Source organism: Eriocheir sinensis, unplaced genomic scaffold (genome assembly GCF_024679095.1).
Source record: "Eriocheir sinensis breed Jianghai 21 unplaced genomic scaffold, ASM2467909v1 Scaffold53, whole genome shotgun sequence".
Lineage (NCBI taxonomy): Eukaryota > Metazoa > Arthropoda > Malacostraca > Decapoda > Varunidae > Eriocheir > Eriocheir sinensis.
The window spans coordinates 1,037,282-1,093,580 of NW_026111865.1; the positions used below are offsets into that span (position 1 = coordinate 1,037,282).

The 56,299-nt window shown below is 44.2% G+C and overlaps 1 protein-coding gene and 1 long non-coding RNA gene across 3 annotated transcripts; one reads left to right on the forward strand and one right to left on the reverse strand.

Annotated features, from left to right (window-relative positions):
* Positions 1–11,061: 11,061 nt before the first annotated feature.
* Positions 11,062–12,405, reverse strand: LOC126992955 (uncharacterized). Of its 2 annotated transcripts, XR_007747193.1 has the most exons (4): positions 12,140–12,405; positions 11,843–12,040; positions 11,546–11,644; positions 11,062–11,347 (listed from the first exon to the last, which is right to left on the reverse strand). It is a non-coding gene; the product is annotated as an uncharacterized LOC126992955 (long non-coding RNA). The 2 variants fall into 2 exon arrangements; XR_007747192.1 differs by lacking the exon at positions 11,546–11,644.
* Positions 12,406–24,775: 12,370 nt separating this feature from the next.
* Positions 24,776–26,030, forward strand: LOC126992963 (putative nuclease HARBI1). Its single transcript, XM_050851788.1, has 2 exons — positions 24,776–25,133; positions 25,669–26,030. Exons 1-2 carry the CDS (start codon positions 24,824–24,826, stop codon positions 26,028–26,030), a joined length of 672 nt encoding a protein of 223 aa, XP_050707745.1. The 5' UTR covers positions 24,776–24,823.
* The last annotated feature ends 30,269 nt before the right edge of the window (positions 26,031–56,299 follow it).

A 56,299-nucleotide genomic window follows, 5' to 3' on the forward strand; every position in this document is an offset into this window, starting at 1 on the left:
TGGGGCAGAAGGAACGTTGTGTCCTTCAATGCCTCAAAAACTCAAATTCTCCACCTATCAACTCGACACAATCTTCCAAACACCTATCCCCTATTCTTCGACAACACTCAGCTGTCACCTTCTTCAACACCAAACATCCTCGGTCTACCCTTAACTCAAAATCTCAACTGGAAATTTCATATCTCCTCTCTCGTTAAATCAGCTTCCTCGAGGTTGGGCGTTCTGTATCGTCTCCGCCAGTTCTTCTCCCCCGCGCAGTTGCTATCCATATACAGGGGCCTTGTCCGCCCTCGTATGGAGTATGCATCTCACGTGTGGGGGGCCTCCACCCACACAGCTCTTCTGGACAGAGTGGAGGCTAAGGCTCTTCGTCTCATCAGCTCTCCTCCTCCTACTGATAGTCTTCTACCTCTCAAATTCCGCCGCGATGTTGCCTCTCTTTCCATCTTCTATCGATATTTCCACTCTGACTGCTCTTCTGAACTTGCTAACTGCATGCCTCCCCCCCTCCCGCGGCCCCGCTGCACACGACTTTCTACTCATGCACATCCCTATACTGTCCAAGCCCCTTATGCAAGAGTTAACCAGCATCTTCACTCTTTCATCCCTCACACTGGTAAACTCTGGAACAATCTTCCTTCATCTGTATTTCCTCCTGCCTACGACTTGAACTCTTTCAAGAGGAGGGTATCAGGACACCTCTCCTCCCGAATTTGATCTTGCTTTTGGCCACCTCTTCTGATTCTTTTATGGGAGCAGCGATTAACGGGCTTTTTTTTATTTTGTATTATTGTTTTTTTTTGTGCCCTTGAGCTGCCTCCTTTGTTGTAAAAAAAACAAAATAAAAACAAGAGGGGCGTGCCTCGATCTGCTAGAAATGCAAATCCTTCCAACAATAAATAAATGAAAACAAAACAATAAAATAAATAAGATAAATAAGTAGATAAATGGATGAACATAAAGCCTTTCAACACAAAGGAAAGTGTGCCTCAATCTGCAATAAATACAAAGCCTTTCTACAATAAATATAAATAAAAAAATGAAAATCGGTACATACAACAAATAAAACCGATAATTAAATAAATAAATAGAGATAAAAAAAAGGATTTCAACACGAGAGAAGTCGTAATAAAATGTCTTTCAACAGTGAATCAAAATAAAAGACAATTAAATAAAGAGATAGATAAACGGATAGCTAAATAGCCTTCACCCACAAGAGCAGTCAGCCTCAGTCTACTAACAATAAAAAAAAATCACTCAACTCAACCAACTAATTAAAAATACAACAATAATATCAATAATCCTGTTCATTACAATCATATTCAAATTTATCACCGGGCTCCGAAATGTTGTATTAAAATGTGTGTTTGTAGTGAATCCGTAATCAGGAGAGAGAGAGAGAGAGAGAGAGAGAGAGAGAGAGAGAGAGAGAGAGAGAGAGAGAGAGAGAGAGAGAGAGAGAGAGAGAGAGAGAGAGAGAGAGAGAGAGAGAGAGAGAGAGAGAGAGAGAGATATGCTTGTCACGTCCAATATATATAGCAGAGGTGACAGTTATGACGTACCGGGCAACTCTAATTTTACCGGACGAATGCGTGGCTGCCAGACGGATAAATAGTTGAGGGCTGCGTGACTGGCTGTATCGTCCCGTGCTGGGGGTGTCGGTGCTGCTGGTGCTGGGGCTTCCTGGGCGAGCCTGGACTAATGTGCAATGTACCACGAAATGAACGGCTGCAGTAGTGTGAGTCCTCCCGAAATTGACCCCTCTTTCGGCCACTTCTTTGGATTCTTTTTTGGAGCAGCGAGTAGCGGGCCTTTTTTTATTATTGTTTCTTTTTTTTGTGTTCCCTTGAGCTGTCTCCTTTGTTGTAAAACACACACACACACACACACACACAAACACACACACACACACACGCACACACACACTCATACATACACACACACTCCCAAACACACTCATTTATAGTTTTTTTTTTTCATAGGAGCCGTGATTAACAGGCTTTTTTTTTTTGTTTTTTTTATATTTATTTTGTTGTTGCACTAGAGCTGCTTTCTTACCTGTAAAACACACACACACACACACTCTCTCACACACACACACACACACACACACACACACACACACACACACACACACACACACACACCAAACTGCATATTAATTCACACAGAGTACATTGGAAAACTTGTCAGAATCGTAGAAAACTAGTCAAAATCGTAGTTTCTGTTGTAATAATTTCATAGGTGTTAATTTAGGACTTTTGACAGCTTACATTTTTTCCTACTAAGTTCAGCAGCGGTCCATTAGTTCGTTAAGGGACAAGAGGATTATAAGAATAGTTTACAAGAATAGTTTGGTCTGCTGGTGATGGTTTACAGCGGCGGTTCTGAATGCACATTGATTTCAGGTGATCGAGTGTCGTCCATTTTACTCCTGATATCTATTTCAGGTGATCGAGAGTCGTCTGTTTTACTCCTGATGTCTATTTCAGGTGATCGAGAGTAGTCTGTTTTACTCCTGATGTCTATTTCAGGTGATCGAGAGTCGTCTGTTTTACTCCTGATGTCTATTTCAGGTGATCGAGTGTCGTCCATTTTACTCCTGATGTCTATTTCAGGTGATCGAGTGTCGTCTGTTTTACTCCTGATGTCTATTTCAGGTGATCGAGAGTCGTCTGTTTTACTCCTGATGTCTATTTCAGGTGATCGAGAGTAGTCTGTTTTACTCCTGATGTCTATTTCAGGTGATCGAGAGTCGTCTGTTTTACTCCTGATGTCTATTTCAGGTTATCGAGTGTCGTCCATTTTACTCCTGATGTCTATTTCAGGTGATCGAGTGTCGTCTGTTTTACTCCTGATGTCTATTTCAGGAGATCGAGAGTCGTCTATTTTACTCCTGATGTCTATTTCAGGAGATCGAGTGTCGTCCATTTTACTCCTGATGTCTATTTCAGGTGATCGAGTGTCGTCTGTTTTACTCCTGATGTCTATTTCAGGAGATCGAGTGTCGTCTGTTTTACTCCTGATGTCTATTTCAGGAGATCGAGAGTCGTCTATTTTACTCCTGATGTTTATTTCAGGTGATCGAGTATCGTCCATTTTACTCCTGATGTCTATTTCAGGTGATCGAGTATCGTCCATTTTACTCCTGATGTCTATTTCAGGTGATCGAGAGTCGTCTATTTTACTCCTGATGTCTATTTCAGGTGATCGAGTGTCGTGTCTGTGTGTGTGTGTGTGTGTGTGTGTGTGTGTGTGTGTGTGTGTGTGCGGGCATTCTTTCACCTCTATTCACACGCCAACCAATCGTTCATCACATCGACAGCCTTAATTTCTGTCCGCCATTCAAAGCCATCGCGATACCTGAGCCGCCCAGCCGTCACGCGAACACCTGTAGCCCGGCTCCCACGCGGTGCTGTTTACCAAGTCAACACTCGCCGGTCCTTCATTAATAGAACTGTGAAAAGTCAGGAACCCTCGCGATCCATCCCTTGCCCGACCAGAGCGAGGTTGTGAACGGATTGGATGAACGTTCCTGCCCCTGAAAATATGCCTCTATACTACACTTTTTGTTGTTGGGTATTTGGACTGTGTATAGATACGTTTGTTTTCATTACTCAACTTCTTTTAATAGAAGACCCACCCTACAGGAACTTAACGACTCAAGGCTGGAGGCTGCAGAACGCTTAGCCTCAGACCTTACTATTATTTCCGATTGGGGCAAGAAGAACCTGGTGTCCTTCAACGCCTCAAAAACACAGTTTATCCACCTATCCACTCGACACAATCTTCCAAACAACTATCCCCTATTCTTTGACAACACCCAGCTATCACCTTCCTCAACACTAAACATCTTCGGTCTATCCTTAACTCAAAATCTCAACTGGAAACTTCATATCTCATCTCTTACTAAATCAGCTTCCTCGAGGCTGGGCGTTCTGTACCGTCTCCGCCAGTTCTTCCCCCCTGCACAGTTGCTGTCCATATACAGGGGCCTTGTCCGCCCTCGTATGGAGTATGCATCTCATGTGTGGGGGGGCTCCACTCACACAGCTCTTCTGGACAAAGTGGAGGCTAAGGCTCTTCGTCTCATCAGCTCTCCTCCTCATACTGATAATCTTCTACCTCTTAAATTCCGCCGCAATGTTGCCTCTTTTTCTATCTTCTATCGATATTTCCACGCTAACTGCTCTTCTGAACTTGCTAACTGCATGCCTCCCCCCCTCCCGCGGCCCCGCTGCACTCGACTTTCTACTCATGCTCATCCCTATACTGTCCAAACCCCTTATGCAAGAGTTAACCAGCATCTTCACTCTTTCATCCCTCACACTGGTAAACTCTGGAACAATCTTCCTTCATCTGTATTTCCTCCTGCCTACAACTTGAACTCTTTCAAGAGGAGGGTATCAGGACACCTCTCCTCCCGTATTTGATCTTACTTTCGGCCACCTCTTTTGTTTCTTTTTTAGGAGCAGCGAGTAGCGGGCTTTTTTTTTTTTACTGTTTTCTTTTTTTTGTGTGCCCTTGAGCTGCCTCCTTTGTTGTAAAAAAAAAAAATAGCGTTGAACCAGACTGACACAGATAGTAAAAAGTTGGAAAGTATTAAGGAAAGATCATGTTAGGTGAGTTAATGATAGGATAGATTGGGTTAGGTCAGGTTAGTTTAGGTTAATTTAGGTTATGATAGTTTTAAGGCTAGATAGATTTTAAGTCATGTTAAGTAGGGTAGAGAGATTCGGTGGCTTCACTAATGTTCCTGCTCCTGGAAATACACGCCTGTACTATGCCATGCGTTGCTAGGTATTGGCGGTGTTTACATATACGCGTGTTTCGGTTAAAAATAAAGATGAACGCAGAAATAAATAGACGGAGAAAAGACTAACGGATTATAGACAGACGGAGGGAAGACACGCGGAGAAAGAGAGCTGGAGAAAGACAGACGCTGAGAAGATAGAAATAGAAAAGACATAACGGAAGAAACACAGACGGAGAAAAGATAAAAGAAGAAGAGATAGACGAAGTAAAGATAGACAGAGAAAACAAAAGTATGAAAAACTCCCGCAAGACGCCGTTGCCATAGATATAGAGACGGATAAAGATGCCGGAAAGAAAAAGTTGGTGGTTATTAGAAGCTGGTCGGCCGTGTGTTCTTCAGAAGGAAACATAACAAGGAAAAAGCAGCATCAAAGACTCCCGCAAGACACCGCCCCCATAAAGAGAGACGGAGAGAGAGGCCGGAAAAAGAATGATCGAATTAGTTAGGAGATGATGGTTAGAAGCTTGTCGACCGTGTATTATCGAAGAGTGTTTACTTTTAGGACAAATGAGACAAAACAAAAACAAAAGTAGTATCAAAGACGCCCGCAAGACGCTATTCCCATCGATGGAGAGAGAGGCAGGAAAAAGAGAATGATCGAATTAGTTAGAAGTCCGTGGTTAGGGAAAGCTTGTCGGCCGTGTGTTTACTTTCCTCGAGTGTTTACTTTTAAGGACAAAGGAGACAGAACAAAGAGAAAGGAAAGTACCATAGACGCTCACATGACACTGCCCCGTAATTATAGATGGACGAAGAAAATAATAAGAAATAGACGGAGAGGAAACAGACGGAGAGGCTGACAGAGGACAGTGAAAGGTAGGAGAAAGGAAATTATCAAAGACTCCCGCAAGACTCTGTTCCCGTGAGACAGACGGAAAAAGAGCGATCGAGTTAAAAAATCCTTGTTGTTGGAAGCTGGTCGGCCGCGTACAAGGAGACAAAACAAGGGAAAGACGTATCAGAGACGCCCGCAATACTCCGCCCCCATAAAGATAGACGGAGAAAGAGTGATCGAGTTAGAAGATCCTGGTGGTTAGGAGCTGGTCGCCCGCGTGCGAGGAGACAAAACAAGGGAAACAAGTATCAAAGACTCCCACAAGACGCCACTACCATAAAGAAAGGCGGAGAAAGAGTCCGGAAAAAGAGCGATCGAGTTAGCTGAAGGGAAGGAAGTAAACTGAGATCAGAGTACCGTGAATTATAGGAGAAAAGAAATTACCAAAGACTCCCACAAGACGCTATTTTCATAAAGAGGCCGGAAAAAGATCGACTGAATTAATTAAAGGAAGGTGATTGTTAGAAGCAGGTCGGCCGTGTATTCGTCAGAAGGAAACAGAAAAGGGAAAAGAAGTCAAAGACGAGACGTTTTGGCCCAAAGACTCCCACAAGACGCCGCCTCCTTAATAATAGTCGGAGAAGGAGGCGGAAAAAGAGCGCTCGAGTTAGCTAAAGGGAAGGCTGCAAAGTAAGACCAGAGTACCGTGACGCGGAACCCTCAAGAAGTCCCGCTCTTTGATGTTACTTTCCCGGCTTCTGTAAAGACTCGCGCAATAAAGCGACAGAAAAATTACACCTCAGAGTGAGCGTCGACTTCTTTTGGCTGCAGATGAGGCAAAAAAGGAGAGGGAACGGGGAGGTTTCTGGTTTCTGGTTTCTGGTTTCGTTCATGGTGTAGAAGAAGGGTGAAACTACCACCAGGGTCATAAAAATACTGCTGGAAATGCCCCAAGCTCCTACGAATGCCTTGTCAAATGTGTGTTCTTGGGTACCGGAAATGTTTAAGAATATGGCCAGACGCCTCCACCACTCACGTCAACGGTTTCCAAAGGCCGAAAAGAAGATTAATCGGGTTTTCATGAGTGGTTTTCCACGGTCATGGTACAAAAGAAGGGTCAGACTACCACCAGGATCATAAAAGTACCCCAGGAAATGCCACACACACCTACGAAAGCCTTGCCAAATGTGAATGCTTAGGGACCGGAATGTTTAAGAATATGACCCTCAGACGCTTCCACCTCACATGTCAACTATTTCCAAAGGCCGAAGAGGAGATTAATCGGACTTTCATGAGTGCTTTTCCATGGTCATGGTACAGAAGAAGGGTCAAACTACCACCAGGGTCATAAAAGTACTCCTGGAATGCCCCAAACTCCTACGAAAGCCTTGTCAAATATGTGTTCTTGGGGACTGAATTGTTTAAGAATATGACCCTCACCCTCACCTTCCTTCCCTTGCTTGTGTGGGGTGGCGCTTTCTCCTCCTCCTCCTCCTCGCAAGACCGTGGAAGCTGCTAGGAGGATGGAGGAGGGCAGCAGTATTTTGGCGGAAGATTTCAAGGGATCGCTGAGGGAGGCTGTGCGGCTCTGAAGTTTATAGAAAAAACTCCTGAGCTCGAGACAGTGATGAGGGGCGGGAAGTGACAAGCAGCGAGTGGCGGGCAGGGCGGCGGCAGGGAGGGAGGCAGAGTCCTGAACTGTAGTGGTGTTGAAAGTCCGGCCCGGTGTAGGTCAGATTATAGTTAGGTTATGTTAGGTCAGATTGGGTTGCGTCAGGTTAGATTGGGTTAGGTTAGTCTACGTTAGGTTTGCTTGGGGTTAGGTCATTTTAGTTTAGGTTACGACAGGTTGGATTGGGTTAGATCAGGTTAGGTTAGGTCAAGTTTGGTTAGATTGTAGTTACGTTAGATTGGGTTAGGCCAGGTTAGGTTAGGTTAGATTAGGTTAGTTAAGGTTAGGATAAATTGGGTGACGTCAGGTTGGGTTAGCTGAGGTTAGGGTAAATTGGGTTAGGGTGGGTTAGGAGGAGGAGGAAGAACGCCTAGTGTTTATTTTGTTGTTGTTGTTGTTTTGTTTAATTGCCTTTGAGCTGTCTCCCTTTCTGTAAAAATAAAGGCTAAGCTAGGTTAGGATAAGCTAAAATAAGTTAGGACAAGTTAGCTTATATTAGCTAAGGTTTGGTTAGGTTAGCTGAGGTCAGGCTGGTAGTTAAGGGTAGGGTAGATTGGGTTAGGTCAGGTTAGGTTAAATTAGATGAGGTCAGGATCGGTTATGACAGGACTTTTTGCCGGGAAATATACTGAGACTAATTAAGGGAGCATCACGTGGTTAAGTCAGGTTAGATTAGTTCAATAGGTCATTACTGATATTTTTTGGTGGGAAATACATCATAGAATAAAATGAGAAAAAGTAGAATAGAATTACGTTGTTAGTCACCCAAGGCTCAGGGTTCGGGTTGGTGCCAATCTTGCATACTTTTCTGAAAAATTCGGCCGGGGAGAGAGAGAGAGAGAGAGAGAGAGAGAGAGAGAGAGAGAGAGAGAGAGAGAGAGAGAGAGAGAGAGAGAGAGAGAGAGAGAGAGAGAGAGAGAGAGAGAGAGAGAGAGAAAGTAAGTCTGGTGGAGGAGGAGGCACTCACCATAGGGGTCCGCCAATCCTCGCTGAGTTAGGTAATATAAAAGACATGATTCACGCCAACAAAACGGATATAGATGGAAGAGCAGGCACTCACTCTTGCGTTCTATTTATCCTTGCTGTAGCGTGGATTAACAACGCCGCTTAATAATGCCCCGCCATATGTTTCCTGGGAGGCTGATGTTAGTGTGTGTGTGTGTGTGTGTGTGTGTGTGTGTGTGTGTGTGTGTGTGTGTGTGCGCGTGCGTGCGCTGCTGGGTTAATATATTGTTCCCAAGCGTCCATCCCGAGCGGTGATGGATGCGAGGCTGGAGCTGTTGATGGAATTCCAGTAAGTCACTCATAAAGCAGTGTGTGTGTGTGTGTGTGTGTGTGTGTGTGTGTGTGGACGGGATGATAGAGAGTGGACTAGCGCTGGCTTATACTAGATTCATGGACAGAATGGGAGAGTTTCCGAGTTAATAATAGTTCAGTGTGAAATAAAAGTTAAGAATATGTAGATGTATAGATGGAGATGGAATAGAGTGGATGAGTGCAATTTATAGACGGAATGGGATTGTTTCTGGGTGGAGAGTTCAATGTGGAAAAAAAAGGTAAGAATATGATGGTTGTGCATTACTGGAGTATTAAGACAGAGTAGGATAGTTTGCGTGATTATAAGTCGAAAACAGTTCAAAATAGGCAGGTGAAAATGAAATAGGCTGATCAAATTATGCGTTACTATTCTATTTACAAGCAGAATAGGATAGTGTGCGTAATTATTGGAAGAATGGGATAGTGTCTGTAATTATTGTAAGTGGATAAAAAGGTAAAATTGCTGAAGATGAAATACTGAGCGAGTTCTACCTGACGAGAGTTTACAGACAGAATGCTATAGTGTCCATGTGTTGAGGTATTTGTGGAAGAAAAGTAAGAATATGAAAGTAAAGTGAGATAGAGGAGCGGATCTTCACATCGGTACAATTCATAGACGTGATGGGATAGGTTGTATATTTATGAGGATGAAATAATGGGCGAAATTTGCATGATTATTAGAACTTACAGACGGAGTGGGAGAGTACCAAGACTGACCTCTTCACCCGAAGCTGACCTCTCCTCTGACCTCTCGTACATTTTTTTTAGCGGACTTTTTTGTTCCTGTTATTGTTTTTTTTTTTACCTTGAGCTGCCTCCCTTGCTGTATAAAAATAGAGATTGCGTATTTATAAGTAGAAAATAGATAAAATACGTAGATAGATGTTAAAATTGAGTATACGAGTTAGCATTACTAGAATTAAAGGACAAAATATGATAGTGTATGTAATTATAAACAAAAAAAAAGTGAAATATATTGATGGAGACGGTATAGAGAGGATGAATTCTGCGGTATATCAGAGTAAACAAGTTAGCATTACTAGAATTTAAAGAAAGAATAGGATAGTGTATGTCATTGTAAACGAAAAAAAGTCGAAATACATAGGTGGAGATGATATAGAGAGGGTTATTTTTGCATTACGTTAGAGTAGAGAGGTTAGCATTACTAGAATTTAAAGACAAAATATAGTAGTTTGTCATTGTAAGTGAAAAAAAAATATAGAGATGGAGAAGGAAGAGAGAGTATGAATTTTGCGTTACTATAATTTAAAGAAAGAATAGGATAGCTTATGTCATTGTAAGTGAAAAGAAAGCTGAAATACATGGATGGAGATGTTACAGAAAAGATGAATTATTCTGCGTTAGTATAATTTTTAAAAAGACCAACAGAATATGAAGTTTCCTCCATTCGTTCATTTTTCAGTTTTCACAGCGGGAGTAAAAGCTAAATACCACGATAAGGTTGCGCATAAGGCAGTATACAAATGTGTATAGAGTTCGTATATGTTATAGAGGGCGAAAAACTCTTCATTACTACACTATACACAGACAAACAATATATTTTTTCCTCCCTCCCGCCCGTTGTTTGTTGTTTTCGCCGCGGGGCCAAGCGATAAACGCCATAATAAGCCTCGTGGAATTACTGCTGTTCGATGCTTGCTAAACTTTTTTCGCTTTACGTCCTTCCTTCCTTCCGCTTGTTCAGTGTTGTGTGTGTGTGTGGAATAGGAAGGGCGGATTGTGCGTGGCTTGATAGATAGATAGATGGACTGATAGATAGACCGGTAGGTAGATAGATACATAGATAGATAGATAGATAGATAGATGGATAGATAGACACATAGATAAATAGAAAGATAAAGAGATAGACAGACAGAAAGATAGATTGGTAGGTAAAAAGATAGATAGATAAATTGATAGATATATACACATATACATAGATAGATATGAAGATAGATAAATAGACAGACAGATAGATTGATAGATAGGAAGGCAAAGAGATAGATAGATAGATAGATAGATAGATAGTTAGATTGATTGATAGGTAAACATTGATAAATAAATAGATTGATTGATTGACTCACAGATAGATAGATCGATAGACACATTGACATATAAGTAGACAGATATTTAGTGAACTAACCATACATTTGGCATTCGGTTCAGACACTGATTATGAAAATAAATACAAGACAAAAAAAAAATTAACAAAAAAAAAAAGGGAAGAGAAAAGGAAGACAAAAGGAAAATATGAAAAGAGAAACAAAAAGATGAGAAAAGTAGATGTGAGAAAAGGTGCCTGAAAACAGTAAAAAAGAGTATAGAGGTGAACATGTGGAAACAGCAGGACACTAGAACAGCAGCGAATGAAGGAAGGGAAGAAGTTGTTACCCCCTTGGATGCAGACCGCTTATCAGAAGACATCACCAAGCTGCAGGAGTGGAGCAATGAGTGGCTGCTACAATTCAATGAAGGAAAATGTAAAGCCATATACCTTGGGAGGGGAAACCCAGCACACCAATACCACATAGGAAACACTCCACTATCCACCACAGAGGCAGAGAAAGACCTGGGAGTGTATGTTACCAGGCTACCAGTGAAGGGATATCCAGCACACCAATACCACATGGGAAACACTCCACTATCCACCACAGAGGCAGAGAAAGACCTGGGAGTGTATGTTACCAGGCTACCAGTGAAGGGATATCCAGCACACCAATACCACATGGGAAACACTCCACTATCCACCACAGAGGCAGAGAAAGACCTGGGAGTGTATGTTACCAGGCTACCAGTGAAGGGATATCCAGCACACCAATACCACATGGGAAACACTCCATTATCCACCACAGAGGCAGAGAAAGACCTGGGAGTGTATGTTACCAGGCTACCAGTGAAGGGATATCCAGCACACCAATACCACATGGTAAACACTCCACTATCCACCACAGAGGAAGAGAAAGACCTGGGAGTGTATGTTATCAGGCTACCAGTGAAGGGATATCCAGCACACCAATACCACATGGGAAACACTCCACTATCCACCACAGAGGCAGAGAAAGACCTGGGAGTGTATGTTATCAGGCTACCAGTAAAGGAATATCCAGCACACCATTACCACATGGGAAACACTCCACTATCCACCACAGAGGCAGATAAAGACCTGGGAGTGTATGTTACCAGGCTACCAGTGAAGGGATATCCAGCACACCAATACCACATGAGAAACACTCCACTATCCACCACCGAGGCAGAGAAAGACCTGGGAGTGTATGTTACCAGGCTACCAGTGAAGGGATATCCAGCACACGAATACCACATGGGAAACACTCCACTATCCATCACAGAGGCAGAGAAAGACCTGGGAGTGTATGTTACCAGGCTACCAGTGAAGGGATATCCAGCATACCAATACCACATGGGAAACACTCCACTATCCACCACAGAGGCAGAGAAAGACCTGGGAGTGTATATTACCAGGCTACCAGTGAAGGGATATCCAGCACACTAATACCACATGGGAAACACTCCACTATCCACCACAGAGGCAGAGAAAGACCTGGGAGTGTATGTTACCAGGCTACCAGTGAAGGGATATCCAGCACACCAATACCACATGGGAAACACTCCACTATCCACCACAGAGGCAGAGAAAGACCTGGGAGTGTATGTTACCAGGCTACCAGTGAAGGGATATCCAGCACACCAATACCACATGGGAAACACTCCACTATCCACCACAGAGGCAGAGAAAGACCTGGGAGTGTATGTTACCAGGCTACCAGTGAAGGCCAAATCCGTGCCAGTCGCAGCGGACGGGTTAGAATATAAATGATCCAGACAAATTCAAAATACATTCGAATAAAATATTACATCAGGAAATGCGAAAAAAAAATAAGAAGAAATAAAACTAATAAGATATACTGAAAAAAATATATATGCACGCCTATAAAATAAAATAAAAATAACCCCTCAATAGAACACAAACAATTAAAACGAAGGTACGAAGAGAATACTAGGGAATTTATAGACACCCTGAGAAGTCGTTACATATACCAGGAACTTTGGCGTGTAGGTCACCGCTTGCGTGCGTAGCTTATGAATCTGAGGAGTGCGTGGGCCAGGCAACACACGGCTTGAGAATTTGGGCGCAGCAGCTGGTTAGTCTCTGTGTGTTGTAGCCTGTACTGACCTTCGGCTCAAGGGTCAATGGATCGGAGATGTGCACTGAGGCCACGCGCAGCTAGTCTTTGCTTATTGTATACCCAACATTAGCCTCAGAGTCAATGGATCGGAGATGAGCACTGAGGCCACGCGCAGCTAGTCTTTGCTTATTGTATACCAACATTAGCTTCGGAGTCAATGGAACGGAGATGAGCACTGAGGCCACGCGCAGCTAGTTTTCGTTTATTGTATACCAACCATAAGCTTCAGAGTCAATGGATCGGAGATGAGCACTGAGGCCACGCGCAGCTAGTTTTCGTTTATTGTATACCCACCATAAGCCTCAGAGTCAATGGATCGGAGATGAGCACTGAGGCCACGCGCAGCTAGTTTTCGTTTATTGTATACCCACCATAAGCTTCAGAGTCAATGGATTGGAGATGAGCACTGAAGCCACGCACAGCTAGTCTTTGCTTATTGTATTCCCACTATAACCTTAAGGCAATGGATCGGAGATGAGCATTAAAGCCACGCGCAGCTAATCCTTGCTTATTGTATATCCACCATATGCTAAAGAGTCAAAGGAACGGAGATGAGCACTAAGGCCAGGCGTAGCTATATCGTTGGTCTTCCTCTCTATCATATACTCACTCTATACACATTTATACACATTGCTTTATGCCCTGTTATAGTTTATCCCCGCTATGAAAAAAAAAGGGCTATGTTACTCATACGTTCGTCTGTAAATTTTAGTGAAGCAAAACTATTATCTACCTGAATACGAACTCCTTTCATCTGTTCGATAGGCTTTCTGTTCCCTGTATTTCCATGTTTTACCTCTTGGTTTTCAGGACTCCGGCACACCTCACGCACTGATATTAATTAACAGGTGAGGGGTCTGTCATGCACGCTCTATTACACAGGTAACTACACTTTATATAATGTAAGGTGTAGTGCATGGTGTTATTCCTTGCCACACTCCTTAATCCTCACCCTCTCTGATGAGTAATACAACATTAACCCAAATCCTCCCCTTCCTTATAACAACATATTGCTAGAGGGATAAATTCAGCTACGTAACTACTCTTTATATGTTAGCTGTAGTGCGCGGTGTTACTCATCGCCATAACCCTTAATCCTTACTCTTCCTGATGAGTATTACAGCGTTTGCCTCTATTTTCGCCTTCCTTGTAGACTATTAGTATTAACATCTACTTAACTACTCTTTATATGTTAGCTATAGTGCATGATGTTATTCCTCGCCACAGCCCTTAATCCTTATACCTTTCCTGATCATGTTACAACATTAACCTAAATTCTCCCCTTCCTCATAATTGCAGAACATCGGAATTAATATACCTCGTTGCTATTCAGATATTATTATGTTTGCTGGTAGTGGCGCCTCCATGGGAATTAATATACCTCGTTGCTATTCAGGTATTATTATGTTTGCTGGTAGTGGCGCCTCCATCGGAATTAATATACCTCGTTGCTATTTAGGTATTATTATGTTTGCTGGTAGTGGCGCCTCCATGGGAATTAATATGCCTCGTTGCTATTCAGGTATTATTATGTTTGCTGGTAGTGGCGCCTCCATCGGAATTAATATGCCTCGTTGCTATTCAGGTATTATTATGTTTGCTGGTAGTGGCGCCTCCATCGGAATTAATATGCCTCGTTGCTATTCAGGAATTATTATGTTTGCTGGTAGTGGCGCTCCCATCGGAATTAATATACCTCGTTGCTATTCAGGAATTATTATGTTTGCTGGTAGTGGCGCCTCCATCGGAATTAATATACCTCGTTGTTATTCAGGTATTATTATGTTTGCTGGTTGGCCATCCGGAATTAATATACCTCGTTGCTATTCAGGTATTATTATGTTTGCTGGTAGTGGCGCCTCGAGGGATAAACTCAAGCTCTCCATTTCCAAGATACAGAAAATTGAAATAATCCATCTATGAGGTTTGCCATTCACACGTATTATTATGCGTGTTCGTGTACTATTGTGTTTATTAAGTTTGCTGGTAGTGGCGCCTCGAGGGATAAACTCAAGCTCTCCGTTTCCATGATACAGAAAATTGAAAGGATCCATCTGTGAGGTTTGCCATCAGCGAGAGGAACCAGGGACCATATTCTCAAACATTTCGGGGATCAAACAGGCATATTTCATAGGGCTTTCGTTACGGGTTTGGGCCATTTCCAGAGGTAGTTTAATGAACCTGGCAGTAGTTTGACCCTTCTTCTGTATTTTGAACATAAGGAAACACTCATGAGAATCCGATTATCTCCTTTTTGGCCTTTGGAAATAGCTGACGTGAGAGGTGGAAGCGTCTGAGAATACCAACCCTGGAGCACCGTGTAAAGTTGGCGTCGTTGCGGGCGGGGAGAGCGGTGCTGCGGCGCGACACACGGCGGGTCTGGGTTTCAGTTCCAGCACCATTTCAAGGCGATCGTTGAGCGGAATACACTGTCATGAAACTCTGCGTATGCGGGTATAAAAGGAAGGAACGCGAGGGTCTCCGGTAGCGCTGCGAACAGTGTGGTGTGGAGAAACGGGCGGACTCAGGGCGTGTATGTGAGAGAGAGAGAGAGAGAGAGAGAGAGAGAGAGAGGAAGGGAAAGGCGTAAGAATTTGTTAAACGTGTAGACTCGTAGAGGAAGGAAGAAATGGTGTTTTAGAGGGACCACATCGCCTATAGTGTGTCTAAAAACCACGAACTACATGGTACCTATGTATGAGTGTTTGAGAGAGAGGAGGAAGGAAAGCCGAAAGATCTGTTTTAGTAGAGGAAGGAAGGAGTGGAGTCATGCATTGGCCACATAACCTATAGCATGGTGTCTAAGAACCAAGGTGTTTATGTGTGTTTGAGAGAGAGGAAGGAAGAGGCGTTAGACATGGTATGCATGTAGAGGAAGAAGTGAAGGGCACTGCATGGGTCACCTTATCTACAATGTGGCGTCTACAAACCAAGGACTCAAAGATATGTGAGAGAAAGAGAGGAAGACAGACAGACAGACAGACAGACAGATAGGGAATTAGTTTATAAAGCGGAAAAAAACGGAAAAAAAGGAGATGGGAGAAATTAGAGTAAAGAAAAAAGGGTTAAACGAGAGAGAGAGAGAGAGAGAGGTTATCGTAATCATGTATATGTGTCGTGTGTGTGGTGTGTGTGTGTGTGTGTGTGTGTGTGTGTGTGTGTGTGTGTGTGTGTGTGTGTGTGTGTGTGTGTGTGTGTGTGTGTGTGTGTCCACGTACGTTTGAGCACCTGCACCGCACTGATTTTAATTGGCAACACTATCTACTATCTTACACACACACACACACACACACACACACACACACACACACACACACACACACACACACACTCGTTCAGGGTTGAGGAAGGGTTTGCTGTCAAGAGTAAATTGTATATTGATTTGAGTCGCCGATGTTTTATGAACGGCGAGGAGCTTCATGAATCGTGCGAGGAAAAATTTTTGTTGGTAATGACGCACCGTTGTGGAATGGACGCATCGACCACGCACTGTCCTTATTATAACAGAGAGGGAGAGAGATAGAATACCAGATAGATAATGGATGGAGAGATAGATAGAGAGAAAGAGAAAGAAAGAAAGAAAGAAAGAAAGAAAGATAGATAGATAGAAAGCAGGAAAGGAAACAACAGAGAAAAAAAGAAAGAAAGAAAGGAAGGAAGAAAGAAAGGAAACATGGAAACATAGAAACGTGGAAATGCAGGCAACAGAAAGTCTATTGGCTCATTACGAGGTTGCCCGCTTTGGTGATTTAATCTGCTCGACAGCCACTTGGGGCCTGGGGAGCAGATGAAAGCACCTCGACATTGAGGAGCAGATGAAAAGCACCTCGATATTGAGGATGTTAGAGGACGAGTGGCCTACACAGGGCAGCCCCAGAATCCCCCCTAATACTCACGGTGGGTGAGGTGTAGTTTCAGGGGCACAGGTGGAGGCTTGATCCTCGTTTTACCGGCGGTACTAATCACGCACCAGTAACCTGTCACCTTACTACACCCACACCTCACTCCACTTGTCGTGCGGACATTAACTGTTGCTTTACTCTATTGTTGACTTACGCTACTTGCAATCTAGGTTGTGGGGGAGAATTATATGAATATAGGTTGAGGTCTTGCTGCAATATGTCTGAAAACATGCACCTCAACATTCAGTACACTACTGACGCAGCGAAGTGACGGTCGATTCTATATATGAAGGAGTTGATGGTATTCGCATTTACTATTTTTGAAGGAAGATTATTCCAGTGACGAATGACTCGGTTTGAAAAGAAACTCCTTCCGATGTCTTTGTTACATCGACTCGACTGAATGGGTACGCCGTTATTTCTAATTCTTAGGTTGGTTTGCAGCTCAAAGAATTTGGAGTAATCGACGTTATTGAAGTTTTTTCAGATACTTGAAGACTTGAATCATATCCCCTCGCAAGCGTCTTTTCTCCAATTTAAAGAGACTGAGTCGCTTGAGTCGTTCCTCGTACGGTTGAGCCCTTAAGGTTGGAATCATCTTTGTGGCGCGTCGTTGAATCCTTTCCAATAAATCAATGTCCTTTCTGTAATTAGGAGACCAGAACTGTACTGCGTACTCGAGGTGCGGTCTTTCCATGGAATTATACAAGGCTGGCATCACGTCTGGCGTTTTACGCTCGAAGTTCCTTGCTATGAACCCGAGCATAGTGTTGGGTTTGTTGTAGGCTTTTTTACAGTGATTCGCGTGTTTCAGGTCACTGCTGATAGTGACTCCAAGATCCTTTTCCTCCTGCATCGCTTGCAGAGGTTTCCCATTCATGATGTATGTGTGGTTACTATTTCCGGACCCAATGTGCATGACTTTGCATTTGTCAACATTAAAGGACATTTGCCATTTTTCTTACCATTCGATAATGTGATTGAGGTCTTTCTGAATGATTTCGCAGTCGGTCTTTGTGAGGGCATTTCCACCCACCTTGGTGTCATCAGCATATTTCGATATTGTTGATTTCAATCCTGATTCGAGGTCATTGATATATATGATGAAGAGAATGGGTCCCAGTACCGACCCCTGAGGCACTCCACTAGTGACTGGAAGCCAATCGGAAGGCTGTCCGTTTAGTAGTACCGCCGAGTGCAGTTTCTTAAGGAGTCGCTCGTGCGGTAGCTTGTCGAAGGCTTTTTGTAAGTCCAGGTATATAACATCACTAGGGATGTGGGCATCCCAGTTATTCTATATACCTTGGAAGAAGTCTAATAAATTGGTTAGGCATGAGCGCTTGTTTCTGAAGCCATGCTGGGTGTCGGAGATTACATTAGTGTCTTCTAGAAACTTGACAAGTTTGTCTCTAATAATCTTTTCGAGTATTTTCCCTGCCACCGGTGTCAAAATTATGGGCCTGTAGTTTAATGCAACCCTCTTGTCTCCTTTTTTGAAAATCGGTGTCACGTTCGCCATCTTCCAGTCTTCCGGGACCTTGTTCAGTTTAACAGACTGGTTGAATATGTTAGTGAGTGGCTTAAGTATTTGCTGTTTTAGCTCTTTTGATAACCGTGGTGACAAACCGTCGGGTCCCGTTGACTTGCTCGTGTCGAATTTGTCCAAATACCTTTTAACTTCTTGGTCGCATATTGTGTCAATTCCCAGGGGTGTGATCTCACTCGGCGGGTCAGGGCTCTCGGAATGGTTTCGATGTCCTCGACTGTGAATACGGATGCGAAGTTGCTGTTGAGGATTCTGGCCATCTGTTTACTGTCCTGAGTTACAGAACCAGTGTCATCTGTCAGTGGACCAATATTGGATTTTACTTTCTTTTCTATCTGATGTATCTGAAGAATTTTTATGAGTTTGTTTTGATGTCACGCGCTATTTGCTTTTTTGAAGGAAAATGTAAAGTCCTGCACCTTGGGAGGGGGAAATCCAGCACCCCAATACCGCATGGGAAACACTCCACTACCCACCACAGAGGCAGAGAAAGACCTGGGGGTGTATGTTACCAGGCTACCAGTGAAGGGATATCCATCACACCAGTACCACATGGGAAACACTCCACTATCCACCACAGAGGCAGAGAAAGACCTGGGAGTGTATGTTACCAGGCTACTAGTGAAGGGATACCCAGCACACCAGTACCGCATGGGAAACACTTCAATATTCACCACAGAAGCAGATAAAGACCTAGGAGTATATGTTACCAGGCTACCAGTAAAAGGATATCCAGCTCACCAATACCACATGGGAAACACTCCACTATCCACCACAGAGGCAGAGAAAGACCTGGGAGTGTATGTTACTAGGCTACCAGTGAAGGGATATCCAGCACACCAGTGCCACATGCGAAACACTCCACTATCCACCACAGAGGCAGAGACCTGGGAGTGTATGTTACCAGGCAACCAGTGAAGGGAAATCCAGCACACCAATACCACATGGGAAACACTCCACCATCCACCACAGAGGCAGAGAAAGACCTGGGAGTGTATTTTACCAGGCTACCAGTGAAGGGATATCCAGCACACCAATACCACATGTGAAACACTCCACCATCCACCACAGAGGCAGGGAAAGACCTGGGAGTGTATGTTACCAGGCTACCAGTGAAGGGATATCCAGCACATCAATACCACATGTGAAACACTCCGCCATCCGCCACAGAGGCAGGGAAAGACCTGGGAGTATATGTTACCAGTGGCCGTATGTTCAACCGATCGTATCTCAACATTTGGTCCTAAATCCGCCATTGTGGTCGCAAGTTCTGCCCCGTGCGATGTTCAAAAAACGTCCTAGGCGCCATCTTGTGACGTCAAGTTGCCCCTCAGCCTCACTGCTCGGGACCGGGGCTAGATTTGACCAGTTCCGTCCTAACCCGTAGCCATTGAAGAAGTGTTTCCGCCTCCTCCACAACTCCACCTATATACACAATATAAGAACATAAGAACATAAGAACGCAGGAGTCTGCAAGAGGCCGGTAGGCCTGTACGAGGCAGCTCCTTTGACCCTAAGCTCCCGTGTATCTAACCCCACCTAATATCGCTGTCCATGAATTTATCTAGTCTATTTTTGAATGGAATGTGACAATTGTATTGGCACTCACCACATGACTGCTAAGCCTATTCCACTCATCCACCACCCTGTTAGTAAACCAATTTTTGCCTATGTCCCTTTTGAATCTGAATTCATCCAGTTTAAACCCGTTACTTCGTGTCCTACCCGGTTCTCTTACCAACAAAACCTTATGAATGTCTCCCTTATTAAAGCCCTTCATCCATTTATAAACCTCGATCATGTCTCCACGCACCCTTCGCCTTTCTAGAGAATGCAAGTTTAACTGTTTGAGTCTTTCCTCGTATGGCAAGTTTCTCAACCCCTGAATCATCTTAGTCATCCTCCTCTGCACCGATTCTAACATTTTGATATCCATTCTATAGTAGGGTGACCAGAACTGAACCGCATAGTCAAGATGAGGTCTAACTAATGCTAAATATAGTTTGAGGAAGACTTCGGGGCTTCTGTTGCTTACGCTCCTTGAAATAAATCCCAGTACCCTATTAGCTCGATTTCTAGCTTGAATGCATTGTGCCCTTGGACGGAGATCAGAGCTCACTAAGACCCCTAAATCCCTCTCGCACCCAGACCTACTTATGAGAGTGTCATTTAAGCAATAGTTATGTGAGGGGTTGTTCCTACCTACACTCAGAATACTGCACTTCCCTACATTGAACTCCATCTGCCATTTATCCGCCCAGTCATATAATCTGTTGAGTTCACCTTGGAGAATACTAGCGTCCTGATCCGACTCAGTTACTCTACCGATCTTGGTATCATCTGCAAATTTACTAACATCACTACTAATTCCTGTGTCTAAGTCATTGATATAAATAATAAACAAAAGTGGACCTAATACCGAACCTTGTGGGACCCCACTCGTAACACATCCCCAGTCAGATCTTTTACCATTGATTTGCACTTTTTGCTTCCTATTGCTAAGCCACGCCTTGACCCAGTTCAAAACTTTACCCTCTACTCCGTGAGCCTGTAATTTAAGCAACAGTCGTTGGTGAGGAACTTTGTCAAACGCTTTACTAAAATCAAGATAGATTACATCATAATTTTCATCTCTGTCAACCGCCTCAAATACTTTATTGTAGAAGGACAAGAGATTGGTGAGGCATGACCTACCTTTTGTGAACCCATGCTGCGAGTCGTGAATTAAGCTATGTTTCTCTAAATGCTCCCGAATGTTCCTGGCTATTATGGACTCCAGCATCTTCCCTATAACCGATGTTAAGCTAATTGGGCGATAGTTTGAAGCAACTGACCTGTCCCACTTTTTAAAAATCGGCGCCACATTAGCTACTTTCCATAGGCTCGGCACATAGCCAGTATTTACCGACATCTTAAAGATGTCGGTTAGTGGGTCACTGATTACATCACCTAACTCCTTTTAGTACCCTCGGAAATATCCCGTCAGGACCTGGCGACTTGTTCTTCTTAAGCTTATCTATCTCATCCTGAACTACTTGCCTGGTAATGATTATATCCCTCAATTTATCGCCATCCCCGCCCTCGTACACCTGAACTCTTTCCGGTATAGTCGTTCGATCCTCCTGTGTGAATACTGAAAGGAAGTAGTCGTTCAACAATGTACTCATATTTTCGTAATTTTCTACTAGCTCCCCTGTGTTTTGTTCTATACATCTGAAAGAAGCCCTTAGGATTACTTTTCGCCTCATTTGCTACTTTGATCTCATAGTTCTTTTTTGCTATCCTGGTGTTTTTCTTAACTAATCTAGATAGTTCGACGTACCGGTTCCTGATATGTGTTTCCCCATTCTTTATTTTCTGATAAATTCCCTTCTTTAACCCAATCTCGTGTTTTAGTCCACGAGTCATCCACTTAGGATCATTGTTTTCTTTTCTAAGTGTTCGCTGTGGTATATGCTGTTCTTGCCCCTCTACTATTACTCTAACTAAATTATTTAAGACATTTCTACCTGGTTCTCCTGGCTCTCCAATCCGCAGTTCTGGCCCTCATGAATCCCTAAATTATCCCAGTTTACCCCTTCAAGATGTCTTCGAAGCCCCTCGTAGTTGGCTCTTCTAAAATCTGGCACTAACACTGGGTTTGGTTCGCGGGTTACCGCCCAGTCTAAGCTAAAACGAACCGTTCTGTGATCACTATTTCCTAACTCTCCGCCCACCTCCAACTCACGTAGCAAGTTCCCATTATTGGTTAGGACTAAGTCTAATATGTTATCTCCTCTGGTAGGCTCAGTAACTACCTGCTTAAGGAAATTATCTTGTATAACTTCAAGAAAGTCCTCGGCTTCCAGGTCACCCACTAGATCTTCCCAGTCTATATTCCTATAATTAAGGTCCCCCATTACGCAGACATTTCTACTCATACTCGCCCTGCCAATCTCCTGTAGTAATATACTCGTGTCCTGCCTGTTAAGGTTGGGTGGCCTGTATATAACTCCTAGATTTAGTTTTTCTTTCCCTTTGTAAACGTCCACCCAAACTGATTCTGAATCCATGTTAGTTTTGACTGAGTTGTTAACTAAACATTTAAGTGAGTCTTTAACATATAGCGCAACTCCACCTCCCTCTCTGCCCCTTCTGTCTTTGTGAAACATCTGATAACCCGTTATTTCAAATTCTGATATAAAATTTATATTAGCAGTGTCTATCCATGTCTCAGTGATCGCTATTATGTCAAAATTTTCTGAACAAGCTTCACCCCTTAGTAAGTCTATCTTGTTTCTGAGGCTCCTGCTGTTAGTATAGAAGATTCTTAGCCCGTCCTCTGTTACTCCCCTAGAATTACTTCTAAGCTGCCTGGTTATATTATGAGCTAGATGTCCCTCCATTACTCCTCCCATTGCTCCCATTACTCCTCCCCTCGCCTGTACTAAAAATCCCTCAGGGTACAAAGTGCTTGCTCAAGGGAGTCTGAGAGCCTCAACACCCTTGAACGTCAAGTGTATCCCGTCACGGGCGTAGAGGGCGTCGTTGCCAAAGAAGAGGTCCCAATTGTCGACGAACAGCCACCCATTGCGCCCGCAGTGCTCAGCAAGTCTGCTGTTCACTGCTATCGCCCTGGACAGCCATCCATCGCCAACGCCCCTCCTTGGCAGACGCCACACACTACTGGCGACCCACCAGCGTCACGTATCCTGCCTAACAATTCTCTAAAACGCCTGAGAAGGTCCTCGCTCGGCACACGAGAAACGTCGTTTCCGCCACAGCTGAGAAAGACAATGGGGTTCGATCCCTCGCTTGCCATACACGCCTCAATCCTGTCTGATATATGGCCCACCCCTGCCCATGGGAAACACACCCTCGTCCTGTTCTTATCCTTGGAGCAAAAATACCTGTCAACATAACGAACCTGACTATCACCAACAACAAGAACCCGACGGTCGGAAAGGGGGCCAGGAGGGGTGGGTGAAGGGGGGAGAGCAGGAAGGAGGGAGGGACCTGCTGTGAAGAACGAGGAGAAATTGTGGAAGAGGTGGAAGGTGGAAAGGAGGAGGAGGAGGAGGAAGAGGAAGAAGGAGAAAGGGAGGGTGAGGTGGTGTAGGGAGGAACGGACGAGGAGAGGGAGGAGGAAGAGGGGGAAAGGGAAGGTAAGGGACAGGTGATGGAGGGAGGGACGAGCGAGGAGGCGGAGGACAAGGAGGAGAAAGAGGGGGAGGAGGAGGAGGAGGAGGAGAGTGGGCGGGAAGAGGGGGAGGAAGAGGAAGGCGAGGTGGAGGCGGAGGAGGAGGAGGGGGAGGAGGAGGAGGAGGAGGAGGAAGGAGGAGTAGGTGAAAGGGAGAGTGAGGTGGGGGAGGGAGGGACGGACGAGGAGAGGGAGGAGGAAGAGGGGGAAGGGGAAGGTGAAGGACAGGTGTGGGAGGGAGGGACGAGCGAAGAGGCGGAGGACAAGGAGGAGAGAGAGGGAGAGGAGGAGGAGGGTGGGCGGGGAGAGGGGAGAGGGGGGACGGAAGAGGAAGGCGAGGAGGAGGAGGAGGAGGAGGAGGAGGAGGAGGAAGAGGAGGAAGAAGAGGAGAAGGAGGGGTGGGAAGCGGGGAGATCGGAGATGGTCGAGGAGGAGGAGGAGGAGGAGGATGGGAGGGGCTGCTGTGTGGGTGAAGACAATACTGGAGGGGAGGAGGACGAGGAAGAAGAGGAAGAGGAAGAGGAAGGGGAGGAGGAGGAGGCGGGGCTTGTTGCTGCTGCACTAACCAGTAAGTGTACCTGGGCGGCGAGAGTCGTAACCCTATTCTCTAACTCTATGATCCTCTGATCATCCTTCTGAGTCTTAACGCAGAACCTACAAACGTCCTTGGAAAGAAAGTACTGCTTGGCCATGCGAAGGCCACACCCAGAACAACGCTTGAGGGACGTCATGGTGAAGATATGGGCGAGGCAAGACGGAAACAATTAACAATATAAGGTACGTGTTTGAGCTCCTACCTTTGTATAGCTTTGCATTAAGGTGGCAAGAGTCACATGAACGACAATTACGATGATATGTGGGCTGGTTATGGAGAAATAAGGTTGGGCTCATGAGGCAGTGGTGTGGGTTGTTTTCATCAATATTTCTTAATCCCATGGAGGTCTTAAAGCTTCCATGCATATGAATAGCGTTGTTTGAGCGTAGCAAGGGTCACTGGGCTGGGAAGGGCAGGGTGTGGCAGGGTGTTGTTCTACTTAATTCTAGTAATGTGGTTATTTCTGTGTTTCACAGATGGAGCATGTTGCGGTATACGTTTTCAATCTCAGACTGCGCAGGGAAAGGATATATCGGGACCCACTCGACCCACTACACGTTAGTGATGAACATCTGTTGCGGGTGTATAGATTTACCCGTCAAGAAATCATCAGGCCCTGTGATGAGCTGCGTCCCCACCTGGAAAGGAAAGGAAAACCAAAATCACACCCAGGTTCTGGCTGCACTAAGGTTTTTTGCAAGTGGCAGCTTCTAAACTGTTATTGGAGACACTGTTGGAATGGACCAATCTAGTGTTAGTAGGGCCATTGACAAATTAACTCAAGCACTTTGTGTAAAGGCCAGTCAAGAGATAAAGATGCCAAACACAGCAATAGATATCAACAGAGCTATGCAGGACTTCAGGCGCACTGGTAACTTTCCAAGAGTGATAGGTGCCATTGATGGAACCCACATTCGCATCAAGGCCCCAGAGGAAAATGAAGAGATTTATGTCAATCGGAAACAATTCCACTCCCTAAATGTACAGGCTGTGTGTGACACCAACAACAAGATCATCAGCTACGACGCCAATTACCCAGGGAGCACACATGATTCCTTTATATGGTGCCACTGCTCCCTTAAGCAGCGGTTCCTTGCTGGTCATTTTGGAGATGCTCTTTTGATACGTATGTTTCCTTATATATTCCATGTAATTCTATCAAATTACCTGTGCTTTCGTACCACATGCCTACATGTTCAGATTCTTGCTTGCATAGAAGAAACCTAATAATCTTATATTATATCTTGTGATTACATGTTAATGAATGTTAACCTTCCAGACATGTCATATTATTATGATAACAAAACTCTTAGTTGAACTTCATATGACATTAAAATTTTTAACATAGTTTTCATGCATTTCGTAGTGGAAAGACTGTCTCACATAACAATACATTGTCAATGCCACATCATGTTACTCACCAAGCTCGTCTATACACGATGTCAACACTAAATGGTATTATTATGAGGGTCTGGCAGTTCAACAACTTTCTTAGTGATTACAAGCAGCCAGCCACAGCTGGGTTACCATCAGTACAAAACTAACAAAATATCACTGCAATTTTTTAGCATTATCGACAACACCAAGGCACAACTTCCCATACTCAAATTGTTCCTACGGTAAATGGATAATGAATTAATGAACTTTCCATTTCACACGAGACAGTGGGTATCCTCTGGAGCCATTCCTGATGACCCCAGTTGTACACCCGACAACACCTGGGGAGGAACGCTACAACCAGAGTCATCGACGGACAAGATGCGCTGTTGAGCGGACGTTTGGGATCCTCAAGTCAAGGTTCAGGTGCCTACACGAGTCAGGAGGAAGTTTCCAGTACGACCCCGAGGAGACTGTGAAGATTGCGACTTCTTGCATGCTCCTGCACAACTACTGTGTGGATCGTCGCATTCCCTATGTTGGTGATCTTGTGCAAGAAGAAGTACCAGTTCAGCCTGTGAGAGACAACACACAGGTTCCTGGTCAAGTTGTCAGGCAGGAAATTGTTAGACACTTCTTTTCCTGAGTATAGGTAGGCATATATGTAGACCTTGCAGTTATTACTAAATTGCTTTCATATGTAAATGTGCATAACTCACAGTCGGAGCATAAGAATAAAACAAGAAACCATAATGACCACATGCTCGTCCTTCTTGATCTGAATTTAAATGTCAATTATTATTAATATCTGTAATTAATATCAGCTTACACCTGCAGCTTGCGTATGGTACACCGGTGGCCGAGTGGTCAGCGTGTGTACGTGGTGATCCAGAGGACTCTACTCCCATTGCAAGACGCTGAGAGAGTTCAGCCATGGACACGTGGCGGAGGGTTACCAACATGCTGCCCAGATCTTCAGTCAACCCTAACTTCTGCATCTTTGATCATGATAGCCACCAGGGGCTAACACTTCCTCACCACACATTCTCATCACCTAGTTTGATACCCTAATTGTCCATCACACATACCTTATACATTTCAGTACTCTGTATTCTTGACTTGCTTATCATCCTCTCCAACTCTTTAATTGTTGGCCATTTCTCTGCTTCATATAACATAACTGACCTCACATATACACAGTAGCCATTTAACATGTTCCTTAACCATGTGTTTCAGAATGTGTGTACGTGGTGATCCAGAGGACTCGTTTCCCACCGCAAGACGCTGAGAGTTTCCGCCATGGACACGTGGCGGAGGGTTACCAACATGCTGCCCAGCAGATCTTCGGTCAACCCTAACTTCAGCGTCTTCGGTCAAGAGGTTCACCACCTCCACCCCACACAGTCTCATCACCTAGTTTGGTACCCCACTTGTCCATCTCACATACCCCGTGTATCTCAGCATTCTGCACTCTTGCCCAGGGAGTGCGGATATTGATTAGTGATGAACAAGGTTGGCGAGGAATGTTTATGGAGGAATGGGAAGGTGCTCACTGCTGGTAAAACTAAAACCCATTTCAAAGAAATAACATTCTGATGAACCCCAGCAGTGAGGCAGTCAATTTACCGGCAAAGGCACAACAACCCCTTAATCATATTAAAAGCATATGATTGACTTGTGTGATTATCTTCCTGTGTTTATGACTGTAATTACTTATCCTATGTACTGTAATGACTGTTGTGCTAACTGAAGCAGTACTGTTCATACCACAGGTCAATCAAATTAAAAGCATGTGGATCACTGCGTAATGTGTGATTCCTTTTTCCTATAATTATGATTTTTTATTACCTACAAGAAAGAAACACCTTCTTGTATAATGGCTTGCTGGAATGCGTACACGTGTCCAGAAAGGCCATTTCAAATCTCTTAAGAAACACTTTTTTTTATATATATATATTCCTTTGTACTGTCAATGAACAATGTTACATACACAAACAAAAATAAAGGGTGTAAAATTGCTCAAAAGAGCAAGCGTGTATATACGTACTAAACACTTCCCTAAGAGGTACGTATATATATGTACTAAACACTGTACGGGTTAAGCAAAGGAAGCAGCTCGAGGGCAAGGGCACAACAAATAAAACCAAATACAAATCACTGCTTCAATAAAGAGCTAAGAGGAGTGGCCAGAAGAGAGGACAATTTGTGGAGGTGTCCTGATCAATATTCTCCTCTTGAAATAGTTTGTTGTAGGCAGGAGGAAATACAGATGAAGGAAGATTGTTCCAGAGTTTACCAGTGTAAGGGCTGAAAGAGTGAAGATGCTGCTGGTTAACTCTTGCATAAGGGATTTATTTGGACAGTAAAGGGATGAGCTCCCACCAGGGGATGGCCACGGCAGACGAGTTTCCATCTCTCTCCAGACACTCCCTTGCTTTCTCAAAGTTTCAAGGATCTTTCACCCCTCTCCCTAACGTACTCTTGCACCCTATCTCCATTTCACTGGAGATGTTCTCTAAAATTCCCTCCCTCTCACTCACATATCATAGACCTGGTTTTCTTACTCTCCTCACTTCGCTCCATGTGACCAAACCACTTTAAAGTCTGTCCCTTCACTTCTTCCCCTCATCCCCATGACCCATTCCAAAATGCTCATACACACTTGCATTAATCTTTGCAGCCATGCTAGTCACACCACATGCACTTCTCAAAAAAAAAACTCCTTTCCACTGCCTGCACTCTAGACCTATTGACTTTCATGTTTCACTAGCATATGTGAGGGTTGGTACTATTACTGTATTTCTCAAATCCCTCTTTACCTCCATGCTCACACTTCTGCCATTCATGATACGTCCCAAAAACCCCACCACCCTTCTTCCTTGCAATGCCCTTTCTCTTGTCTCTCCCTCCATACCCCCATGCTTGCACATAACTAATCCAAGGTATTTACACTCTTCATCATTCAAAAATATTTTGCATTCTTTTTCACATAAAAATTATCATTCTCTTCCTCAATTACCTTATCCCACCCGTGAAACTAAATTAAATACACATTTGTACCTTTAGTTGCACATGTGAGTCTGGTACGAAACAAAACAGGAGCAAATAACATCAGTACCAAAGGTCTTTACTCAATATCACAGTTGAGATGAACGAATAGACCCAAAACAGGGTTTGCATGCAATGTACACAAAACCTACATCAATATTGCACATTAAATAGCTTGTCCTGTTTGAACAGTGTCCAGTAGCAGTGGCACAACTTACAAGTAACTGTGCCATGCATAGTTTTGACAATAGTATGCATGATAAAAAGACAACCACAGCCTCTCACAGGAGTTGCAGATATCACATGCAAATGTAACACAATATATTGACTAGGTGACATGAATGACACATATGTATATCACAGTGATTCCCAATATCACACATACATAATACATAAATATATTCAATGGCTATTTGTGTTTGTGACATGAACGACATACATGTATATCATATTGATTATTCCAAAGCTTTTGACTTCACATTGTAACGTACCTGCCGGCATACCGACACTGCAGAAGCCAGTTAAAAGCCAACTGGGAAAATTGGGAATAATCCCTTGTACATGGCCATGGTTATTTACCGGATCCAGTTTCTCCGGATACTGTAGCCAGGTTACTAAGAGGAAGGCTGGGGCAGTGGACCCATGACAGATAATCGAGCCATGCCGGGTGAGGCATCTTTGCTTTTGTTTAAGCAGGAAACGGGACTCTAGTATAGAATACCCGTAGGAAGTAAGCCCCAGGGTAGCCGTTAGGTTGGGCAGGCCCTTGTTGTATTATGGTACTACCGTGTTAGGGTAGGCGTTGTATTGTTGAAATCATGGAGCAGTGCTAAGTCGCTTTCTCGGTGCCACACGGACGCCTGATAGGAGAAGGAAGGTAGAGTTGGTTGATTAATGATATCCAAAGTATAATAACATAGTGCCTTAGTGGAAGGAAGGTATTAGGTTTCGGGAGAAACTAGGATCTTAAGGGAGGTGACACTATTGTAACGTACCTGCCGCCATACCGACACCGCAGAAGCCAGTTAAAAGCCATCTGGGAAAATTGGGAATAATCCTTTGTACATGGCCATGGTTATTTACCGGATCCAGTTTCTCCTCAGCCGAAACAATACCCGTAGAGGTTAATATGTCATAAGTAGATAAGGGAAGAGAGCGAGAAAGCTAGCTTGGGTTGGCTCCCCTGATATAAATCCAGCCGAATTCCTATTTTTTATATATATTTATACGTTAGGACTTAGAAATTAAGGGAAAATTAAGTTTAGAATTAACATACAAAAAGACAACCTCAGAAAGGCAGAGGAAGGATAGATTAATGTACCAAGCTGAAAGGCGAGAAGGAAAAGTGTTGGAACCTTGAGGTGGCCACGTCACCAGGAGAGGTAGCGAGGCAACCGCTCTGCCTGGCCAGATTCATTCTGGACTTAACCTTTCCGCACGGCACAGGTAAGCTCACCGCTCGCTAGAGTCCTGAGTGCCTGGGAGTGAGAGATAGCCCTAGCCGGCGTTCATCAGTGATTCTTTCTGGACTTAACCTTTCCGAACGGCACAGGTGAGGGCGCGAGACAAGCTGAAGTCCGGTGTCCAGGGGTTAGGCAAGGCGAGTGTCCCGCCACCTTGAAGCCGCCCCCATTGAGAGTCGGGAATGGACCCAGACGCCAGTGATGGACAAGAGTCATGGCCTCAGTCATGAGTGCCTGAATGGAGCCAAGGTAAGGGCGAGCCAGTCCAGTCCCTGCCGCCCCCCCGCGACCAGCAGGCTGGTGATGGGAGTAGAAGCGGCTCCGAAACCCCCCTTTAGGCACGGCACAACAACATAGTGTAGCTCTCAGGCCTCCACCCAGCCAAGGAAATTGTGTAAACCGGGTAAGGGGCATCCGCTTGGTGGACGAGGGGCAAACAGTGACCTCACTCCCTCCTTTAGCTGTAACAGTCTGATCTTTCTCTCATACTTACTCTTTTCTTCCTGTTGTTGTTATGAGGTTTTTTGTGTGTGTGTGTGTGCACGCCGGTGCAGGCAGATGAAATCGGAGTGTCTAGCCAATCGGGAGGTAGCCCTGTGATATATCCCGACATGGGTTCATCTCTCTCGCGTGTAGCACTTGTCAATAAGAATATTAGTGATTAGAAGAGAGGTTTTAACGTTTGTAAACAATACATGCTACACTTCCTTCGTCTAGTGAGGATATGGTTAGAACCAGAGACCCCTAGACGACCTTTTCTGGAAGAGGCTTAAGCCTGTGACTCCAGGTCCATAGCCTCAGTCAAAATATTAGGTAGGGTTTTCTTTTTTTTTGGTGGATATTTTGAGCTGTGTATTTAAATGCAATTGTGTATTAACCAAAACATGCTACACTCCGATCGGGAGTGAGGATTATTGTTAGGGGGAAGGGAACTTGGGAAGCAAATCAATAAATTGTCTTCTGCCTATGTCCTGTATTAATGCATACAGCCTTCCTAGCCTACGGTGCAGTCTCGCAATCTCCCCCACCACGACCTCCGAAGGTAACCACGACCCCACACTACCAAACTTGGGACTGAGGATACCATCTACCTCAAGGAACAACCCATAGTAAGCTGGGGAGCGACGGACACTATCTACCAGGTGGGACAGTTATTAAAGTCAAGTGTTGCCAGCCCTGCCCTTGGCAGGGAGAGTCTGGGGACTAAACAGTTAGTTTAGTTCCGCCCCACCTGGTTCATAGAACTGCCGTTCCTCACTTACAGGCTTTGGGGGTTGTGCCATATTACAACTTCCTGGTGGCAGCTTACAGAGAGGGAACAGCAGGGAATCGAACCCAGCTGTACTCTTTGTGAGGTTGAGGAATCTTAGCGTCACTATTTTTCCTTTTCCTCCCCTTTTTTTTATTTTTTTTTACCTGTGATGGCCAGGGGTCGAACCCGGGGCTGTTATATTGGTGTTTCAGCGGTGGGATTTCACTTTAATTATTTGAGAATTGAACCATTGGGGGAAAGTAACTTATTAGAAACTCATTTTTCAGTAAACTTTACAGAGTGAGTTCATGGTGGTAAGGTGTTAGACTGCACCTGAGAGCAAGGTTAGAATATAAGATTTTTTTGGTGTGCATTTAACCTTATATTATCTGTCTGAATTATGCCAAGGGTCGCATTAGTGGGCCATAGTCAATTACCGGCACACTAGGAAAACGTGTCATGGGAATCGGATGTATTTAGGGCTCCAGGAGGACATGCGTGTTTTTTCTTCGAAGACAGTCGGTTGACGGATGTGTTAAATAACAAATATGATGTTGTGTTACTGTGGATAGGTAGCAATGACATTAAAGGGTGATACAGTTGTCCAAGATCTGGCGGATGAAATAATTAATATAGTCTATACCCTGGAAGAAAAGTGTGAAGCTGAAATCATACCAGTGCTTCTCGAGCCCAGGTTTTACCCATCTGAGTATCCGGTCGATAACAACCAGTACAGGCTCATTCAAAACGGGGTAAATAAGCGACTAAAAACAGTCTTCTCCAATTATTCGTTCTTAAGGTTCAACTCGACATTCTGGCAGTCTAATTTAGCCGCAGATGGGGTACACTTTGCTCAGGAAGCCCAAGGTCTGATTAAAGAGAATTATCCAAATTGTCAATAGTAAACTAGGAGGCGAAGAAAGTGAAGAAAGTAACGATTAATGAAAGTAAAATCAGACCAAGGAGAACACCCGTCTTCTGGCGAGGTCTGTGACCTAACCTAACGTCCCTGCGGACTAATGGTAGACTGGGATCGAACTCTAATTCACAGGTCTCTCCAAAACTCGGCTGTCTCCCAGGAAAATTCTTCCCTGTTGTAGTAATTGTTATCATGTCAGACCCATTGGAAAACATGGAAGGAGCTGTCGGTGGTAAGGAGTGGCAGGGAGCCCCTGAACAGGAGTCATTCGAGGAGGATGCCAAAGCCCCTAAACAGGAGTTAGTCGAGGGGGATGCCAGGGCCCAGCTAGAACGTACGCAGGAAGAACTTAGACAACTGAGGGGCATAGTCATAGAGCAGGTCAGGGCCATGCAACTGTTGGAACAGCGGATACAGGAACCACCCCAAAGGGTCGTCTCGCCCGCGAGAAGGTACACGAGTATCAAACCGAGAGACATCCCCACGTTACAACTTAGTCAGTTGGATGGAATCAAGGCCGCGGGAACATTGAGTAATTTTTTTTATCAAATCGAAAGCTGTTCCATTCATGATGAAGAAAGGGTAAACATTGCCCAGGCTAGAGTCGATTCCGAGATCGCCTTGTTGTTAAGGAATGTACAGGAGAAGGGAAGGGCAAATACATGGATCGGAGTGAAGACATTATTTAGGGGAGAGTTCGCGGAGGACATCGCCTTTGATAGGGGATGGAAGGAAGTGGAAGGAATGAAGTATGAGTGGGCGGAAAGCCCACAGGTCTTCACTAACGCCCTCATTTGTAAATACGCCCTGTTAGAAAGTACTTACCCCAGGGAAACACTGCCAAATCGCGACCAATTTATCAAAAAGAAACTGGAGGGGACTAACCAAGGACACAGAGACCGGGTCGAAACGTTCCTAGACAAGGAGTATCCCTTAAATAAGTTTGTAGATAGAATGGAATATGAAAGGCAGTTTCTGCTAGACAGAGCCAAGGCCTATGTCTGTACGGTCCCCGAAGATCGACCTAAGATCCTGCCAGAACCACAGGTAGGCACCACAGAATCCCCTATCGCAGGAAAAAGCAAAATGGGAGAGTTAAAAGAGACCATTAAGGGCTTAGCGGATAAGCTGCAAAGGTTGGAGGTCAACTCCGTGTATTGCCCCTATTGCAGAATCAACGGTCATTCGTATCGGGATTGCACTAGGCGCCCTCCTTCAGGGGCCTGTTTTGACTGCCTTAGGCCGAATTGTAGGCGCGGCTCGCCAAACTGCCCGGCGAGAACAAATCGTAGAAACTGACATACGGAGAGTCACACGTCACCTACTATCTCGGTAGTGGTCAATGGTCGGGTAGTACAAGCCTTAGTAGACACTGGTAGTGGGTATACCCTAGTTCGTCATGCAACAGCTTTGAGACTGGGAGCAGAGATCAATAAGAGAAGAACTCCTCCCAACCTTCAAGGAGTCACAGGATCCCCACTAAGAATCCTGGGAATGGTGTGCCTAGAAATAGGAATAGGTGAACAAGGCACCTCCAGGTTGTGGTTACCAGTAGTTTCCGACTATTACATCGGAAATGATCTACTATTAGGATGTGACGTGTTAGGACAGGCCCCCATGACATGGAATAATAAGCAAGGTACTTTGGTATGGGGCGGTACATTACACCCAATCCGCTACGTACCCAAACGACACGGTAAGGTAGAACGAGTTCGCATAGTACCGGGGACGATCGAACCCTTCAGGCCCACCTTGAGAGTAAACAACCCGATCGAGATTCCATCCTTCCGGACTGAGTTGTACCCTCTCACGGTATCGGAGCTTCCGGGAACCATTTTGCTGGTATCCCCCCATCAAACCCCTAGGCACGATTTTGTCTGCAGAGTGACAGAGGAAAGGCAGGTGTTTGTTCCCATATATAATCCAAACAAAACTCACCAGATTTTCCGAAAAGGTACCTACCTCGGCTCCTACGAACCCGTGCAAGTCATAGAAGAGCTTAACTCACCGGGAAAAGGCCCGGATGTGGCGGAGAATAAGGTTCACGTGAACATTAGTATCGGTAATGATTTGCTCCCCCATGCTGACCACCCCAGGGACAAGGGAAGCCGATAAGACAAACTGAAATCCCTGTTAGCCCTCCAAGATTTCAGCCATCTGTCGGAGGAGGAAAAGAAGGTCCTTTTTCATGTTATTCAGGAAAATAACGAACTATTCATTTTACACCCCTCAGAGATCGGAAAGATAAGAGCTCCACCGGTAAAGATTGCAGTAGAAAACCCTATTCCGGTTAGAGGACCCAAGTATAGGTATCCTGAGAAGGCCAAAGCAATCAAAGAGAAATTAATAGGGGACATGGAAGAGAAGGGGGTGATCGAGCCCTCTACAGCAGCCTGGTTGAGCCCTATCGTCTTGGTATCAAAACCAGACGGCTCCAAAAGGATGTGTTTGGATTATCGAGGAGTAAATAAACACTTAGCTACGGACATCTACCCATTACCCCGTCTAGAAGAACTAGTAGAGGTTGCGTCAGGGAACAAATACTATGCTACCCTAGATCTCAAGGATGCATATTTTCAAGTAGAGCTGGAGGAACACAGCGGAGATCTAACCACCTTCAGTGACGGAGTGTCCTTATACCGCTTTAAAAGACTCCCCTTCGGGTTGAGCTGTAGCCCAGCCATTTTCTCCAGACAAATTGCCCAGGTATTAACTCCTCTAATCAAGCAAGGATGGGTAAATAACTATTTAGATGACATCGTTATTTTTGGGCCAGATTTCCAGACCTTGGTGGAACGGTTAAGTCAGCTCTTCGACACCCTCAGAGAAAAAGGGGTTAAGGTTAATATTAGTAAAAGCAAATTTGGGCAAAGACAAGTAAAATTCTTGGGGCACATCCTGTCCGAAAAGGGATGTCAACCAGATCCCGCTAATATTGAGGCCATAGTGGCCCAAAAACTCCCAAGCAACATCAGGGAGGTGAGAAGATTCCTCGGCATGTGCGGGTTTTACAGGAAACATGTACCGAGCTATGCAGAAATTACCGCCCCGCTAACAGACTTAACCAGAAAAACACCCTTCCTGTGGACACAGAAATGTCAAAGGGCCTTTGAGCAAATGAAGGATAAACTTACGCAGGCTCCTATACAGGTGAGAGCTGATGTAACCAAACCATTTTATGTCACCACCGACGCCAGCAATACCCATGTAGGAGGAGTACTGAGTCAGATAGCACCAGACGGCACCAATAGAGCCATAGGATATTTTTCAAAGAAACTAAAGCCCACAGAAATTAGATAAGCTACTGTGGATCGCTAGGCTCTCGCGGTCGTCCTCACCTGTCGGCAGTTCCATCATTATTTATGGGGGACCAAATTCACTATCATAACGGACCATCAATCCCTAGTTTGTATATTCAAAAGGAAAAAAAAATCTCCCAGAATGAACAGGTTGATATTAGAAATGAGAAAGTATAACTATAAAATTCAGTACATAAAGGGGAAATATAACAATGTGGCTGACCAGCTTTCTCGCCCGGTGCTATTAATACCTCCACCACCAGCAGACACCATCTTAGGAAAGACTAAGGAGGAAATCAGAACCTTGCAATTATAAGAAGGCCGGTGGGTTCAGATGATTGAATATTTAGAGGGAGGAAATGTGCCCAGTAGGAATTCCCCACGTACCACCTTAAATCAGTTTGTGGTAGGGGAAAGGGTTTTATATTATACCATTACAAGAAAAGATGGAAGTGAACAGTTTTGCCTAGTTGTCCCAACGGCTCTTAAACAACAAGTCCTAGAACAGACCCATGCTCAGGTGGGACATCTAGGGATCGAGAAGACATTGGCCAAGGTACAGGGCCTATACTACTGGCAAAACATGAAAGTGGATGAAATCATGTATGTGAGAAATTGTCTAACGTGTCAATAGTATAAAGGCACTACTGGACTACAGCAACAATGGCAAGAGCTCCCCCCCGTGGAAAAGCCACTGGAGAGAATTAGCCTCGATCTGACTGACATGGTTTTTGGAGCCCAGAAGTACCGCTATGTATTAACCATCTGTGATCATTATTCCCGTTATGTAAAAATTTATCCACTTAAGACCAAACATACGGATGGCGTGTGTGAAGGGTTTAAAAACTATATCATGGATTTCGGAACGCCAAAAACAGTGTTAACGGATAATGGGAAAGAGTTTACCGCTCAAAGTCTTCGAGACCTGTGTGGCAGATATAAAATCACGGCCGCTCTGACGACCTCGTACCACCCTCAAGGAAACAGTATTACGGAACGTATGCACCGCACCATGAAAAATGTGTTAGCCTGTCTATGCCAAGGGTACCCGTTAAGGTGGCCAAAACTATTGTTACAGTGTCAATCCATATTGAACACAGCCGTACACACAACCACCGGTGTCTCCCCTTATTATGCGTTCTTTTCACGACCCTCCCCTCGCTTGATTAGTAGTGATTTACCGGACACGGAAGCGAGTGAGGAAGGTATCCGTGAAACCCACGAGATAATCAAAGAAACTCACCAGAAAATGGCTCGCAGATACAGAGCAGTCGCGAATAGAACGCGTAAAAACCAAAAGGTGGAAGCAGGTACCCTTGTGTGGGTTAGAGTGGAAGTAACACAACCATGCTCTAGTGCACTAGTAGAAAATTAAATGTGAAGTGGAAAGGACCATACCGGGTTGTGGAAGTTATGAGAAATGGTGGTGCATACGTGTTGACCAATGTGTTTACTGGACAGAAGACTCAGAGGGCCGCAGAAAAGGTAAAACCGTACAATGGGTCGGAAGAGTGGTTAGTGGGGGCGCAGGAGATAAATCTTCCTGAGGAGGAAGAAGAGGAAGAACCATCACCCCCTAGAGTCCATAGACCGCCACGCAGATATATTGAAGAGTGTTGAGGGAGTTGGATGTTAACCTAAGCTTAAGAGGTAGGATTGCTGGAAAGAAAGATAAGGATGTAACCAATGTTTTATGTTATGGGTTGTAAGTGGTAAAGAAAGGGAGTGTTGATAAGTAAGTACGGTAAGGAAAAAACCTTTGGAGACGCTAATGAATTACCCTAACGTCCCTGGGGACTGATGGTAAAGTGGGATCGAGCCCATATTCATTAACCTCCCCAATGCGTTTCCTTCCAAGATTCATGTGATGATTATACTTCCCTCTTTCTTAACCATAAAAATGAACAGGATATTTGAAAGAATAGTATCGTTCGCCCTAAGGTATCTATCGTTCTATGTTATCTATTGTATTGCAAGTAATGGAAGATTATATTATTAACCACCTACATCAACGTCAGGCAAACCTGGGCACATGTAGTTGTTTTGGAATGAACCGGGGTTAGGCAAGGGTGAAGCCGAAACTCCCGGAGAAAGAGTAATAGTTCACTAGTGGTTGTGTATCCACGAATGTGACATTTGTATTAGGGTGAAACCTCCTCTTCCCCTTGTGTTCCTGTCCTCCTCTTCCCCTTGTGTTCCTGTCCTCCTCTTCCCCTTGTGTTCCTCTCCTCCTCTTCCCCTTGTGTTCCTCTCCTCCTCTTCCCCTTGTGTTCCTCTCCTCCTCTTCCCCTTGTGTTCCTCTCCTCCTCTTCCCCTTGTGTTCCTCTCCTCCTCTTCCCCTTGTGTTCCTCTCCTCGTCTAGGGGTTGCTCAATCACTGTTTCTGTGAATTGATAAGTATCACATTAATAAATATGCAGGTTAATTAATGCAACTGAAAAAGGACATGATCAATCTGTGAAGGCATGTCTAATGAAGACTGAACATAACAAACCTTCCTCATATAATACCTAAGCACACAGGTTTACAAATATACCCCGGTGGGTAGGGTCAGCTTTTGGGTAGCGTGACACTTGCCCATGGAGCCAGAGTTACCTGGGACGGGCTATACAAGTAATTCAGTCTCACTGAGTCAGACGTTGATTTGACACAAAGTTGTCTCAGCAAAACCCCATTATTCTGCGAAGGAACTTATCAAAAGTGTCAGTTCACCTCTTGAGGTCAATATTTCCTGTCTCACAGGAAAGGTTTACTGTTAAAGTCTGACTGAAAAACTACAAAAGACGATTGAAGGTAGAATCAGATAACAGTGATGCTTTTTAGATAGAGAAGAATGTCTAGATCAACTCTTATTACACAAATATATTTATTGCATAAAATTAATAAAAATCTATGTAGCCCTTATGGACCTTGAAAAAACATTTAAGTTAGCCTCTGTGGTGCAGCAGTTAATATGCATAGCTACAAATCCATAGGCATTGGTTTGAATTCCTGTTTGGGGCAGTCAGTGTGTAGCTCACCCAGCTGTTCACCCTCCCTCTGGGGCTGGCCAGTAAATGGGTACCTGGGGAAAGAAAACTGTGGTAACCCGGATGTCATTCTGGCCTTGTGTCCCGGGGTATATATATATATATATATATATATATATATATATATATATATATATATATATATATATATATATATATATATATATATATATATATATATATATATATATAAAAGAACTCCTTGGCATGGCAGGAATTAATTGACTGGGACTGCATTTAATTTAAAATTACCCACGGGGGGGCTGACCATCAGGTCCCAGCAAGAAAAGTCTATTGGCGCAATAGGCAGAAAGGGAGGGAGGGGAGCCCAATACCCCGGGACACAAGGCCAGAATGACATCCGGGTTACCACAGTTTTCTTTCCCCAGGTACCCATTTATTGGCCAGCCCCAGAGGGAGGGTGAACAGCTGGGTGAGCTACATCCCAGCGTACGTGATCATCAGACACCAGTGACTAATATAATACAACTTTAAACATCAGTATTGTATCTGGGCTGTACTGAATTTTATAACGCACACTTGTGGTATAACAGGTCACTAATGGCTATTTTCACACTTTTTTATCTTGACACACTTGTATGGTTTTGTAATAGGTGTGAAGGCTAGTAGAGAACGGATATGACAGCACAAGGGTATTTCAGAAGCTAAGAAGCAAAACGTGGGTGTGTTAATAGTGACCAATCTGAACTGCAAATTATGTTATTTAATGCTGCCAAGAAAATATTGTATCATACATGCGGCACCGTTTCTCGAGACAGAGAGTAATTTACTGAGTTTATACACTATTATTGTATATTGGGTCACACAAGACTCATTCCTTTCTCCCTACAAGGCCAGGAGAAGGAGATTTAATTGCTTAACCTAGCTTCAAAATGTACATAAAAACATAAGAACATAAGAACATAGGAGTCTGCAGGAGGCCGGTAGGCCTGTACGAGGCAGCTCCTCCGAACCTAAGCTCCCGTGTAGCTCCCGTGTATCTGACCCCACCTAATATCGCTGTCCATGAATTTATCTAATCTATTTTTGAATGCGACAATTTTTTGGATCCTTCTTTTCTTGTATTTCAATTCTTACTTTTTTATTTCATTTGCATTAGCTTGTATTAAAACAACTCTTTTATCGCTCATTAATTACTCCATAAATGATCTCACCATCTCGTATCCCTGGTAGCATGATCCGGCTTAAGTTGTTATTGGAGACTGGTGTTCGGGGATAAACAAGGGAAAAAGAAAATATACATTTATTTAAAATTAAATGAAAGTAATTGCCTTACGCAATATTCTATGCCCAGACGATCATAACGCTGGCATATTCAGGATATTCATGGATACAACATATGACAAACGACATGTCTTTAAACATTAAACTACAATTTGTGCTCAGTTGTTGCCAATAATAATAACACTCGTCATTCCACAAGCAGTGGTTTGTTTCTCTCTGCTTACATCACAATATTTAAGTACTCTCCTCACATCCTAATAACACATTCCTATAGTATAATCTACTACAAGTCACGGAAACACCAAATTTTACGTCAGCAAATCACTATTCTGCTAGAGGGCGCTTCCCCATGAGATACGCTTTGCTGCCTCACACCACCAGTTGCTGAGTTGTTTTCACGCTGACCAGAAGTGCTGCTCCCGCTGTTCATCTACCCTGAGTCAAGAGTTGGCGGCCTTCATCCCGTTATCCTTTTTGGAGCGGCAAGGCTTCGCCACAGCCTGTTATCCATTTAGGAGCTGGCTGCAACACCACCCGTTACCCGTGTAGGGGCGGGTGAGTGCCCATCCGGGTGCACACGTGGAGTTTACGACTCCCTGCCTGCTGGTGAGCTGCCTCGAGGACTGGTGAGTGCCCATCCGGGTGCACACGTGGAGTTTACAACTCCCTACCTGCTGGTGAGCTGACTCGAGGACTCCACCTCACGCCGGCATGTATGATGTCCCGAGCGGTGCCCACGGTACTCGGCTGTCGGGCACGGAGGTAACCCCTGGCCGTAGCAAGGATGTGAGGAAAGAATCCTCGCATATGGGAGGTTCATCTGCGTCCAGGAGCGGCTCTTCCCACCGGGATTGTTCTCGAAAGAGCCGACAGCATGCCCGGGATCACGTGACTGGCAGTGGAGGCGAATCTGCCCCTCCACCTAACCTCTCTCTGCCTTCCACCTCACGGGAGGAAGCTAGTGCTCCGGATTGGAAGCTGCTGATGGACACTTTGCTTGCCTTGCGGGGCGATGTGGAGAAGTTGAAGGAGAGCAGCGGGGCTACTGGCGGGGGCGCTGATGTCGCCGCCACCCTTGACAGTGTAAACACGCCCGTGGAGGTGCCTTGTTCTGGTTCGGCCGCGGGGTTTTCTGGGTTTAAGTAGCCTGACCATCGTGTGTCTAGTGATGACGATGACTCTCAAGATGACATTGTGCCAGGTAGTGTCCTCCTGCAGTGCGCCAAGACTTACGGACCTGTGGACGATGTTTGTTGACATTGACAAGCAGGTCGCAGACATGGTGAACCATGTGTTCGACAACGGCTTGCGAGACGAGGAGTACAAGGAGATTATGGATGATGACTCTGCCAGGAGGCCCGGTAACTGTCACGCTTTGGCTCCAGTAGTTTGTAACTCGCAAGTTTTGGATGCGCTGAAGGCAGATGCCAAAAAGGGGGATTTTCGCATGAGAGAGGTAAGCAAGGACATCATCAAAGCTGCCACTATTCTGACTAAGTCCCTCACAGTGCTGGATAGGATTGCCCAGGATGGCCGTCCAGATGTGGCCCATGAAGTAGGCATGCTGAATGGTGCTCTGGCATTGCTTGGTCATGCCAACCATAGGAACAATCTGGCCCGTCGCTTCGTCATCAAGCGCGAGGTTAATCAGAGGTACTCTCACCTGTGCTCCGACAAGGTGCCTATGACTAGATTTTTGTTTGGTGATGACGTGTCCCAATCTGCCAAGAACATTGAGGACTCTGAGAAGCTGAAGAACAAGATCATTATGAAGAAACCGCTACCCACTTGGAAATTTGGTGCGGGGAAGGTCAGAGGCTCCTTCGGAAAGCTCCCCTACAAAGGATTGGCATCCAGGTTCCACCCTTATGGACAGCGGACATATGGACACCGGAGTGATCACCGGCAGCCGTACTCACGGCAGGGCTCGGAGGCAAAAAACTCGCGAGGCCGGGGACGCAGCAATCCCCGGCAATAAATCGGGTGGGCCATACATTTGAAGCTGGCAGACTTCAATACTTTGTGAATGAGTGGCATACAATAACAAGTGACGCTATTATTCTGGACATTGTTGCCCATTGCCATCTTGACATTTCTGTAGCTGACATTGGTCCCTTGTTTGCTGAGGATATTGAGTATGTTTTTAGTGAAGAAGAACAGTCAATTATTTGTCATGAAATTGTGAAACTGCTAGACCTCAAGGTGATTAAGGAAACCCACAGACAGGAAGGGCAAATCCTTTCCCCCATTTTCTTGCGTAAGAAGAAGGATGGAGGGTTTAGATTGATCCTTAATCTGGAGAAACTTAATCAGCACATTCCTTACAAACACTTCAAGATGGAAAACTTTGAGCAAGCGATTTGGCTTATTAATAAAGATGCTTATATGGCCTCTGTCGATCTTAGACACGCATACTATTCTGTCACTATAGCGGAAGAGCAGCAAAGGTTTCTGTGCTTTAAATGGCAAGGAAAAATATATCAGTTCACCTGTCTTCCCAGTGGCGTTGCAGAAGGTCCTCGCCTTTTCACAAAATTAATGAAACCAAATTTTGCTAAACTGAGAGAAATGGGTCATATTATCACGAGTTTCATTGATGACACGCTTATTTCACACAGCTCTTTCGAGGGATGTCATGAGAGTGTACGTGCCACGGTAGAACTTCTTAGTAAGATGGGTTTCTGTATCAATGCTGAGAAATCTGTCTTGGTGCCTTCTAGACGTTTGGAGTATTTTGGGAACGTCATTGATTCAGAGACGATGACTCTGACATTGCCTGAACGGAGGAAACAGAAAATCGCTCAGAGTTGCAAGGACTTACTATACATTTCAGCGGCGGACAAACGCTGTTTTTCGCAAATATCTCCTAAACGAATCATTGGATCAGTATGATATTTCAACACACTGCTTTTAACACCCGGACCTAGTTTATGGCTAATATACCATGTTGCAATATGTGTTATGTTAGGAGCTTACTGAGTGATATTAAGCCTAATCCAGTCATCATATCTAAGGTGTTAAACAGAATCGGACGAGTGTGGGGTACTCCTCTAGCCCCTCCACCAACGCCCCGAACAACCCAAAGACCACTCCTTCCCTACTCCAATATCGCAGTATCCCCCTCCTGGTTGCCCTCTTCACCCCCCTACTCACACCATCCCCCTTCCCCAGCCCGAGGCTGTTGTACAGTAATTATCAACGTGAAATACGTCTTGCCTCCATGGAACTGTACCATGCTCTTAGTTAATAATCATACTATCTATACATATACACGTACATAACATTCTAATATATAATACAGTGATGGGAGAAATAGGGAGGGACACAAGAGTGATGAGGGAGGCGAGAAGTTAGGGGGAGAAGAGGAGGGATAACGAGAGCGAGAAGGGGGAGTAGTTGTGGCTAGGAATAGTTTGGGAGGGTGCTGGGGGGGGGGCACACTTTCCTTCGAATGCGTCAACATGACTCGTCGGGTTTGTGTTATTTTTCACAAGTAAACTCGTCACATAAGACATATAGTAATGTGGTAGGTTAGCCATAAATTAGGTCCGGGTATTATAGGTAGTGTGCTGAAATATCATACTGATCCATAGATTCGTTTAGGAGATATTTGCGAAAAACAGCGTTTGTCTGCCGCTGAAATGTATAGTAATTGATTGTGATAAAACAAAAATTCAGGGATGTGGCCAAAGTAATTGGGCAATTGGTTGCAGCCATTCCAGCAGTTGAAATGGGGAAACTGCACTATCGGAGGTTGGAATCCGCAAAGGTTTCGGCATTAAAGAAGGCTAACGGAAATTTTGACAAATGGATGATCATCACACAGGATATGAAGAGGGATCTGCAGTGGTGGATATGTAACGTTGCAGTGGAATACAGAAGGGTTTTTCGGAGAGGTACTGAGATAGATCTTTTTACTGATGCCTCAGATTTAGGTTGGGGTGGTTCTGTAAATGATCAACAAATCAATGGGAGATGGTCCTTAACGGAGGCAGTTTTCCACATCAATGTGAAGGAACTCCAGGCCATATTACTGACACTAAAGTCGTTTGCACATCAGCTTCAAGGAAAACATGTTGGGGTGTTTTGTGATAACACTACAGCAGTTCACTATGTGAATGAGATGGGTGACACGAGATCTGCAATGTGTAGTGACATCTGCCTTGACATTTGGAACTGGTGTGCATTGAATGATGTCTGGATTACATGCTCCCATGTGCCTGGTAGAGCAAAATCTGGTGGCTGATGCTGCGTCTAGGACATTCAATGACAGGCATGAGTGGAAATTGAATGAGGATCTTTTTAGAGACCTTTGTCAGATCTTTGGAGTCCCAAATATTGATCTCTTTGCTTCCAGACTAAATAAACAAGTCCTTGTTTTTGCTCATGGAGACCTGAACCAGAGGCAGAACACTTTGATGCTTTTTCAATATGTTGGTCTCAATTTGAACTCATCTATGCCTTTCCTCCCTTTGCTCTGATTGCTAGATGCCTCCACAAAATACGAGCAGAGGCAGCAAGGGGATGGTTGATTGCGCCAGTGTGGCCATCCCAACCGTGGATGGGGACTCTGCTCAGGATGTTCGTTCAGGAACCGCGCCTCGTACCGAGAGGGATGAACACACTGCGTCAGCCATCCACAGGGGAGGAGCACCCCATCCTGAAACACACCAGGCTGATGGCATGTCTCTTGTCCGGCAACAGCTACGAGACCGAGGCATTTCTGCGGCAGGTACAGACATTCTCATGGCCTCCTGGAGAGGCTCAACTGCGAAGCAGTACCGGCCACATATCAACAGGTGGCTCCAGTCTTGCAATAGATGGCACATCAATCTCCTTACTCCCACTGTAACTGATATTGTAAACTTTCTGTCTGACACTTTCCACAGAGGTATGGGCTCTGACTCTGTTAACACGGCGCGGGGAGCCCTATCTTCGCTGGGGATAGCTGTCGATGATTACAGAGCAGGCAATCATCCTCTTGTCAGCAGGTTCTTTAGAGGAGTTTTCAACCTAAGGCCTTCAACACCTAGATATGCGGAGACTTGGGGCGTCCAGCTGGTGCTCCATCAACTACGAACTATGGAACCATTGTGCTCTTTTTCCCTTAAGGAACTGACGCTAAAACTTGCAATGCTTATGGCCCTCACACAAGCTGCCAGAGTGCAAACATTACATTTGTTACTGTTGGGAGACATCCGCATTAGACAGGATTATATTTGTGTCTGGCTGGGGGAAAATATTAAACAATGTAGGCCAAAATTCAATGTGCGGGCTGTGACCTTTAAAGCATATGCTAAGGACTGTAGGTTGTGTGTGTGTGAAACATTGAAAATGTACATTACAAGAACTGAACAATTAAGAAGTGGCCAGGATAAGGAAACGGGAACCTTGCTTATCAGCTTCATCAAGCCACACAAACCCGTGACGAAAGACACAATTGCAAGATGGCTCAGAGAAGTGCTTCGCATGTCGGGATTAGACACTGAAAAGTACTCGGCTGGCAGTGTTCGTCCTGCTGCAGCGTCAGAAGCCAAGGCCATGGCTGTGCCAATCACCCACATCATGGCGAAGGCTGGCTGGTCTAAGGAGGCCACTTTTGCCAAGTATTACGATAAGGAAATTGTTCCGGAACGCGACGTTTTTCAAGAAGCTGTTCTGCAGTAAAATCTGAGCCTTGGTTGAGATGGAGGTGTCATCATTATTGTGGCAAGGTACATGATTTGTAGACTATTAATGTATTGGAGTTTGGGTCTTGGTTGTATTTTTTTCCCTCATTCCCAACTAACTGTACCTTCTACCTGTCAAAGTACGACACCCACATGGCTTCAAAATCTCATGGGGAGGCGCCCTCTAGCAGAATAGTGATTTGCTGACGTAAAATTGATGAAGTACATGCGACTTACCGCAGGTCAGTTGAAATGTGCTTCGAATTTTGGGAAGCAAATCACTTCTGCTAGAAGGGAGCTTTCACATGCCCTCCACTCCCGCCCTACACTTTGCAGTGTCATAAGATATGCCTTTCAATGTCTGCAGTGGGCTAGAGTCTGGAAGCAGGCGTCGTCGTGCGTAGCGCAGGATATAGGAATACCCCACGCCAGACGTCACCAGCAGAAGAACCAGGATCACGACAATGGCGAAGACAATCCACCAATGGATTTCGGGTTGAAAGGGCTGATCCGGCTCGACCACAGAATTTAATGGCTGCAAGCCAGCTGTTAGCTCCTGTAGGTGGATGGACTCAGCACTGCGAAGAGATGGAAGGTCAGGCAAAACGGACCAGATAAGATGGCCTGTAAGAATTCTTGGAGAGGAGGGAGGTGGAGAGGGAGAGGGGCGAGAGAGACCGTGATGGGGGGCCCCTCCACTACTGCCTCTTGTCCAGGAAGTGTCAGGGATGGGCTGTGGGCGCTGCAACCTTGCCGAAGCGTCAATATCCCACTACCCGTCAGGCTGACAGTATGTTTGTTTACAGGATTGGTAGGGCATGTGAGTGTCAGGGTGATGGGGGGGGGCAAGTGAATAGGTCCAGTAGCCAGGACCTTTTATAAACATAGGGGGAAATGTTTTTAAGACTATTGTGTGGCAGAAGTTGATCACTGACTCATGATTCAAGAAAGCAACCGATTCACAAGAGGCTGCGTGACTAGCTTCATAGACGGGGCCTGTGGGAGGACAAACTATCACATAGTTATTCTTGTGACAGTGTTCTGTACTAGAAAGCAGATAGTGTATTTTCCTATTCTCACTGAAGGCAACATATCTTGAATCAACACTATACATAAGAAAGTAAGTGCTATTCTGCACAGAAAATGGAAGGGAGTCGATTCGAAAAACATCAAAGGTGTCAGGCGGATCTCCTCGTAAAGGTTTGGTGAAATAGAAATTACGAGAATCGTGCAAAGCCGTTGTCCTGGAGGACAGAGTTATCATATCCCTATATAAAGCTAAAAAATCAGGAACTGCCGGGAACAAAAGACCTGGAGGCCGAACCTAGGCTTCCTCTACTGTACTTAACAACTGTTTGACTCACATAGTGGTTGGAGTTATGTATGTTTGCAGGGTAGCCTGCAGACTCGCCCCTAAATCTTGTATACCTGGACTTCTGTGTCTCCATGCTAAGTCAAAATACAACAATGCTTGTAGGAGCTTTTTTATCTTCCTAATGCCAAAGTCTATAGAAAATTGGCGCACAACTTAGTTCAATACATCTACAGCTGAATATAGCCTATTAAAGGCAGATTGCATGGCATGCAAACAATGTTGAGTTTTCCATAATAATCATTTAACTATATTAAATCTTTCTCAGTTAATGACTTTAGTGCCTTATTTTTTTCCATGAATCGCGTCAGCTTGAGCCTGGGTCGCAGTACCAAATAAGATATTAGACAAGGATCCTTAAAAAAAAATATTATTTCCCGTCTTTTTTTTTTATAATTCATAGAAGATGGAGCTTGTTTGGATTAGTAGTCATCACATAGCCTAAAAATTTTCTTAGATGATGCAACAATGAACTGAAGTCATTTTCAAAATTAAAGAGTGTGTATTTTATTGCTTTTACAGCTGGATACTCAGGTGACATTTGAATAACATTTCAAGCTAAAGATGTAGTTAAAGTCCGTGCTTTATATAATGCAGCTAAAACATCTTCTGTGAGGCTAAACGGAACTATAGTCTCTGTCTGGGAGGACTATGCTATAGATAGTATATTGGTGTGAAACTTTGGCCAGCACGTGTTGGGGACTCCTGTTGTGTCATTGAGTCTTACACCGAAAGAGTCAAATAAATCTGTGGTTTACTTCGTCATATTTGCGCTTAATTATTGCATTTTCATCCTTATACATTATCCTTGTTTAAATCGTATTGGCTTTGACATGACAATAGGCAACTCTTGTACCGTAGAGGAGGAGCGAAGGCTTTATCTATGCTGAGGTGGCTCTGAAAGTTTGGGAGTAACCTGAGAAGGTAGGGCCTGTGCATCAGCTGTTTATTACTGGTGTAGAACGAACATTATTTAATGTGTCATAAGTAGCAGTCACCTCTCCGCTACGAGTTACCATTTTCGGTAGAATTAGTCTCAGCACCAGGGTTGAGCATGCAGAAAATATTTCAGTGTCTGTTTCCGGATTTAAAGGGTATGCTCGCCTAACTGTTGGACATTGCTGCACATCGATGCAGTCTTCATGAAGGACTTTCATTCTATATGTGTGGACCGTTGAAACCTTATTAGTCCTGAGGTTCCTAATTGTACCACTACATCACTGATCTTCTCTATTACCCTGTAGGGTCTATCAAAATAGGTTGCAACTTTTTTTTTATTTTCTGTTTGAGGAACACTGTTTCCAACGCTGATAGTTTTGATTTTTGTAGGTATGTAGTATTTCTCCACTTCTCTACTTTCTTCAATGTAATCCTGGCATCTATCATTAACTTTCCTTGCAATTGCAGCCATTTCCTATTTATAGGAGTAAATATCATAAACTTTCCTTGCAATTGCAGCCATTTCCCCTTTATAGGAGTAAATATCATAAACCTTCCTCGCAATTGCAGCCATTTCCTCTTTATAGGATTCAATATCATACCAGGGCTGCTGAATTTTTTTCTAACATAGTGTAGGGCATACGAGGATCTCTAAAAATCCTCTCCCTGTCTCTCGATAAAAGGGGACTCCTTTATGGTGCGATGATACGCAGCATTATAGGCCAGGGTGACTGCAAGTAAGTAACATTATATCCCAAACGGACACATTTCCTAGAACCATTGTCCTCAAAATGTTAACAACGGTATAATTTGCGCGCTTTATTATTCCATTTTCACTTGTATGGTAAGCCGTTATTTTCGCGTGTCGCACAGGTAGCTTCTAATTAATCTCCTGCATCACGGAATTAACGAACTATGAACCTTGATCTGTAACAACTGTCTGAGGAACACCGTGTACACAAACAACATCCACGTACAACGCCCTTGCTATTTCGCGGGCCTCCTTACTCCGTAAGGGTACTGTAATCAAATACCTTTTAAAAACATCAACTATGGGCATTACGTATCGAACCCCATTGTCCGATACTCCCATGGGACCCACAAGGTCCATGTGTATTATTTCAAAAGGAGCGGTGACGTCTGGATATTGCCGCCAAGGAGCAGGGTGCAAGTTCCCAACTCACTTTTAAAACGACTACCATGACGCACTTCCTTACATAATTTTCTACATCCCGTTTCATTCCAGGCCAGAAAGCGAACTTTCTACACCGACATAACGTAACTTTGGTTCATCCGTGCCCTGCAGTGGCGACGAATGAGCCAGAGTTATCGCCTTGGAAATACTTTGGGGGAAGAACCACCACCTTAGTGGCTTCTCCGTACGGATTCACTAAAACACATTGTTTTCCACCTGCAACTCTGACAGGGGCGCCATCTTCACATTATGCCTCTTTTCTCTGAGTCTTTGCTCAGTCTCATTCATGGGGCTTCCTTCTTTTAGCATACTTAATTACTTATATGCTGGCTGCTCATCATGCAGCTCACTAATCTCCTGAATACTCCAGTCAAGTGTGTGGCCAATGCACTCACAGTTCAGGTTTATACATATCATACATTTTATTTTCTCATCTTTCGGCGCCTGTTTCTTTTTCTACACTAGTGCAATACCTTGCCCCTCATAATCCACGTGTTCCACGGTTTTTGTTGTTCCCCATCCACAAACATTATCGCGCGGATCTTCTAATTCAATCTCAGTGTCCTGTGAGCCTTCATCCTTGATAAAAAATCTGCTACTATATTTTCCTTGCCAGGCCAATGATTGATTGTGAAACCATACTCACTCATGAGAGTCTGCCATCTAGCTATCCTGCCGTTGGGACTAGCTACCTGTAACAACCATACTAAAGGTCTGTGATCCGTGTGGATCTCAATAGGGTAACCCAGTATTAATGGGCGGTTCACTTGCAACCCATATATTACAGCTAAAGCCTCTCGTTCAACTGTGCTGTACCGCTGTTCTGCCGTGTTCAATTTCTTTCTATAAAAAGATACAGGTCTTAGTTCATCATCATTATCCTGTTGTTGCAATACTCCACCAGTATTGTAGTAGGACGCGTCAGTAGTTTGTTAAAGTCAGGATTTTTTTTAGAGTGACTGTATCAAGCATTCTATCTTTAAGGGTTGAGAACGCAATTTTTGCTTCATCTGTCCATATGAGTGGAGTTTTTTTTTTCTTTTTTTTTCTTGAGTGTATCTTTCTTCCCTTTGTAAATTTTTTGAAGAGGAGCAACAATTTGTGAATAATTTGCAATAAATTTGCGATAATAATTAGTCAATCTAAGAAATGACTGTAAATCATGGACAGTTTGCGGGGCCGGGATGTTTTGTATGGCCTCCAGCTTGCTAGATTGAGGTCTTATTCCCTCTGAGCTGATGACATGGCCCATATATGTAATCTACTTTGTTCTTTAAAAAGTTACACTTCTCCATCTTAATAGTCAGTTTGGCTTCCTTTAAGCGTTCCAGCATTTGTTCTAAGTTATCTACATGATTAGAAAATATATCGCCCAGGAAAATTATGTCATCAAGGTATACCTGAACCTTGTTACCTAATAGTCCTGTAAGGACAGTGTTTATTATTTTTTTGAAGCAGGACGGGGCTGTTTTTAGGCCAAAGGGGAGGGAAGTAAACTCCCAATGTCCTGATGGAGAAGAAAATGCCGTCTTCACTCTACTAATTTCATCTCGGGGGATTTGATAGTAACCTTGTTTCAAGTCTAGGCATGAAACAAGCTTACTATCTTCCAATTGATTGAGTATGGTGGTTATATTAGGGAGTGGGTACCGGTCGTCCCGTAGTGTCTTATTAAGTGCCCGGAAGTCCAGACAAAGTCGTAGTACTCCATCTTTTGGGGGCACTGGGATAAGTGGGGCATTATAGGGTGATCGCGAAGGGCGAATCACACTTTGTTGCTGGAGCGATATAAGTTGTTCATTTACTCTGTCATGATAACTGATAGGAATGTTATAGGGACGCCTGCACTACTTCATCAGTGATTTGCTTGATGGTGCTTAGAAAATAGGGCGTTACTGTTAATGGTTCTTGTTCTGTAGAAAACACTGTTATATATTTATCTATTAAGGACTTTAATACCTGATTCTCTCTCTCTTCATTTGGGAATTTAACGTCAACAATTTGATAGAGGCTTTTCTTCCTTGCTTCAAGCTCTGCCGTCTTCAAGTCTGTCTTAACTGTGTCAGCGGTCTGTACACTAGATACTTGTGGCAGATCAGCGTATTGCTCATGAGTGACAGGCTTCACAAATCCTAACGTTGTATTATCATCCATCTTTACACTTTCACTTTCAATATTGAAATGCGGCACAGTGACATAAGATCTTTGATTGTCAGGTGAAGGGTCAACTTAACTATCCCTGAGCACAAGACTCTAGCCTGAGGAGTACTAACACAAGGCTCAAATAAAGCTTCACTTGCCTGTAGTCGCGTCACTAGCGTTATGTAACCTGCAACAGATGCATGCAGTTGCAAAGGTTCAACTGCTTGGCAACGTACGGCCTTATTTTCAGTGAGACATTCTTCATTTCCATCTACATTTAGCTAAGATCCTTCACCTCTAGATATAAGACATATTTTTCCTGGCATAATGGGTTGTATTGGTATGGTTTCCCCTTATGTTATCAGTTTTCAGCTTCGTTTCTTTTGTTCCTTATTTAGTTGCCATGTTTTAAAAATCATCTCGTGTTGCATGAAAAATCAGTACTCAACACAATAGGACTCGGCGAATCTACATCGCGTGTTATCAATAAGTTTTGGAAACTACTTTTTCCTTCCATATTAACTTGTCTTCTACCGTCATTTTCAACATGGAATCTTTGCACAGAGACAATATTCACGGGTTTCGCTTCACATTCATTTACTGCGAGCCCTAATTTTTTAATAAATTCATCCGTTAAAAACTCACACACGCTCCTGTTTCTAGGAGTGCTGCCACTTTTGTATATGTAATATCATGAGTAGTTCGATCTACCTACCAAAGTTACTCGTGAGTTATGTTGATTATAGCCTTCTTTTCATTATTTTTAATGTCACTCCCTTGTTCGTTATAGGCTTCTTTTCCTTATATTTATGTAAGACGGTTACTCCCTTGTTCGTTATAGCCTTCATCTTATTATATTATAGGTTACTCCCCGTTTTGTTCTTCGGTCATTTTCCGTTTTTTCCACTGCAAGTGTGCATATTTATTTATTTATTTATTTATTATTCAGTTATTTATTTAATGTTATTTGTCGTAGTTAACTGAGGGGGGTACCTACCCTGGCCTCCTCTTCCTCTGATTCTCCTACTTCACACATTTCTCTTATTACTTCACACTTTTGTTCATATGCTTCATTTTTTTCCTCATACTCCACTTTTTATCTATGCCTCACACTTTTCCTAGTAGTGTACATTCTTTTTCTACATCATACTCTACACTTCTTACCTGGGGGATCACGGGTTAGGCCTTTATAGAGTCACTCTATGGCTGCCCGCCGCGGCACAGGCCAGACCATCACCCTGATAAGCGTAGAGGCCCGTGTTCCCCTCCATCCTAGGGTAACAATCCTAAAACAAACAGACCTGGGAGGAGGGACACTACCGGTGCCTGTCACCTGACACCCTCTCACTGTTGAGTGGATCGCGGCGCGGGTGGAAAAGAGACTGCCCATCCCTCTCCATTCCGCCCGGGGAAGGAACTCATGAATTCTCGGTTGAGTCGCATGTGCTACCCATTGCACTACAGAGCACCAATTGCACTGGTCAACAACCAAAATGCTTCCGAGACCAGAGTAGCAATTTCCAACTAATTTTAGGTCACTGCTAATGAATATCATGGTTAAAATTGTTTGTTAGCTCTACTTTTCAAGATACACCTACGTGTCACAATATGTTCCAACAGGCTCGCGGTATCACTGCACTTCATTATTGTTCCAGCAGTCACAGAAGGTGGTTGTGCTGTTCAGGTTTATATTTTGAGGTGAAAAGTAGGTTCTCGTCTTCTACAGTGGAATCTCCAAGCATGTAATGTGAAGATTTCAAAATTTCGTGAATGTCTGCAGCAGTTCAACGATTTCTTCATAATGGAAGGTGATTTAGTGGCCTGCAACAATATTAATGGTCTGATGAAGCACTTGGCATCGACTACGAACCCAGTCACTGGAGGCTGTTCATAGATTCATCAAAAACGAGTCTAAGCGGTTTCTTGCTGCATAACGTCAATAGTACATCATCAGTTCCTGTGGGGTATGTACCACATATGAAGGACTTTTATGAGAATATAAAGCATATGTTGTTGTGCATGAAATATGATGAACATCAATGGCAGCGCTGTGGTGACTTAAAGGTTCTTGCTCTTGTGATGGGCTTGCAGGGCGGATACAGCAAGCACTGCTGCCTTCTATGTGAATGGGACAGGCGTGCAAGAGGCTCCCACTTCATCAGGAGAGACTGGCCACCTCGTCAATCACTGGAGCTTGGGATGAAAAATGTTCAACATCCAACAACAACAACAACATTGAACCAAACAAAATTTTGCTACCACCAGAACACATAAAACTTGGGCTCATGAAAAACTTTGTAAAAGCTATGAGCAAATCCGGTCAGTGATTCAAGTATTTAACATCAAAATTCCCTTCACTAAGCAACGCTAAGATACAAGAGGGAGTCTTCATTGGTCCTCAGATTCGATAACTTCGTAAAGATGGTGACTTTGAATCAGCCCTTCATGGGGAGGAGAAAGCTGCTTGGGAAGCATTCAAGCTAGTGGTGAAGGGATTTATCAGAAACAGAAAGGAAGGAAACTATGAAGAATTTGTGGAAAACCTCATCAAGGCTTACAAGAACATGGAATGTAACATGTCACTTAAAATCCACTTTTTGGACTCAAATTTAGACTTTTTTCCATTGAACTGTGGGCAGCTAGTGACGAGCATGGTGAAAGGTTTCACAGAGATATTTCATCCATGGAAAAGTGTACCAGGACAAATGGGGCACAAGTATGCTAGCAGACTATTGCTGGAGATTGGCAAGAGATGATTCTTCAGCCCACCATAAGCGTCAAGAAAAAAAAAGCAGAGTCTCGTATCTTTAAACCTATAGCCAATAAGCATTTTTCAAGGTGATATTTGGATTCAGGAGATGAAAATACATAATAATTAACTAATATCATTCAAGAAGCATACAACTTTTCAAAATAATGTTGGCCAGATTTTTCACCACCATATCGACAAGTCCACGTCCTCCGGAAGAACCAATAACTATAAAATTAAATCGTCACTATTATTTCCGCAACTTAAAACGAGCAAAGCTTAGTAAAAATAGGAGGCGTTTTCTCGTCAGGGTAAATTAAACAAAAGCACCTATGTATCCTTATACCGCTGCCACCAGTTTTGGACCCTTCTTTTCTTGTATCTAATCTTTATATTTTATTTTATTTGCATCAACTTGTATTAAAACAACTCTTTTATCACTCATTAATTACTCCATATATGATCTTACCGTCTCGTATCCCTGGTAGCGTAATCCGGCTTAAGTTGTTATTAGAAACTGGTGTTCGGTGATGAGCAAGGGAAAAATAAAATGTACATTTATTTAAAGTTATATGAAAGTAAATGCCTTACGCAATATTCTATGCTCAGACGATCATAACACTCTGGTATATTCAACAATGGATACAACATATGACAATCGACATGTCTTAAACATAATACTACAATATGTTTTTTTTTTTTTTTTTACAGCAAAGGAGACAGCTCAAGGGCACAAAAAAGGAAACAATAATAAAAAAAGCCCATTGCTCGCTACTCCTAAAAAATAATCAAAAGAGATGGCCGAAAGAGAGGTCAGTTTCGGGAGGAGAGGTATCCTGATACCCTTCTCTTGAAAGAGTTCAAGTCGTAGGCAGGAGGAAATACAGATGAAGGAAGATTGTTCCAGAGTTTACCAGCGTGAGGGATGAAAGAGTGAAGATGATAGTTAACTCTTGCATAAGGGGTTTGGACAGTATAGGGATGAGCATGAGTAGAAAGTCGTGTGCAGCGGGGCCGCGGGAAGGGGGGAGGCATGAAGTTAGCAAGTTCAGAAGAGCAGTCAGCGTGGAAATATCGATAGAAGATAGAAAGAGAGGCAACATCGCGACGGAATTTAAGAGGTAGAAGACTATCAGTAGGAGGAGGAGAGCTGATGAGACGAAGAGCCTTAGACTCCACTCTGTCCAGAAGAGCTGTGTGAGTGGAGCCACCCATGTGAAAAATGGTAATGAGGCGAGTCGTCGGGGGGTATTTATATGCCACCCAACTTCAGTTTTGGCTACTGTGACAACACAATCCAGATCTGACCAGTTTTCATATCCACTTGACTAACGGCGTGGGCGAGACTGCTCTTCACCAGCATCACCACTCCTCCTCTGTGCTGGCCGGCTCGAGACACATTCTTGTAAATATCAAAGCCAGGTACATTCAAATTAAAGTATTTCTTAGCCTCCAGAATCAAAACAATGTCATATCCAAGAATAAATGAGAGTATATTTGCATCCTGCAACTTATCTTTCAGTCCGGCGATGTTCCAAGAGCACAGATTCAGTTATTGGTTTGTGGTTGGAGTTAGAAAAAACGCGGCGCGAATCTATCAATTATGACGCCGTCTCTGAGCAGCACGCGATCTTTCCAGTCATACTTGATGTTCACGCCAGTGCGAAGCAGTGCTTCTTGTTGACGCCAAGAATGCCTTCAACACAATAAACAGAAAGACTATGATACACAAAATCAAAACCAAGTGTCCTAGCTTAGCTATGTATGTTGAAAATACCTATACATACCCCACCGACTTATACATAAATAGCCACGGTGGAAAAGTGAGATTGTTAAAATCATCTGAGGGAACAACACAAGGGGACCCAGTAGCCATGGCTATGTACGCCCTAGGCCTATCAGCCCTCCAGAATGAAATCTCATACGCAAAAACACGGGTGAAACAGGTGGCTTATGCGGATGGCCTCACAGGTGCTGGTAAAATCTCAGACTTAAAAGGGTGGTGGGACCTTGTGAACACCGCCGGCGCTGAGATAGGATACATCTCTAACGCCACCAAGTCTGCCCTTATTGTCAAACCTGAACATTATGAACGTGCCGCAGAAACTTTTAGAGGAAGTGGAGTCATTGGGACAAAGGACGGACAAGGACACTTATGTGCAGTGATCGGGACAGAGGTATATAAGAAGGAGTACGTAGGAGACAAAGTAGCTGAATGGGTGAAGAAAATAGAAGCTTTGTCTGCCATTGCCAAGACTGAGCCACACGCTGCCTATTCAGGGTACACCCAGGGCATCCAACATCGGTGGACGTTCCTGATGCGCACCATCCCCGGCATCAGTCCACTCCTCCGACCACTGGAGAATGCCGTCAAGAATGTATTCTTGCCGGCGCTGATAAAATCTCATATTTTGGGGAAGGAGGAGAGGGATATGCTAGCACTTTCTCGGGTAGGCGGTGGCCGAACTGGTAGCGTACTGGGTCCACATTCACCGCGTGATGGACGACGCGGGTTCGAATCCCCACGCTACCACTCGGATTTTTCAGTCACCGCCGAGTGGCTTAAGACTACCCACATGCTGTCCCATCAACCCG

Excerpts from the sequence above, each read along its gene's own strand:
- LOC126992963 (XM_050851788.1), top strand. The coding sequence starts at position 24,824 with ATGCCAAACACAGCAATAGATATCAACAGAGCTATGCAGGACTTCAGG. Across the intron at positions 25,134-25,668 it reads TGGAGATGCTCTTTTGATAC|ACAGTGGGTATCCTCTGGAG; the intron begins GTATGTTTCCTT and ends ATTTCACACGAG.